Raw genomic sequence first — 72,089 nt, 5'->3', positions numbered from 1 at the left:
CTCTCTGCCCTGTAGAGGCAGAGTTCTGCATCTGTACTTTCATCTGCGGTCACCCGATGGTCTACACGGGTGCACCTCCAGGCCTGTCCCAACACTCAGTCCTGGTTTAGTCCTGTTTTAGACCTGGTTTAGTCCTGGTGTAGACCTAGTTTAGTCCTGGTTTAGTCCTAGTGTAGACCTGGTTTAGTCCTGGTGTAGACCTAGTTTAGTCCTGGTTTAGTCCTAGTGTAGACCTGGTTTAGTCCTGGTGTAGACCTAGTTTAGTCCTGGTGTAGACCTGGTTTAGTCCTGGTGTAGACCTAGTTTAGTCCTGGTTTAGTCCTGGTGTAGACCTGGTTTAGTCCTGGTGTAGACCTAGTTTAGTCCTGGTTTAGTCCTAGTGTAGACCTGGTTTAGTCCTGGTGTAGACCTAGTTTAGTCCTGGTTTAGTCCTGGTGTAGACCTGGTTTAGTCCTGGTGTAGACCTGGTTTAGTCCTGGTGTAGACCTGGTTTAGTCCTGGTGTAGACCTAGTTTAGTCCTGGTTTAGTCCTAGTGTAGACCTGGTTTAGTCCTGGTGTAGACCTGGTTTAGTCCTGGTGTAGACCTCTGGTTTAGTCCTGGTTTAGTCCTGGTGTAGACCTGGTTTAGTCCTGGTGTAGACCTGGTTTAGTCCTGGTGTAGACTGGTTTACCTGGTTAGACCTGTTTTTAGTCCTGGTGTAGACCTAGTTTAGTCCTGGTTTAGTCCTAGTGTAGACCTGGTTCAGTCCTGGTGTAGACCTGGTTTAGTCCTAGTGTAGACCTGGTTCAGTCCTGGTGTAGACCTAGTTTAGTCCTGGTTAATCCTGGTTCAGTCCTGCAGATTTCATGAGCTTGTGTAGTTTGTTTTCATCATGTCAAGCTCCAGTTTGACATTTAATTTATATCTATTTTATATTTGTTATTTTTTTCTATCTCACATCGGGAGAAGTGGGTGGACGCATGCACCAGGGCCACTACACCCCGGAGCACTTCCTGCATTACCACAGGGTGGAGCAGAGTGTTTTAAACACCTGTGAATGAAACAAAACACAACTCCAGGTCTGTTCTGACGAGGAAACAACATCATAACATAAATCAGAACATAGTGTCATATGGACACTTTAATAATTTTAAGTAAAAACATTTTATGGATAATCAGAGGTGGGCAGAGCAACGTTAAAATAATATTATGCACTTTCAGGTAAAATGTAATTCCCCAATTAAGTAACAATTACAAATAAGACTATAAAAATGTATTTGGACAAACTACTGAGCAACAGTTTGGATATAAAATGTATTTAAAATCTGACGAATGATTTAGATTAATCAGATGCACAGATTCTGGAATAAGAAATAAAACACAGACACAAAAATTATGAAAACAAATCATCTGAAGATAAGACATGGCCAAAACTTTTACTTATGACAGAGTAAAAAACAAATTATTACTCTAGTGGGAATAAAAGTAACGTGTTGAAAAACTACTCTAAAAAGTACAATTTCTTAGTTACACGAGTAAATGTACCTGAGCACAAACCCACCTCTGTGAAAAAGACGTGTTTAGTATCTTTAACGCGTTACCGTTTCATTTCCACTTGCGATGGCGAGAGAGAGCGGCGAGTGTCCGCTCCACAGCAGATCTGTCCGAGCTCCACGCGCCAAGAGAAGAGCCACGATTTTGCTCACGTTCTGAAAATAAAAAGCAAATTATGACTCAACTGAAGTGGTTATAACAGGAGGTTTTGAGTCTCTGTTGATATGTACAAAATTGCAGCTTCTTGGTTTTTTTCACCTTGTTTTGTTGATTTATTTTACCTGCCATGTTTGTATTTTTTAATTCTGAGGAAAATAAATAAATAATATCCAAGGATTTATTTTCAAGGTTCGACAACTCATATCATCGAGTTGAAATGAAAAGTGATGAAAAGTTTAACATTTAATAACAAGGAAAATTCTGCATAACATTTATTTTGCCTGTTATTATAGAATAGAAATAGTTACTTTTTGTGTTATATCTATGTATTTACGTTTTTGTCTTTTTTTATTATTTAGTTTTTTAATTTATGTTCTATGTATTACTGTCCGAAATAAACATAATAATAAATAAACATAATAATAACATTTAATAAACATTTAAGTTTATTTGGGGGATACTTTATACATATATAAGTATATTTATTTTATTTCTTAAATATAGAGATTGTAGAACAGCTGGATATATAGTTTATTTTGGATACATTTATGTTTTTCTGCCTTATTTCATCTCGGGAATCATTGGCAACACAGAATATATGTCTCTTCTCTGATTGGTTGGTGCCTGAACTTGCACTTCTGGGGTTTTTGTGAACCGTCTAGTGTTTTCTGATTCCTGACCTAGTCTCTGGAGAGAAATGAAATTGAGCAAAAGCACTAGGTGGAGCCAGACTGGGTAATATTGTTCCATTTTGGAGAGAAATTCATTAGAAACTGTGTTCTGTATTGAGCATTTCGACTTACTGGTTGTGGGTTTCCTGATGGGTGAAAATGTGACGTATAAAGTTAAATACCTGTTCCAGATTTTGAGTGCGGCTGCCAGGAAAACTATAACCAAGAAATGGCTTAATTCACAGATACCAACACCGGATGAACGGTTTGAGATCGTTTATGACATTTTTAAGATGGAGAGAATCACTTTTAGTATAAGACTGCAACAAGACAAATTTAAGAGCGAATGGAATTTATAAAAACTGTAAGGCCAGACTTTTTAAACCCTTTACTCAGTTTTTTTCTAGCACTGGTTGTAAAAATTATTCATGTGTAAGCATCAAAGACACACCCCACATGTTATATTGTATTTGTCTTTGTTACGGCCCCAGGCCTTAGTTGTAATATTTCTGCAGAGTTTTCTTGATTCCTGCTGCACGAGCCCTGGTCTGTGATTGGTGGGGCAAGTCCACGCCCACTTCACCTGCAGCCACGCCCCCTATTGCCAGGAGATTGCAGCACCTGTTTGGGGCTTGCTGGCCTTCGGTGGTCAGTCTGCCATTTTGGTTTCGTGTATGTAGTTTAGTCTCATTCTGTTTTGTGCCTTTTTTGATTTGGTCACTCGATTCTGTTTGTGGGTTTATGTGGTTTAATTTGGGGAACTTGTGTTTAGTTTAGTGTGTGTCCCTAAGTTTTACCACTCGTTTTTGTGTAAACCTGCGTGACCCCTTTTCTGGCACAAAACTCTGTTTATTCTGTTGTTCTGTTTCTTAGTTTAGGTTGTTTTCTGTATATTTTTAGTGTTTTGTTAATTTACCTTTACATTCCTGTTAATTAAACATTACTTAATTTATTCCATTTTACATCTTGGTTTTATTTTTGTTACTTCCCTCACCCCAAACGAGCTGCGTCGTAACAGTCTTTTTCATACAACTTTAAAAAAAAGAAAAAGAAAGAATTACACACACCTGATAGTCTGTGTTTCTCCGACAGGCCACGTGCAGAGCAGTCGAGCCTCCTTCTCTGTCTTTTGTTTCCACTGTGGATCTGACTGGATCACGGATCTCCTTTCAAAACAGACAGATCAGAGCTTTGTTTCTGTACAGAATTATCAGTGAAATCATCCAGAGCGTTAGAATCAGTGGAAACTCTCACCCGGTCACTGTGGTTCGTCTGGTCCTCGTCACAGGCTCTGGCGTCCGGGTCTGTGATGGTCTGAAGCAGGAGCTCAGTGATTTTAGGCCCAGCTGATCCCGGCAACGCAGCGGCTACATGCAGCGGATACAAACCCTTTCTCTAAAAGAAGACGGTTAAATACTAGATCAGGTCTAAACCAGGTCTAAACCAGGACTAAACCAGGTCTAAACTAGATCTAAACCAGGTCTAAACCAGGTCTAAACCAGGACTAAAACCAGGTCTAAACTAGATCTAAACCAGGGCTAAACCAGGTCTAAACCAGGTCTAAACTAGATCTAAACCAGGGCTAAACCAGGTCTAAACCAGGACTAAAACCAGATCTAAACCAGGGCTAAACCAGGTCTAAAACCAGGTCTAAACCAGGTCTAAACCAGGACTAAACCAGGTCTAAACTAGATCTAAACCAGGGCTAAACTAGATCTAAACCAGGACTAAAACCAGGTCTAAACTAGATCTAAACCAGGTCTAAACTAGATCTAAACCAGGTCTAAACCAGGACTAAACTAGATCTAAACCAGGGCTAAACCAGGACTAAACCAGGTCTAAACTAGATCTAAACCAGGGCTAAACCAGGTCTAAACCAGGACTAAAACCAGGTCTAAACTAGATCTAAACCAGGGCTAAACTAGATCTAAACCAGGGCTAAACCAGGTCTAAACCAGGACTAAACCAGGTCTAAACTAGATCTAAACCAGGGCTAAACCAGGTCTAAACCAGGACTAAAACCAGGTCTAAACTAGATCTAAACCAGGGCTAAACCAGGTCTAAACCAGGACTAAACCAGGTCTAAACTAGATCTAAACCAGGCTAAACCAGGTCTAAACTAGATCTAAACCAGGTCTAAACTAGATCTAAACCAGGGCTAAACCAGGTCTAAACCAGGACTAAAACCAGGTCTAAACTAGATCTAAACCAGGTCTAAACTAGATCTAAACCAGGGCTAAACCAGGTCTAAACTAGATCTAAACCAGGACTAAACTAGATCTAAACCAGGGCTAAATCAGGACTAAAACCAGGTCTAAACTAGATCTAAACCAGGGCTAAACCAGGTCTAAACCAGGACTAAAACCAGGTCTAAACTAGATCTAAACCAGGGCTAAACCAGGTCTAAACCAGGACTAAAACCAGGTCTAAACTAGATCTAAACCAGGACTAAAACCAGGTCTAAACTAGATCTAAACCAGGACTAAAACCAGGTCTAAACCAGGTCTAAACCAGGTCTAAAACCAGGTCTAAACCAGGTCTAAACCAGGACTAAACCAGGTCTCAACCAGGTCTAAACCAGGTCTAAACTAGATCTAAACCAGGTCTAAACCAGGACTAAATCCTGCTGTGTGGACGTGTTTCTTCTTCTTCTATCAATAATATTTTTAATTTGGTTTAGTAAAATTTGGGTTTTTAAATTTTCTTTTATCAGACAAAACTTCTTATGTGAAGATTTCCTCGTCTTTGTTTCTCTACAGCAAATCAAGTAATCCAAAGTAATCAGATTACATTACTCACTTTAAGTAATTTAATGGATTACGTTACAAACTACATTTTGGGGTGTGTAATCTGTAATCTGTAGGGGATTACATTTTAAAAGTCACCTTCCCAACACAAACGTCCCTGCGTACCTGCGGAGGGAGCGGTGCGTCGGTGCGAGCCCCGTGCAGCAGCAGCCTCCTCACGCCCTCCACGTCACGCGCCATCACGGCCACGAACAGGACGGGCACCGGGACCCTGCAGGCGTTCGGGTCGGCGCCGCGCTCCAGCAGCAGCTCCAGGGTTTTCAGACGCTCGCGATGCCTGGGCACACGTCACGTCACAACTGAAACTGTGAAGCTGACGTCATCAACATTTCCCTGTGGCTGTGATGCAAAATAGAGGTTCAATAGTCTATTTTTTGTGCTAAAAGTTGCGCAGTGGGGCTTTAATTAATAAACAACAATACACGCATCAAGAATCTCAGACTTCCGGTCATTGCGCAGTGACACACTGGGAAGGATTTTCTGAAAAAGTGAGCATCAAACCTCCATGTTTGTTTTCCCAGTGGGATGTGTCTATTGTCAAAGTGGATCTTTTCAAGTCTTTTGAACCATATCACTTTTGTTTCTGGTTCTGATATTGTCATATTTTAGTTTTGGGATTCGGACGTCGTTAATTGTTGTGGTTGTTGGATCCTAACAGCGGAAAACGACTCGAGAAATTGTGTTTGCAAACTTCCATAAATGTAAAAGTGAATCAGATGTGTGTGACTCAAACCTCTGTTCAAACTGTTTCTCTTCCCAACGGAATTGAAAAATAGTGAAAGGTGAAGGTGATGGGCAGGATTGATCCACAGGAAAAACCAAAAAGGAAACATTTGTCTGACTAAATCATCCTGAGTTTACAGAGAACATTTTGTATGTGGAGCGACGACAAAGCAGGATCCCGTTTGTTAATGTAGAGGAGCAGAAGACAAACAGACTGAGCTGCACTTTCTTGTTCTTGTGGTTTTACAGAAACATCACGTCTTGGTCTTTGCAGTGGAAGGTGTTTCTTGGTGAACAGTTGGAGCCTTTCACTTTGGTGTTGACTTTTTAAATTCGTAACCAAGACTGAGTGAGGGATCGAGATTTTGCTTTGTCGTCGCTCCACATACAAAATGTTCACTGCAAACTTAGTCAGACAAATGTTTCCACAAATCTGGTCACACTGACCTGTATTCACCTGAGTCATGTCTTTTAATCCAACACAAGTTGAACCACATCAGCGACACAAGAGCTGGAGTTTTATCTTCACTTAGTTTATGCAAATTAGTGATGTGGTTTTAAGTTTTGTTTCTGTGAGATTTGAACAAAACTGAATTAAACACATTATAATGTCAAACAGCTGATGTGGATCTAGAGTCGTTATGTTTATATGTCGTAAAGTTGAATTTATTTATGCAGATTAGTGCAGATAGTAATAATAATGATGATCATTTTAATATAAAAACATTAATGATTAATCGATAATCGATCGTTAATTCTTCCGACGATCGATTAAGAAAATTTCATCGAATGCCCGTCCTTACTCTCCACACTTCACTCAAACATTTTAATATAGAAGTCACACCGGAGAATAAGTCACAGGAAACACACAAACCAGGAAAAAATTTATAATCTGAAAAAATACGGTAACTGACAAAAAGTTTCTACCAGTGAAGACGTCATTTTACTCACTCAGTTTTCATGGCGGGCGTCTTGTGGACCGTCTCCTCAGCGTCCAGGCTGTGAGTGAAGTCTGTGCGACTCAGTGTCTCAGCTGAACGCTGCCGGGACTCTGCTTGTCTGTCCTTGTTATTCTGAGTGTTTTCCACAGCCTCCTCCTCCTCAGACTTCACCAGCTCAGCCTCAACAAACATTTAAGAGAAATGTACGGTTAAAATTCAGTGTACGTCATTGGTTGGAAATGTTTTTCTTACTTGTGTGTCTGTGTCAGTGAGGTTGTCTTGTAGCGCCGTTGTGTAGAGGGAGTGAAAAGGGTAAAACAGGACGTGACACACAGCCAGAGCCGACATGTTTTCTGCGTTCAGTTTGTCGATGTCAACTCCATTATCCAACAAACGCTCAATCACCTCGTCACAGCAATTCACCTGTAAAAAAAACACACACACACAAAATATGACATATTAATATAATGTTTAAAGACGGTGGAAGCTCTGTGACCAGCTTGTCGCCATGGAAATATTTCTTTGCCTAGACCAGGAGTGTCAAACTCATTTTGTTCCGGGGGTCGTATCCATCCGACTTTGATCCCAAAGTGTCCGGATCAGAAAACTCATGTCACATAAACCCCAAAAATAACAATAAGTTCAAATATTTGTGCAGAGAAACACAAATCTATTACAGAAATCTTTTTTAATTGATGAACTCTTTCTTTTACAAAATATTATAATATTATGAACAACCTGAAACTTTAAGAAAAATACAATTTCAACACAAAGTTTGAACATGAACTTGTCTGTAAACAGGATTAAGTCAATTTTTGTTGTAAAATTCTGCACTCGGCCACGTACAGAGACGCTGGAGACGCTGCTGTGATAAACACCACAGAAAATTAACAAGATTTTAATAAAAAATAGAATTAAAATATTTTAGTAGAAAATCAGGGGCCCGGGCCGCATGTTTGACACCTGTGGCCTAGAATATTAAAATGTACGGCAATTAACTCACCTACACTACCGGTCAAAAGTTTTAGAACACCACAATTTTTCCAGGTTTTTACTGTTTCCTGTTGACCAAAACATATTCTGAACTTTTGATTCATGAAAGTGTCCATCTTTGTTATTGCTATTGCAGTATAATGTGATGTGTGAGTTACTGTGTCAAATGAATTTATCTTATAGATCAATAAAAATTTGTCAAAAAGTGCACTCACACTAGGACTTTAGAACCGTGCCCAGACACAGATCGTCCCTGAAGCTTTGGTACGTTTGTCCAATGTGAATGCAAATGGGACTTTGGCCCAGAGGAGGAGGTGGATCAAAGCACGAGACAGAGCTCACACGATTTTACCATACGAGCCCTGTGTGTGCGCTGATGTTACTCATACGAGGAAAACACTGAATAAAATCTAATCCAAAACAACTTCAGTAAGGACAGACAGAAGTTTAGCTGTGTGTCGTCTCTGGTGGTCCTCACTGCTTGAACATGGCACGGTTCTAAAGTCCTAGTGTGAGTGCGCCCTCAGTCTAAGTCTAAGTCTAAGTCTACGTTCAGACTGCAGGGCTTAACTCTCAATTCAGATTTTTTTGTGAAATCCGATGTTTTTTCGAGGTGGTTCACATTTCCAGTTAAATGTGACTTGCATGTGACTCCAGTGTGAACATTAAACGGCCCGAACGTGTCCCACATGTGACACTGGAGACACGACGACGTCAACCACAGCGAGCGTCTCTGTGTTTACAGAAGTTGTCCAAACATGGACGCAGCATCGAGCACCTGGAGATTTTAAAGTTCCTCTCGTACCGGAGCCAGAACATGAACAACTTAGTTGTTTTAAGGAGGAGATTGAGAAGGAGAAGGACAAGGTTTTTGGTCGTGGTGTTTTGTGGGACAGAACGTTGAAAGGAACGTGTGGATGTGGAGACGGAGCCAAGAGTGGTGAGTGGAGATGTGCTTCACTTCAGTCACACGGAGTTCATTAACAATTTTTGGTTACTTAAGCGCAGAATAGTGACGTTTGTGTCTTGTTGATAACGTGTAGGTGGATGAATGCGCTTTGGCCTGTTCACACTGAAGTCGCATGTCAAAAGATCAGATATGTATCGGTTTTAGGAGCACATATCCAAGTGTCCTGGGTCACATTTGAAAAAATCGGATCTGTGCCGTCATTAAAAGATCGGATACAGGTCACATAGAAGCCAAAAAATCGGATTTGGGTCACTTCAGGCTGCAGTCTGAACGCAGCTTAAGTCTAAGACAACAACTTTATGCAAATGACTAAAAGCCTTCAGTTACCGTGGCAGCGATCAGCGCCGTGTTTCCGCGAGCGTCGGCCACGTCAGGATGAACCTGCCCCGCCCACACGATCTGAGACACGGCGCTCTTCTCTCCACGAGACGCATGGAGGATCAGCTGCTCCGAACTGACCTCCAGAGGACCTTTAGGACCAAAGCCTCTCCGGCTCAGAGACAAGACAGCTCCAACATCCCAGCTCTGCTTCTGCCCCTGACGCCTGGACAAGAGGAAGAACAGGATTTAAAGGTCCTGTGTTACACACGACTGACTCCTGTGAGCTTTAAACCTTTATAATCTTATAATGTTGTTCCTCCTCAAAAACAGACCTGGAGTTGTGTTTTGTTTTATTCACACATGTTTGATTAACTCTTTATTATTAGTCTGTTTACGTCTCCAAAGCTCAAAACGCTCTGCTCCACCTTGTGATGTCATAATAGTTTTCAAGTGACCTTTAGCTCAGGATACAATCACACTGAAACGAATCATCGAATCACCGTATCAGAAACATTTTGTGTCCAAATGCGTTGTTTCTGTGTCCGCCAGCCTTCCCTGTCCACACAGCTTTGAGCACATTTGTTTACATTTTACAGAAACGAAACTTAAAACCACATGACTCATTTGCATAAACTAAGTGCTCAAAAATAAAAACAGCTCTTTCCTTGTGCTGCTGATGTGGTTCAGCTTCTGTCGAACTAAAGGACATGACTCAGTGTAATATGAGTGTTCTCTCTGTGACAGAGGGGTGTTCTGCTGATGGTGAGTCTGTTCTGTGTTTCTGTCGTGTTGGAGATGGTTCATGTGAAACTTTTTCAGAGATTATACGTCTGCAGGTCGTACACACAGACACACGTTTATACGAATGGACACATATTCTAGCCTGTTAGGCTGTGTTCAGACTGCAGCCTGAAGTGACCCAAATCAGATTTTTTGGCTTCTATGTTCCTGTATCCGATCTTTTAATGTCAGTCTGAACGACACAGATCTGTTTCAAATGTGACCCAGGACACTTGGATATGTGCTCCTGAAACTGATACATATCTGATCTTTTGACATGTGACTTGGTCAAAGTGCATTCATCCACCTACACGTTATCAACAAGACACAAATGTCACTATTCTGCGCTGAAGTAGGAGAAAATTGTTAATGAACTCCGTGTCGCTGAAGTGAAGCACATCTCCACTCACCACAAAACACCACGACCAAAAACCTGGTCCTTCTCCTTCTCAATCTCCTCCTTAAAACAAGTAAGTTGTTCATGTTTTGGCTCCGGTACGAGAGGAACTTTAAAATCTCCAGGTGCTCGATGCTGCGTCCATGTTTGGACAACTTGTGTAAACACAGAGACGCTCGCTGCGGTTGACGTCGTCGTGTCTCCAGTGTCACATGTGGGACACTTTCGGGCCGTTTAATGTTCACACTGGAGTCACATACAAGTCACATTTAACTGGAAATGTGAACGACCTCGAAAAAACATCAGATTTCACAAAAAAATCTGAATTGAGCGTTAAATCCTGCAGTCTTAACGTAGCCTTCACGTTTTGGCGGTGAATGACTTGGCGGCGCACAGATCTACATCAGAGTATCAGTGTTTTCAGGCGTCCACGCGGCGCCGGATCAGATCTGTACGAACATGAATTCGTGGGAGCTGGAGACACCGGATCGTTCCGTCTCTGGAGCCGTTTTCAATCGGATTAATGTGAACGAACACTGCATCCACAACGAAAACAACTCGAATACGAACTAGTGTGGACGGGGCCTCAGTTTGGATCGTCAATTTCAGGGCTGAAATTATCCGTATGATTCTAGTGAAGGTGTGAAGTGTATTACCACATGACATCACAAGGTGGAGAGTGTTTTCAGTTTGAGAGAAGAACTCAAAGAAAATATGAATGAAACAGAAGAGAGCGCCAAGTTTGTGATGAGGAAACAACAGAGCTTCATTGAGTTTATTTTTTCGATAGTGTCCAGTTCGCTCACCTGTGTTTGAAAACATTCGCCTGCATCCGAGTGTCTACGGGCAGAGCGGACAGGGGGTCTCTCTTATAGCCCAGGTACGGTTTGGGGTCAGGCTCCCACTCGTCGCCGTAGAAACACTTATCCAGCTCGTGTCTGCGTTTGGGCGGCAGAGGCAGGTTGTCCCAGTCGGTCGAATATTCCTCCAGACCAGCGGGAAAAATGAAACAGTCGTCTACAGCTAAAACATGCGTCTAAAACAGAGCAAAGAGAGGTCAGTTGCACTAAGTCACTTTTTCTGGTGGACCGAGGTCCGTGAGATGTTCCGCAGTATGACATTAAACAATCCATCTCGCATTTACCGTATTTTCCGGGTCATTAGGCGCGTTCTTAAGCCTCTAACCGCGCCCCGCAATCCAGAGCGCCCCATACACGAATCCACTCGGGTGTCCCAGTACGACTTCAGTAAACTATAAAGCCGCACCACCCGCAGAACACGCAAACACACACGGAGCAGACAGCGACCGCACAGCGAAACACACCCACAGACACACTCATCGCTCCACGCCGACGAGGAACGGAACGGAGGAACGAACTGAAAAAGCGACAAGTGCAATGTGCCGCTTCTAGACACGACTGAACAACTGAGTCACTGCGAACACGCCGACAATCCGTTGGTCCCAGACACATCCTCCCTACACGAAAGTTTAAAAATGTCAAAAATGACCGATAACGATGGACAAAACTGAAACGCCATTTACCAAGATTAGAATTTCTGTCAAGATGAACGGAAAACTGTGCTTAAAGAGGGGGTATTTTTGGAGCTTTCTCCCATGTTTTAATGTTCCATCGTCTAAAAAAAACATGTCTGAAGAGGTTTTAGAGACATCCACGTGTGTTTGAGTAATCTAGCGATCTCTCTGTACGAGATTTCTCCATAAATACGACAGTAAACACGAAAATTCTCCATGAATAATACAAAAACGTGACAGAAAACCGCACTAGATTCGTTAGAGGGGACGCAGTGATTGTGCTGTGATGGCGCTCTGAAGGGGGAGCGACTTAGCAGCAAAACTGAAACTTATAAAACACGTTAAGCTGTTGTTGCGGGTGATTATAGCGTTTACAGAACAATAAAAAGAGCTAAAAATGTGAGGAACGGAACGGAGGAACGAACCGAAAAAGCCACGAGCGCGACGAGCCGCTTCCAGACACGACTGAACAACTGAGTCACTGCGAACACGACGACAATCCAGCGACAGACACTACTCCCTACACGCCACAACTGCCCAGAGTCACCGTGAACAAACAAACAAAACCACTCACCCATCACACTGTTGGGTTTCCTTTAAAGTCCCACGCCGTTTATTTGTGAAAAAAGTTCGAAAATAGACCATTTAATGACAGTGCGTCTTATAATCCAGAGCGACTAATAACCCGGAAAATACGGTATTCAATTGCATTTTTTATTTTATTTTTTTTAAAATATTGACATAAACTACTTTCAAACCATGCATTCTTATTGTGATTTGGGTTGCTTCTCCACAGATCTGACCCTGACCTGGCGTAGTCGCACCATCTTCTTGTCTTCATAGAAATATATACATTTCATGCAATATTGCACAACATTAATAATAATAATAATAATAATAATAATAATAATAATAATAATAATACGTAACAGTGGAATAGCGCTTTTCAAGATACTCAAAGACGCTTTACATGAGGAGACAAACAAAGACAAACGAGAAAAGTTAATGAAAGGTGGTTGGGTTTTCAGGACGTCCGGGCACAGGTTTTACAGGTAACGTAATAACATCTCCATGGAGACGAGCAGGTGGCACCAGTAAATCACATCTGCGGAGAGGCGCCCTCCGCTTATAGTAAGAATGGATGGTTTTAAGGACTTTTCTGTAATAAAAACACCTGTAATTGTATATGTGCAAGATAGATTAATGCCAACCTGTGGAACATTCCTGGTAAAGCAATAACACTGGGATTAAACACCTAAACTCTGCCCACAACCGCATTTTAATTCAAGCCATTAAACTGGGCAGAACCTGAAGGATTAAAGGGGAGAGTGTATAAAAATCTTCCTCTCACTGATTATATTTGAAGAATTGTAGCCCTTTGTCTTTTTTTTGTGTGTCTCTTTTAATGTGTTTTGACTGGATTTACTTTTGTTTTCTTTATTGTAATTATTAGTGCTGTCATGCGATTAAAAAAATTGAGAGATTAATTAATTATGATCTGTAATTAATTAATCTAATTAATCTCATTTTAATCTCACCTAAAAATTGCTGAGAAAAGCTTCAATTTGAGGTATTTTCATTTAAATTCATTATTACATTATTGTGGCAGATCAAAAGACTGATATAGATTAAAAAAAGTGACTTTATAAAGTCATTTATTGTTTAACAAATCTCTCCAATTTGGCTGTTGAGCCCAAGTCTCCATGAATAAGAAACTGTTTGTTGTAAAGTAGCAAAGCAAAGACGAGGAAATCTGAACATAATAACTTTTGTCGACTTAAAGACAATAAAAAGTCCAGTCTTTCCTTAACCATATTAAAAATATTATTGATAGAGAAATGCTTTATATATGAGATCACTGGTTTTAGTCCTGGTTTAGTCCTGGTTTAGACCTGGTTTAGTCCTAGTTTAGTCCTGGAATGGATTAATCCTGGTTTTAGTCCTGGTGTTAGTTCTGGTTTAGTCCTGGTTTAGACCTGGTTTAGTCCTGGTGTTAGTCCTGGTTTAGTCCTGGTTTAGTCCTGGTTTAGTCCTGGTTTTAGTCCTGGTTTAGTCCTGGTTTAGTCCTGGTTTAGTCCTGGTTTTTGGTTTAGACCTGGTTTTAGTTCTGGTTTTAGTTCTGGTTTTAGTTCTGGTTTTAGTTCTGGTTTAGTCCTGGTTTTAGTTCTGGTTTTAGTTCTGGGTTTAGTCCTGGTTTAGTCCTGGTTTAGACCTGGTTTTTTAGTCCTGGTTTAGTCCTGGTTTAGTCCTGGACTGGGTTAGTCCTGGTTTTAGTCTTGGTGTTAGTTCTGGTTTAGAGGTGCACAGGAGGAAGCTCGGTTTACGCAGCGACGCGAGAAAACACGATCCACACGCGGCTCACGGCTCACGGGAGGACAGCGATGTCCGCGCAGTAACTATGGAAGAAAACATGGTCCACGCGCGTTCTCAGGTTAATGACGATGATGAAGGTGTGTGTTTGTTTGTGTGTGTTGTGTTTGTGTTGTGTGTGCGTGTCCCCTCATGTGCAGGTTGTTTTCAGGCGATATTATATTTGTTATTTTCTTTTATATTTCACGTCGGGAGAATAATTTCCAAGACACGAATGTGTTTTTCCCTGTGCACTGCTGCTCTGTTCTACTGGCTCTTCGACCTCGTCCATTGTGTGACTGACGCCGCCAACGTGAACATGACGTTTACATCGCTCTTACTGCGCGCGTTTTGTGTGGGTTTCCGGCAATGAGTGGAATTACCGAAATAAAAAAATGTATAAATGTGTTTTGTGTGTGTGTGTGTGTTGTTGTCCCAACAACACATAAAAACAGGTTTTATAATAAAGAAACTCACATACAGAAACACTAAAGTTAGAGATTAAAAATGAGATTAACGCGATTAAAAAACATAACGCACTAAATATGATTGTAATTAATTAATCGCAATTAACGCGATAATTTGACACCCCTAGTAATTATGTTATCATGCTGCAGAATGTTTGTACCTTTTCTAATAATTTAAAAATAATACAAATGAAAGGGGAGAGTGAGAAGAGAGGAGGGGCGTGGTCTGGAGATTTAAGGAACAGTGTGATTGGTCTAACGGAACACAACAGTTCGATAAGTCTGTCAAACTTTATTTAACGCGTTCGCAACAACTCTCAACTTTGTTCAATTGTAACACGTAAAACAAATACTGTCTGAGACGCTAAATTGTTCTCGTATTCACAATAAGTCATAATTGTTCAAACAGTTGGGTGATTCCGGTGTCCACACGTCCACATCCGTCTCGTCATGATCCGAGTCAGTGTGGTTCCTGTTCCCTGGAGTTCAGTTCAGTGATGATTCAGGTCTTGGTGAAAGTTCGGACCACAGTTGATCCTGATCCTTCGCCCGGGCGTCCGCGATCCGTCGGCAGATCGTGGCGTAAGTCGCTCTCGGCGCTGTCTCTCTGTCTTGGTGAATGTGTGTTCTCCTTCTCTCATCCACTGCTCCCACGCAGCTAAACGCACTTTCACTTTACAACAGCCTTGAGTTTAAAGTGGGCGTTGTGAGCGTGTTCATTTTTATTTATTTTTTATGTATTTATTTCGGTCACAGGTATATTTTGACATGAATTCACAAACAGTCATATTTAACACACACAGACTGAAAAGGTGCAGGCTGAAGCTTGAGCTTATTCTGCCTTTACCCTTTATTCCTTTATCAGAGCTTCAACTCGACACCAGTTCATCTTCAAAAATACAGCAAGAGGAAACAAACTAATCAGTAACAGAACAACAAACTTCTACAGCACAAACTAAGTATCAAATTTCATGTATCTGTCCAGAGTTAAACATTTAAACTTCTTTATAAAGTGAAAGAGTTTGGTGCACAATTTTAGGTTTTCTGTACATTTGTTCCACAGCTCCAGCCCTTTAACAGATTTACAAAATTTCATAATGTTTGTTCTGATTTTCTTATTGATAAACATGGTCGTGCCTCTGAGCCCGTATTGGCTCTTTCGGATTTTGAACATGTGTGTCTCTTGACAGGTGCATTTTGATATTAAAGTGAATCACAGTCTGTTTTACTCCTGATGCTCCTGACGACGGGAGCCGCGACGCTGCAAGTGGAGCGGCTTTGTACTTTACTAAAGTCGTACTAAGACACAACAATAAATTCATATATAAGACACTCTGGATTATAAAGCGCGCACTTGTTTTTTGATGAAATTAAAGGCTTTTAAGTGCGCCTTATAGTGCGGAAAATACGGTAGTTGCACGTTCTTTCCCATGTGCGTTACCTCGGGGTATTTGAAGTTTGTCTGAGACCACGTCACACTCCCCTCAGCAGTGGCAGAAGAGTCCAGATAAGCAGCGTATCCGGGCAGGTCTCTGAGAGTGAAGCTTTCTCCCACAGCGCTGCAGAGTCGGATCAGGCGCTCGTCGAGCCACAGACCCACGTCTTGGCGACCGTCGGGATACGACAGCACCCCGGGTCCCAACCTACAGCCGACGTGATACAAACCCTGACAGCAGAGAGAGTCACCCAGAGTCAATCTTTCTGCTTTATCTGCTTTTTCCAGGTAAGAACAGTGAGTGGAGCCAAAATAACTAGGGTTAAGGTTTAAAGAATTGGACTGAAGTGCCCTACGAAGAAGCAGAACGCTGCAAGATCATGTTTGGTCAAAAATGAGTTCATGTCATTTTGTTTGTATTGGAGACCTCCTTTATCACGTGAATAAATATTGATTTGTTGAAAAAGCTGATTGAACTACATATACCATGATCCTTTGCTCCATTACAGTGCAGATTACATGAAAAGTAATACAAATAACAAGAAGAATCATAATTTTTAAGCATGTTTAAATTTTAATTTTTTGGTTTATGACGGAACAAAAGTCTTGCCAAGGCATTTTAATAGGAAAAAATTCACAATTTTGTTAGAGTTTACAAAATATCGCAATAAATATGGTAACGTGGGATGTATATCATGAAAATACTGAGATTTGAATCCCTATTTATTTCCAATATTATTTGTTTGGGATGTAACAATAACCGAAATATTGTGATATCGTATTGTTAAAAGTCTCACAGTAATATCGAATTACAAGTTCCTTTGCTTAAATACATTTTGTCCAGTGTTGGGAAGTTTACTTTTAAAATGTATTTCCCTACAGATTACAGATTACAGATTACATACTCCAAAATGTAGTTTGTAACGGAATCCATGAAGTTACTTAAAGTGAGTAACGTAATCTGAATACTTTGGATTACTTGATATTGTCATGTTTTTTAGTTTAGTTCTGGTTTTAGTCCTGGTTTAGTGTTTAGTTCTGGTTTAGTCCTGGTTTAGTTCTAGTTTAGTCCTAGTTTAGTTCTGGGTTTAGTCCTGGTTTTAGTCCTGGTTTTAGTCCTAGTTTAGTTTAGTCCTAGTTTAGTTCTGGTTTTAATCCTAGTTTAGTTCTAGTTTAGTTCTGGTTTTAGTCCTGGTTTAGTCCTGGTTTTAGTCCTGGTTTTAGTCCTGGTTTAGTTCTAGTTTAGTCCTAGTTTAGTTCTGGTTTTAATCCTAGTTTAATTATTTAGTTTAGTCTTAGTTAGTTCTAGTTTAGTTCTAGTTTATTCTTAGTTTAGTCCTGGTTTTAGTCCTGGTTTTAGTCTAGTTTTAGTTCTTGTTTAGTTCTTCTAGTTTTAGTTTAGTCCTAGTTTAGTTCTGTTTAGTTCTTTAGTCTGTTTAGTCCTTTAGTTTTAGTTCTAGTTTAGTTCTGGTTTAGTCTGTTTAGTCTGTTTAGTCCTGGTTTAGTTTATCCTAGTTTTAGTTCTGGTTTAGTTCTAGTTTAGTCTAGTTTAGTTCTTAGTTTAGTTCTAGTTTAGTTCTGGTTTTAGTCCTTGTTTAGTCCTGGTTTTAGTCCTGGTTTTAGTCCTAGTTTAGTTCTAGTTTAGTCCTGGTTTAGTCTGTTTAGTCCTGTTTAGTTCTAGTTTAGTTCTAGTTTAGTTCTGGTTTTAGTCCTTGTTTAGTTCTAGTTTTAGTTCTAGTTTAGTCCTTAGTTTAGTTCTGGTTTAGTCCTGGTTTACTTCTAGTTTAGTCCTAGTTTAGTTCTAGTTTAGTTCTAGTTTAGTTCTGGTTTTAGTCCTTGTTTAGTTCCTGGTTTTAGTCCTGGTTTTAGTCCTGGTTTAGTCTTGGTTTTAGTCCTGGTTTTAGTCCTGGTTTAGCCCAAAATGTGAAAACTGAAAATCCCTCTGTGTAATCCATTTATTTCAACAAAGTAACTGTAATCCAATTACCACTGACTGAAACAGTAACTGTAACTGAATACAGTTACTCATCATTTGTACTCTGATTACTTAACTCTGGTACATGTAATCTGTTACTCCCCGACACTGATTTTGTCATAGCAGCAACAGTTTATAAATATCGGGAACTACATTTCCCATGATTCATTTCAGCACAGACAACATGAAGAAATATGTTTTTACTTGAATTCTTGGGATTATGATGGAAATAATTCACACCAAAATCTTGTCAGGGTGTTTTAAAAGTAAAAAAAGTGTCACTATCTACAATTATATCTCCAAAATATCGCAGCAGATGTCGTATATCGTGATAATATCGTACCGAGAGATTTGGATTTGGTTACATCCATATTTATTTCCAGTATTATTTGTCTGATACAGATTATGAAGAGCAGTTAACGACCAACAAATGATTAAAAGACCAAAATATTTATATATTTTTGAATGTATTTGTTATGGGTGAGTGTTTGAGTGTGTGCGTTTATGTGTATGTATGTAAATGTATGTCATTTGTATATATTAATGTAATTATGTTATTTTATTTTTATTATTATTTTCTGGTCAATATTATTATCATTATTATTATTATTTATTTATTTATTTATTTATTTTTTTTTTCCTTTTTCTTTTCAGCGTCTGTTAAGGGTGGGTGTGGGGAGGAGGGGGTTTACATGTGGCATTTGTACACTTGTATATTTTGTGGCATTTTTGTGTGGCCGTAAGACCACAATATTTAAAAAAAAAAATCAAAAATTAAATAAAATATATATGAAAAAAAAAAAGACCAAGCAGGACTCATGCACAGTGGGATTAATAGTTTGATTTTTGTACCTGAAAGTGTGAGCCGCTGGAGAACAGGTGCTGTCCGTACCCTTCTTCTCTGCTCAAGTAGAATTTGCCAATGAACTTGTCTCCGGACGGCGAGCAGAGAACTCCATGTCCATGTCTGGCCTCTTTGTAGAAGGAGCCCTCATAAAACTGAACATAAAAACAGAATCATATCGTCATAAGTTAAAGGTTGTATGGTGGATTTTTTTTGTTTTTTTTTTGTTTCAAATTGTCAGTGATAGATTATAGATACAGTCGCCTTGTAATTATGACGACCAAAAAAAAGAGAATAAAAATTCATCAACTCTGGACGTGGTGGGGCTAAACATTTGCCAATAGATAACGACACTGCCTCGTTATCTGTGAGCTGACAGGCTGTCAATCAAACTCCCTACGTTTCTAGTGTAACTGACTTGCCTGCGCCGCCGGTACGTGGTTTACGTACGACTGTCACACAGTCCACAGACGCAAGACGCACAGACGCTGTTTACTCCACCAACGCAACAGTTCTTAGCGGCTTTTTTTGACCTATATCTTCCTCGCAGTTCGCACAAAGTTTATTGCGATGGCGACAAGAATCCAGGAGCAGTTCGCCGCAAAAGAAAGTCTGTTTTTGAGGTCGTGAAAGAAGAAGACAAGGGGAAAAGCAGCGAAGCCAAACTAAGGTGATTCTTGAAGATTCATTCCAGCGATGGCGCGACTGAAGCAGACGAAGGGTCTAAAGACTGAACCACTGGTCCACAAATTACTCCTGGACAGGAAACTTCTGCTTATTATGAAAACGTACTTTATTTCCAAGAGCGACACAAACGTTTTTCAGGACACAAATGCGATATCCTATGTCTGAAAACGTCATTTTCAAGGCAAAGAAAGAGTCCACCTGCTGCTGCGTGTTGTAGTAGTAGCTAGTTCATTCGCACGGAATCTCCGCGCCCCCTCTCTGCCCGTTCCGCTCTTCTCCCTGCTCCTCACGGAATCTCCACGCACCGCTCCCCTCTCCTCTCTCTCTCCTCTCCTCTCCTTCTCCTCACTCCTCTCCCTGCTCCGTTCTTCTCCCTGCTTCTCACTTCTTGTCCGCGCACAAAATGTCCGCACACCCGCTCCCCCCGCTCCTCACTTCTCCGCCTTGCCTAACCAACACTGTATTTAGTTGTTTACAAGTCATGTGCAGCACCGGTTTCTGGCGTAAAGAGGAGGAGGGAGGAGGTGTTTCTACGTAGGAGCTGTAGGGGAGGGGAGGTGGTTTCACGCATGCGCAACATTTGAAAAAGGACAAACAGTCGCTGGATTTCTCGTTCCTTGGAAAATCCTCTATACAACCTTTAAAGATACCACAGCATGAATCACACCGTGTGCTCTTAAATGTTTACAGTAAAGATGTAACGTATCCAAATCTCTCGATACGATACTTTCACCGTATGCATCTCACGGTACGATATTTATTGCCATATTAGGTAGAGGCAAACAAAAATTGTAAATAAGCTGCTTTTTCCTTTTAAAAGCCTTGAAAAAGCCTTTGGTAGTGACGTGTCGGGGTTTTGAAGCGTGTGCTGAATAATCCAGGAAGTGTTTGGTGAAGCGCGTCGAGGTTTGTGTCGGTGACGTATGTGGTGACGTTCGAAGCCTCGTGAATCGCCCAAACCATGTGACTGTTTCAGGAAGTGCTCCGTAGATTTGGCGCACGATTCGAAACATAAGGACCAAAGAAACGTAAATATTTTGTGGTTTTGGGTTATTGTGAGTTTGGTACATTCTATTTGAGATTTTTAATTTTTAATTTTTTTTTGCGATGGAGCAAGAAAAAGAATATTTTCCCCTGTTTGGGAACATTTTGAGCTGATATCTGCTAATAAAGTTTATAGTAATAATGACATCATTAAATAAAGACCAGGTCTAACCCAGGTCTAAAACAGGATTGAACAGGACTAAATCCTGCTGCGCGCACCAGGTCTCCTCCTCTTCTGTCAATCATATTTTTAATTTGGTTCAGTAAAGACTCGGCCTTTTCATTTTCTTTTATCAGACAAAACTTCTTATGTGAAGATTTCCTCGTCTTTGTTTCTCTACAGCAAATCAAGTAATCCAAAGTAATCAGATTACATTACTGACCTTAAGTAAATTAATGGATTATGTTACAAACTACATTTTGGGGTGTGTAATCTGTAATCTGTAGGGGATTACATTTTAAAAGTAAACTTCCCAACACTGTGTACAAATAAACTTGCCTTACGTCCCCTTGCCTGTTTGTTCAGTTAGATTTGTCGTAGTTTTAGTTCAGTCAGTAGTTGTTTTTTGGCAATAGTCACATCTGTAATTGAATCAATGCATCAGTTTAATGCCATAATGTGGAAACTTTCACGTGACGTCTGCATGGAGACAAACATGTGGTCGACCAGCAGAAAACCTACACATTACACATGTAATAAAGTATTAAATGAATTGTTATACATTTGCAGTGTCGGGGAGTAACAGATTACATGTACCGGAGTTGATGTAATCAGAGTACAAATAATGAGTAACTGTATTCAGTTACAGTTACTGTTTCAGTGAGTGGGAATGGGATTACAGTTACTTTGTTGAAATAAATGGATTACACAGAGGGATTTTATTGTTTTCACATTTTGGGCTAAACCCAGGTTAAACCACTAAACCACTAAACCAAACCACTAAACCAGGACTAAACCAGGACTAAAACCAGGTCTAAACCAGGACTAAACCAGGACTAAAACCAGGTCTAAACCAGGACTAAACCAGGACTAAAACCACTAAACCAGGACGACTAAACCAGGACTAAACCTAAACCAGGACTAAACCAGGACTAAAAGACTAAACCAGGACTAAAACCAGGTCTAAACCAGGATCTAAACCAGGACTAAACCAGGACTAAACCAGGTCTAAACCAGGTCTAAACCAGGACTAAACCAGGACTAAACCAGGTCTAAACCAGGTCTAAACCAGGACTAAACCAGGACTAAACCAGGACTAAACCAGGACTAAACCAGGACTAAACCAGGACTCTAAACCAGGTCTCTAAACCAGGACTAAACCAGGTCTAAACCAGGTCTAAACCAGGACTAAACCAGGACTAAACCAGGTCTAAACCAGGTCTAAACCAGGACTAAACCAGGACTAAACCAGGACTAAACCAGGACTAAACCAGGTCTAAACCAGGACTAAACCAGGTCTAAACCAGGTCTAAACCAGGTCTAAACCAGGACTAAACCAGGTCTAAACCAGGACTAAAACCAGGTCTAAACCAGGGACTAAACCAGGACTAAACCAGGACTAAACCAGGACTAAACCAGGACTGACTAAACCAGACTAAACCAGGGTCTAAACCAGGACTAAACCAGGACTAAACCAGGACTAAACCAGGACTAAACCAGGACTAAACCAGGTCTAAACCAGGTCTAAACCAGGACTAAACCAGGACAGGTCTCAACAAAACCAGCTAGCTCATTTCCTTTATCTTCGCGCTTGCTAATACTGTTTATTTGGTTTAAATCATGAGTTTTATTGGTGTTACCTGTCCGTCCTTCCAGGTGAACCTTCCTGTACCGTGTTTCAGTCCGTTTCTAAACTCTCCCTCGTACCGGGATCCGTCTGAACGCTCCTGCACACGGGGCCCGGGCCGCTGCTCGTCCCCGCGCGGAGGAAGCATGTTCCCGCGGACACAGATGTGACTCTCGGGCTGTAGCTGGATTCTTTTATTAACTTCACACGTGATAAAATTGTGTTGTAAGAAGTTTTAAAATAAGTTTAGACGCGAGAAACGAGCGGAAAAAGTCAAAGAGTTGAGTCTCGCCGGTTGCCATGACAACGGCTCCAGCGGCGTTTACAGGTGGAATTTTGGCGCATGCGTAGAACGTGGTCCTAAACAAACAACGCAGGGAAATAACATTACATTAAACTTTATTAATGTAATGTAAAAGTGATGTAATGTACTTTTAAAATTGTCATATTAACCTACCCAAGTTTTACTTGTTGAATTGGGAGCGTGATCCTTTACATTTCATTTAACTATGCAGTGTCATATGCGCCCGCTAGAGGGCGCTGTAGGTTCTGCTGCAAATGCACACATCTTGTGGAGAAACTGGACAGCACATGTAAGCTCTATTGTGCAAAAATGTGGTAAAATATTGCTTAAATTGTTAAATAACAACTTGTTTTTGGTTCTTAGAGATAAATCAAATTGTAAAGAGTTTTGGAGAGGAAGTTTTGTCCAGGTTTTGTTTGTTCTTGTTCTCCGGTGAGTGTGCTGGGTGATATGCTGGCTTCATTTTGTTTTCTACCTTGACTTACCTACATGATGCAATGGCCACTTATTATTTGCATGATTCAGAGAATGTATAAAGAACCAACTGGAGAAATATATAACTATGTTCAAATCAGAACTTATATACAGATTTGAAGGGTTGTTGCTCTTCCACGTGTTCAATACTGCACATTGTGTAAAAAAACCTACAAGCTGCTGTAATCCAGTTAAAAGTAGTTTGAAATTATTTAAACCAGATCTGAATTTGTGCTTTGCGAAAATTGTATTAATGTTGCCCTGTTTATGCAGGTTGTTTTTTTGTTGACCTGATTTGACCTGGGACTGTTCACTGTGAGACTGGAGTCACTGGATCCAGGACCTGTGGACCTGCTGGACGCCTGGACGTCTCTTCTTGGTGGACCTGACCTTCATTGCAGAACAGCTGAATTAAGCTCTTGTGCACCAACGAAAGAAAGAAACAAAAAATCATACGACCCGTGTAGATGAGACACAAGAGTTTTTTTCAGAGCTGAACTTTTTATTTTGAAAGGACAAATTGTTGGACTAAGGACTGATTTATGTCGGGGTAAACTGGTAATATTTGGGGGAGAGTATTGACCTGGTTTAGACCTGGTTTTAGACCTGGTTTAGACTGGATTTATGTTTATTAGACCTGGTTTAGACCTGGTTTAGACTGGTTTAGACCTGGTTTAGAGTTTTACCTGGTTTTAGACCTGGTTTAGACCTGGTTTAGACCTGGTTTAGTTTAGACCTGGTTTAGACCTGGTTTTTAGACCTGGTTTAGACCTGGTTTTACCTGGTTTACCTGGTTTAGACCTGGTTTTAGACCTGGTTTAGACCTGGTTTAGACCTGGTTTTACTGGTAGACCTGGTTTAGACCTGGTTTTAGACCTGGTTTACACCTGGTTTAGACCTGGTTTTAGTCCTGGTTTTAGACCTGGTTTAGACCTGGTTTAGTCCTGGTTTTAGACCTGGTTTAGACCTGGTTTAGACCTGGTTTAGACCTGGTTTTAGACCTGTTTAGACCTGGTTTAGACCTGGTTTTACCTGGTTTAGACCTGGTTTAGACCTGGTTTTACCTGGTTTTAGACCTGGTTTAGACCTGGTTTAGACCTGGTTTAGACCTGGTTTAGACCTGGTTTTAGTCCTGGTTTAGACCTGGTTTAGTCCTGGTTTTAGACCTGGTTTAGACCTGGTTTAGACCTGGTTTGGACCTGGTTTTAGTCCTGGTTTTAGACCTGGTTTTAGACCTGGTTTTAGACCTGGTTTAGACCTGGTTTTAGACCTGGTTTAGACCTGGTTTAGACCTGGTTTAGATAAAACCATAAAAACACTTTATGAAGCTTGGATCATGGTCCAAAGTTTGATTTGAAGTGTTTCTTTCGTTGGAGCCTCAGGCAGAACACAAACACGTACGAGAGAACTGCACTTACATTATAACAAACATAAAACATAAATACTTAACGGGACTAAAAGGAGCGGCTGGATCTTCAGCTCAAAGGGAATTTACAGAACAGAATAAACAGGGATCAACAAAGGGTTTAAAGCGGATCAAACCTGTCAGAACCGTCGCCTTCTGTGTTAGAATGAATCACTGCTCCCTGGAAACACAAAGTTAAAACCAAACTTACATTTTATATGGACACAGATCCGTTTTACCAGACCAACTTTATTTATAAAGCACTTTAAAAACTTTACAGTTCGCCAAAGTGCTGTACACAAACACAGGACAGACAATAGAAGAAAATATATGATACACACACAATACAAGCACTAAAAACATAAAAAACAGCAAAATACTCGACAAGAAATATACATGTCACTTATTAAAAGCCAGTGAAAAAAGAGGTTCAGACTCGGCCTCTAATCACAACTGGTTCCAGAGCCGAGGGGCAGAAACAGAAAACGCACGGTCCCCACGAACCACTAAACCAGGACTAAACCAGGACTAAACCAGGTCTAAACCAGGACTAAACCAGGACTAAACCAGGTCTAAACCAGGACTAAACCAGGACTAAACCAGGTCTAAACCAGGACTAAACCAGGTCTAAACCAGGACTCTAAACCAGGACTAAACCAGGACTAAACCAGGTCTAAACCAGGTCTAAAACCAGGTCTAAACCAGGACTAAAACCAGGTCTAAACCAGGTCTAAACCAGGACTAAAACCAAGACTAAAACCAGGTCTAAACCAGGACTAAAACCAGGTCTAAACCAGGACTAAAACCAGGTCTAAACCAGGTCTAAACCAGGACTAAAACCAAGACTAAAACCAGGTCTAAACCAGGACTAAACCAGGTCTAAAACCAGGACTAAACCAGGTCTAAACCAGGACTAAACCAAGGACTAAACCAGGTCTAAACCAGGACTAAACCAGGACTAAACCAGGACTAAACCAGGTCTAAACCAGGGTCTTCTAAACCAGGTCTAAACCAGGACTAAAACCAGGTCTAAACCAGGTACTAAACCAGGACTAAACCAGGACTAAACCAGGTCTAAACCAGGTCTAAAACCAGGTCTAAAACCAGGACTAAAACCAGGACTAAACCAGGACTAAACCAGGACTAAACCAGGACTAAACCAGGACTAAACCAGGAACTAAAACCAGGACTAAAACCAGGACTAAACCAGGTCTAAACCAGGACTAAACCAGGACTAAACCAGGACTAAACCAGGACTAAAACCAAAACTAAACCAGGACTAAAACCAGGACTAAACCAGGTCTAAACCAGGTCTAAACCAGGACTAAACCAAGGACTAAAACCAGGTCTAAACCAGGACTAAACCAGGACTAAACCAGGACTAAAACCAGGACTAAACCAGGACTAAAACCAGAACTAAACCAGGACTAAAACCAGGACTAAACCAGGACTAAACCAGGTCTAAACCAGGTCTAAACCAGGACTAAAACCAAGACTAAAACCAAGACTAAAACCAGGTCTAAACCAGATCTAAACCAGGACTAAACCAGGACTAAACCAGAACTAAACCAGGTCTAAACCAGGACTAAAACCAGGACTAAAGCAGGACTAAACCAGGTCTAAATCAGAGCCAATTTGAAAAAAACAAACATAAATTTTCAGGATGTGGTTGGTTACATTCATGTAGTTTTAAAAAACATGACAATATCAAGTAATCCAAAGTAATCAGATTACATTACTCACTTTAAGTAATTTAACAGATTACGTTACAAACTACATTTTGGGGTATGTAATCTGTAATCTGTAGGGGATTACATTTTAAAACTGTTTTTTAACACTGTTTAGGTCACACTGTGGAAAATTACAGCCAACGGCATCATGTCCCTCCTCCAGGACAAGGACGAGTCGGGTCTGTGGGGACGCAAGCCTCCCCCCTAAACTGCAACCAACTCCAAAAAAGTAAAAATAAATAAATAAACTAACAAATAAATAAATAAGTAAAACATTTAGCATTGCCCAGGTGCTCAAAAATGACCATGAGGGAAAAAAATAAAATAATAAATAAATAAATAAATAAATGAATAGTAATAATAATAAAATAATTCAATAAATAAAAATCTGTCCAGTAAAAAAATAATAAAATAAATCCAATAAATAAAAATCAATCCCATAAAATATAATCCAATAAATCTAATAAATAAAAATAAATCCAATAAAAAAAATAAAACAATAATTCAATAAATAAAAATAAATCAAATAAAAAAATTATAAAATTAAATAAAACCAATAAAATAAAATCCAATAAAATAAAATAAAACAAAACAAAAACACAATAACACAAAACGACAATCCCAGAGATCATGTACTGACCCACAAGTGAGTCAAGAACACTAAAAACGCAAAAAAGCCTGTCCAAAATTTAAGATATAAACATTTAAATCTATCAGAAAATGACTTAAAAGTGGAGAAATGATCTTGCTGCATGGACAGATCCTTTTACTCAAAATAAATAAATCAGTCTCAGAACTAGTGAGTCGATAATAAACCTAAAAACAAGATATAAGTTCATAATCTTGGCCACATCAGAGAAATTTGCAGTGAAAGGAAATTTTTTATTTTTTATAGACCAAACCAAGAACCAAACCAACCGGACGTGTTCCAGTTTTTACTAAATCTGAAACCTGCTCTAAACTCTGAGTTGTGTACGTTTGGTGCGTTCAATTCTTTATCACTTTTTTATCACATTGTTCCTAAACGACTGAGCCAAGGTTCAAGTTTCCTCATCCTCCCTCTTCCTCAGAAACGGAACTTAAACCTAAACCTGCGCTTTCGTTTCTGTCCTAAATAAACAAACTGCAGCGGATGTGTGTGTGTTTGTGTGTGTGTGTGTGTGTGTGTGTGTGTGTGTGTGTGTGTGTGTGTGTGTGTGTGTTTGTGCGTGTGTTCGTGCGCACTGCAAAAAACTAAACCTAGTCAAGTGAAGATGACTTGAATTAAGAAAGTTCTGTCATGATTTGAGTAAATTTCACTCGATCTGGCAGTGGAACAAGACTTTCATAAACCGTATTAAAGTTAGTTTCACGTCAGACGTTGGATTTTCATTTACGTAACAACAGATTTATAGATATGGAGATGTTTTTTTGTTGTCTGTGTCCGGGTTGCTCCATCAGGGCGCGAGGAGCTGGTTAGGGACCGTCAATAAATTACAATTACCCTGAGTGGAGTTTGCTAAAAAAAAAAAAAAAAAACTCAAATCAAATAAAAATTTTATTTAAAAAAAAGGGATTGTGCATGTATATTTTATAAAACATTTGTTATTTTTATGTATTTTGAGGGTTAATTATTGAATGCATTTTTTCAATATCTTCCAGGTCAAGTAACCTAAAAACTCCAACCAAGTTCTTGTAGTTGTCCTACTTCACCTACGTCATCTACCCTAGAAGCTATTGAAAAAAATCACAGATTTTCAAGTTTAAAAATTCCTAAAAATTCCACAAAAGGTTAAATTGGAAAACCAAAAGGTGTGTGTGACGCCTGAGGAGTAGGACGACTGTAATTAGTGACGGGCGAGTGGAGCCTCGTGAAGCGTCGACACCTCAGTCGTAATATCGTCTCAAATGTTTGGACGTGTCTGAGGCCTCGGAGAAACACTGACCTCTAGTGGACAAATTTAACCAGGTGCAGGTGTCTCAGCATCGATGACGTGTTGTTAGTGTAAGACTAAAACAACTGCACCTAACAACAACAATAATAATGATAATTTAAAATAATATGTAAAGATCAGAGGTGCTCAATACGTCGATCGTGATCTACCAGTCGATCGCCAAGGTCGTGTGGGTAGATCGCCGTGTCTCGTCCCGGACTCGATCGCGTTTGGACTCGGTCTTGTCTCTCACTCTCTCTCTAAACCAGGTCTAAACCCGGGTCTAAAACCAGAACTAAAACCAAGTCCAAACCTGATCTAAACCAGGACTAAACCAGGACTAAACCAGGACTAAACCAGGTCTAAACTATGTGTCAAACCGGATTTAACAGGACTAAATCCTGCTGTGTGGACGTGTTTCCTCATCTTTTATCAATAATATTTTTAATTTGGTTCAGTAAAGTCTGGACTTTTTATTTTCTTTTTATCAGATAAAACTTCCTCGTCTTTGTTTCTCTACAGGAAATCAAGTAATCCAAAGTAATCAGATTACATTACTCACTTTAAGTAATTTAATGGATTCTGTTACAAACTACATTTTGGGGTGTGTAATCTGTAATCTGTAGGGGATTACATTTTAAAAGTAAACTTGTCTGCTTGTCGTTTTGAGTTTTACTTCCTGTCTTGATTGTTTGCTCCGCCCTGATCTCATCTTGTCTCAGTTTAGTGTCGAGTTTTGGATTTTTTTGGATTTATGGATTTGTTATTAAATACTTTAAAGTGGTCGTGCATTTTGGGTCCTCCCTCTGTTTCTACGTGATGTTACTTGATCTGGAAGATACTGAAAAAAAAATGCACAAACTAATTAACCCTCAAAATACATAAAAATAACAAATATTTTATAAAACATACATGCACAATACCTTTTTTAAATTTATTTTTATATGATTCCTTTTTTTTTTTTTTTTTTTTTTTTTTTAGCAAACTCCATTCAGTGCAATTGTAATTTATTGACGGTCCCTAAGCGGCGTTATCTCCATATCTGTAGTTACGTAAATGAACATAAAATCGTCTGACGTGACACTAACTTTAACACGTTGTTTTTTTTTTTTTGGTTTTTTTTTTGTTCTTAAAATATGAAAATACATCTGGCCGCACCTGCTGCATGTCCTTAATTTAAGTCATTTTAATTTAGTTAGTTTTGGTCCAGTGTGTGCGTGTGTGCGGGCGTGCGTGCATATATGTGTGAGCGTACATGTATGCGTGTTTGTGCGAATGCGTGTGCGTGCGTGTATGTGTGTGTGCGTGCATGTGCGTGTGTTTGTACGTGTTTTTGTGCGTGCATGTGTGCGTGTGTTTGTACGTGTTTGTGTGCGTGCATGTGTGAGTGTGTTTGTACGCGTTTTTGTGCGTGCATATATGTGTGTGTGTGTGTGTGTGTTTCTGCGTGCGTGCATGTGCGTGTGTTTGTGTTCGTGCGTGTCTTTGTGCATGTGCGTGTGTTCGGTTGTGTGTTTACGTGCTTGTGCGTGTGAGTGTGCGTTCGTACATGTGCTCGTGCGTGTTCGTGTTCGTGCGCGTGTTCGTGTCTGTAAGTTTCGATGTCGCCCAAACGCGACCCTAAAGGGAAAACGAAACTTGGTGAGTTCAGGAAGCACGTGCGGCGCTGTGATTGGTCCAGGCTCGGGGTTTAAATGGCACGAGCTCGCATCTTTACATCATCCTTGACTGAGCGCGCGACACCGACACCGACACAGTCCAGGTATTTAACGAAAAACTTCTGCTCTGATTCCTGTTCGTAACTTTAGATTTTCATACGATGTGTTTTTTTTAAATGTCTGATGTTGAGTTTGTGATGTTTGGTGATAATGAAACTGCGGCACGAGCGCGGAACGAAGGAAAACAGTTTTGTACTTTTTTTGTCATGACGAACATGAGTCAGTACAGTCACATTTTCTTCGTGTTTTGGTCGTTTTTTAAGCAGCTTTTCTGGATTTTACCGAAACAAATCACGGTTCTGTATTTGGGAATTTAACTTTTCAATGTTTCGTGTCGAAGTCGTCTGAGTTTAATCTGAGTTTAGGTCAAATTGGTCAAAAATAGGGACATTTCTTATGTAAAAGTGGCAGGTTAATGACCAAAATAACTGTGAAGATTCTGAACTATTGTATATGGACTAAACCAGGACTAAACCAGGACTAAACCAGGACTAAACCAGGACTAAACCAGAACTGAACCAAGACTAAAGCAGGACTAAACCAGAACTGAACCAAGACTAAACCAGAACTAAACCAGGTCTAAACCAGGACTAAACCAGGACTAAACCAGAACTGAACCAGGACTAAACCAGAACTGAACCAGAACTGAACCAGGACTAAACCAGGACTAAACCAGGACTAAACCAGGACTAAACCAGAACTGAACCAGGACTAAACCAGGACTAAACCAGAACTGAACCAAGACTAAACCAGAACTGAACCAAGACTAAACCAGGACTAAACCAGAACTGAACCAAGACTAAACCAGAACTGAACCAGACTAAACCAGGACTAAACCAGGACTAAACCAGGACTAAACCAGGACTAAACCAGAACTGAACCAAGACTAAACCAGGTCTAAACCAGAACTGAACCAGGACTAAACCAGGACTAAAGCAGGACTAAACCAGAACTGAACCAAGACTAAACCAGGACTAAACCAGAACTGAACCAAGACTAAACCAGAACTGAACCAAGACTAAACCAGGACTAAACCAGGACTAAACCAGGACTAAACCAGAACTGAACCAAGACTAAACCAGGTCTAAACCAGAACTGAACCAAGACTAAACCAGGTCTAAACCAGGTCGAAACCAGGACTAAACCAGGACTAAACCAGGACTAAACCAGAACTGAACCAAGACTAAACCAGGTCTAAACCAGGTCTAAACCAGAACTAAACCAGGACTAAACCAGGACTAAACCAGGGACTAAACCAGGACTAAACCAGGTCTAAACCAGGACTAAACCAGGACTAAACCAGGACTAAACCAGGACTAAACCAGGTCTAAACCAGAACTGAACCAAGACTAAACCAGGTCTAAACCAGGTCTAAACCAGGACTAAACCAGGACTAAACCAGGACTAAACCAGGTCTAAACCAGAACTGAACCAAGACTAAACCAGGTCTAAACCAGGTCTAAACCAGAACTAAACCAGGTCTAAACCAGGACTAAACCAGGACTAAACCAGGTCTAAACCAGAACTGAACCAAGACTAAACCAGGAACTGAACCAAGACTAAACCAGGTCTAAACCAGGTCTAAACCAGGACTAAACCAGGACTAAACCAGGTCTAAACCAGGTCTAAACCAGGTCTAAACCAGGACTAAACCAGGTCTAAACCAGAACTAAACCAAGACTAAACCAGGTCTAAACCAGGTCTAAACCAGAACTAAACCAGGTCTAAACCAGGACTAAACCAGGACTAAACCAGGACTAAACCAGGTCTAAACCAGAACTGAACCAAGACTAAACCAGAACTGAACCAAGACTAAACCAGGTCTAAACCAGGTCTAAACCAGGACTAAACCAGGACTAAACCAGGTCTAAACCAGGTCTAAACCAGGTCTAAACCAGGACTAAACCAGGTCTAAACCAGAACTGAACCAAGACTAAACCAGGTCTAAACCAGGTCTAAACCAGGTCTAAACCAGGTCTAAACCAAGACTAAACCAGGACTAAACCAGAACTAAACCAGGACTAAACCAGAACTGAACCAGGACTAAACCAGGTCTAAACCAGAACTGAACCAGGACTAAACCAGGACTAAACCAGAACTGAACCAGGACTAAACCAGGACTAAACCAGGTCTAAACCAGGTCTAAACCAGGAACTAAACCAGGTCTAAACCAGGACTAAACCAGGACTAAACCAGGTCTAAACCAGAACTGAACCAGGACTAAACCAGAACTAAACCAAACTAAACCAGGTCTAAACCAGGACTAAACCAGGACTAAACCAGGTCTAAACCAGGTCTAAACCAGGTCTAAACCAGGACTAAACCAGGACTAAACCAGGTCTAAACCAGAACTGAACCAAGACTAAACCAGGTCTAAACCAGGTCTAAACCAGGAACTAAAACCAGGTCTAAACCAGGACTAAACCAGGAACTAAACCAGGTCTAAACCAGAACTGAACCAGGACTAAACCAGGACTGAAACCAGGACTAAAACCAGGACTAAACCAGGTCTAAACCAGGACTAAACCAGACTAAACCAGGTCTAAACCAGGAACTAAACCAGGACTCTAAACCAGGTCTAAACCAGGTCTAAACCAGGACTAAACCAGGACTAAACCAGGACTAAACCAGGTCTAAACCAGAACTGAACCAAGACTAAACCAGGTCTAAACCAGGTCTAAACCAGAACTGAACCAGGACTAAACCAGGTCTAAACCAGGTATAAACCAGGTCTAAACCAGGTCTAAACCAGAACTAAACCAGGACTGAACCAGGACTAAACCAGGACTAAACCAGAACTAAACCAGGACTAAACCAGTACTATACTAGGACTAAACCAGGTCTAAACCAAAACTGAACCAGGACTAAACCAGAACTGAACCAGGACTAAACCAGGTCTAAACCAGAACTAAACCAGAACTGAACCAGGACTAAACCAGGACTAAAACATTCTTGTAATTATAAACCACTTTATTTGTATTTGAGTAACTGCCTCCAAATCTCCATATTTACACAGACGCTGGGACACACCCAGACCAGACTCACACCTGGATTTGTTATGAATATTTGTAATAGTTTTACAGATAAACACTCAGGTCATCAGGTCATCAGGTCATCAGGTCATCAGGTCTCCACGCCCAAAACCAAAAACCACATCGTTCGATCACATTAGATTTTTCCATGACGCAGGTGAAACGACGGAGCTCATTTACAAACAAAACGACTTTTTTTTTTCACCTCAAAATAACTCTTTAGTCTTTAGTTTCTTTTTTCCTTGTGGACGGAGCAGACTTGTCCCCCGTTTGTCCCTGAACTCACAGACTTGTCCCCGTTTGTCCCTGAACTCGCAGACTTGTCCCCATTTGTCACCTCGGTCTTTTCTGTTTCCTCAGATTCCAACAAATGGACGATGAGCGACAAAGCAAAGAAGAAAAACCGGTAAGATTCTACTGCAGACAGTTCACAGCACCATCCACAAGGGGTCGCCAAAGGGGAGAGGAGGAGGGGTCTGGAGGACTAAAGGGAGAGTAAGAGGGGAGGAGGGTCTGGAGGACTAAAGGGGAGAGTGAGGGGGGAGGAGGAGGGGTCTGGAGGACTAAAGGGGAAAGTGAGGAGAGGAGGAGGAGGGGTCTGGAGGACTAAAGAGGGGAGTGAGGGGGAGGAGGAGGGGTCTGGAGGACTAAAGGGGAGAGTGAGGAAGAGGAGGAGGAGAGGTCTGGAAGACTAAAGGGGAGAGTGAGGGGAGAGGAGGAGGAGGGGTCTGGAGGACTAAAGGGGAGAGTGAGGAGGAGGAGGGGTCTGAAGGACTAAAGGGGAGAGTGAGGAAGAGGAGGAGGGGTCTGGAGGACTAAAGGGGAGAGTGAGGGGAGAGGAGGGGTCTGGAGGACTAAAGGGGGGAGTGAGGGGGAGGAGTGGTCTCGAGGACTAAAGGGGGGAGTGAGGGGGAGGAGGGGTCTGGAGGACTAAAGGGGAGACTGAGAGGGGAGGAGGGGTCAACACAAAATGCAAGGATAGATTAAATAAAACTCTGATAAAAAAGGGTCATAAATGTGGGTGTAATCTGTAATGTAGTGTATGAATGTGTAACCTGACTGCCTCCCTTTTTTTTAAGTTACTAACTTATTATTTACTTACTTATGTAATCTATTTGTATGTATACAGCGATACATGTGTATATGTATGTGTGTATGTATGTATATATATATATATATATATATATATATATATATGTGTGTGTGTTATTTATTGTATTATTGTTTAGTTATTTAGTTAATTTTAGTTTTTCTGTTTGTATTTAGTTTTTTTTTTCTTTTATCTACTTTCTACATTTATATTAATTTTGTGTTGGGGGGAAAAAAAGAAAAAGGGCATATACACTGTGATTTATGTGGACAAAAAAAAGAGCACTGAATAAATTGCAAATCAAAAAAAAAAAAAAAGGGGGGGGGTCATAAGAACATTAGTGACGAGCCAATCACCCACAGTGTCTCAGTGTCTCAGTGTCTCAGTGTGTCTCAGTGTCTCAGTGTGTCTCAGTGTGTCTCAGTGTGTCTCAGTGTCTCAGTGTCTCAGTGTGTCTCAGTGTCTCAGTGTCTCAGTGTGTCTCAGTGTGTCTCAGTGTGTCTCAGTGTGTCTCAGTGTGTCTCAGTGTGTCTCTGTGTGTCTCAGTGTGTCTGTGTGTGTCTCAGTGTGTCTCAGTGTGTCTCAGTGTGTCTCAGTGTGTCTCAGTGTGTCTCAGTGTGTCTCAGTGTGTCTCTGTGCGTCTCCGTGTCTCAGTGTGTCTCAGTGTGTCTCTGTGCGTCTCAGTGCGTCTCAGTGTCTCTCAGTGTCTCAGTGTGTCTCAGTGCGTCTCAGTGTCTCAGTGTGTCTCAGTGTGTCTCAGTGTGTCTCAGTGTGTCTCAGTGTGTCTCAGTGCGTCTCAGTGTCTCTCAGTGTCTCAGTGTGTCTCAGTGTGTCTCAGTGTGTCTCAGTGCGTCTCAGTGTCTCAGTGTGTCTCAGTGTGTCTCGGTTTGTGTCGGTTTGTCTCCGTGTGTCTCAGTGTGTCTCAGTGTCTCAGTGTGTCTCAGTGCGTCTCAGTGTGTCTCAGTGTGTCTCAGTGTGTCTCAGTGTGTCTCAGTGTGTCTCAGTGTCTCTCAGTGTCTCTCAGTGCGTCTCAGTGTCTCAGTGTGTCTCAGTGTGTCTCAGTGTGTCTCAGTGTCTCTCAGTGTCTCAGTGTGTCTCAGTGTGTCTCAGTGTGTCTCTCAGTGTCTCCGTGTCTCCGTGTGTGTCTCATGTGTCTCAGTGTGTCTCAGTGTGTCTCAGTGCGTCTCAGTGTCTCTCAGTGTCTCAGTGTGTCTCAGTGCGTCTCAGTGTCTCAGTGTGTGTCTCAGTGTGTCTCGGTTTGTGTCGGTTTGTCTCCGTGTGTCTCAGTGTGTCTCAGTGCGTCTCAGTGTCTCAGTGTGTCTCAGTGTGTCTCGGTTTGTGTCGGTTTGTCTCCGTGTGTCTCAGTGTGTCTCAGTGCGTCTCAGTGCGTCTCAATGCGTCTCAGTGTGTCTCAGTGTCTCTCAGTGCGTCTCCGTGCGTCTCCGTGTGTCTCAGTGTGTCTCAGTGCGTCTCAGTGCGTCTCAGTGTGTCTCAGTGTCTCACTGTGGTCTTTTCTTCTTCTGTGTCCAGGCGTCCCTTCGGAGCGACTGCCCCTCCTTTTATCGACTATCTCAAAGACATTCTGCGTCGATATCCAGACGGCGGACAGATCCTCAAGGTACCACGTAAACTAGAACTGACACCAGTCACCATACGAACATTTCAAACTTTATTTCAGCGCTCAATACTGATTCTGATCCCGCGATGAAAAGAAAAAACAAGAATAACAGAAAGAAAAGAAAAAAAAGAAAAATGCATTTAGAATTATGCTTTAAGTGACTAAAAATGTTTATTAAAAATGGCGAATTTAAATTATAAATTGGCCAAAATATCAAAAAAGGGGCTTAGTGGTTTGGTTATGCTGCACTACCACAGGAAGGTTTTGTTGTTTTGTATTTGTTGTGGGTGTTGCTCTATGTTTTTTTTTATTTTGTTTTATGCTGATTATTGTATTTTGTTAAATCTTATATTCTGTTGTCTTTATTTAAAAAAAAAAAATTTAAATGAATAAAAACAAAACAAAAAATAAAAATAAATAAAAATAAAAAATAAAAATAAATATAAACAACACAAAAAAATAAAAATAAATAAAAACAAAAAATAAAAAAAATAAATAAAAACAATAAATAAATAAATTAAAACAATAAATAAAAATAAAACAAAAAATAAATAAAAAATAAATAAACGCACTTTTTCATTTCACATTTTGCAGTACTACAAAACAAAACAAAACATAAACTACAACCTCATGGATCATGACCGAAAGGGTTTAGGCTGAAGTAAAAAGAAATCCAAATTTAATGTATAGTTCATTCATTCCAGAGCTCTAGATCTTTCAAAACATAACACTTTATACTCTTTTTTTTTTTTTTAATGCTTCTACTGTGTTTTTAAAAATCATCACTCAGATTGTTCCATAAACTAATGAACCCTCGATCAGAAATACAATCACTTTTTCATTTTTTTTCATTAATGGTCGCACAAACCAACAATAATAACCAAGGAGGCACAAAATTAATTGTCCACGAACGCACCAAAACAAAAGGCGATGTCAAAGAAAAGCGTGAGTTTAGTTCATAATCGTGGTTTATTTGACAAATTATGAAACACAAATGAATAAGCAATTTATAAAAGGAAAAAAGAAAGAATACAGCGACGTCTAGATGAAGAAAACCGGGACATTTTCTGAGTTTTCCCAGATTTTGTCAGAGTTACTTTCACCAAAGGAAGTCGTCCGCAAGTTTCCAAACGTCTGTCGGTTCTGTGACGTCAGCGTGTCTCTTTGTCTCTCATTTAACCCGATCAAATTTTGTTTTGTGTTCACCAGGAGCTGATTCAAAATGCTGATGACGCCAGCGCGACGGAGGTCATTTTCATTCATGACAACAGGAGCTACGGGACCGACGACCTCTGGACCCAAGGCCTGGCCAAGTTCCAAGGTGAGCGTGAACACAGACGGGTTTAAAGCTTTTAGACTTAAACTTTATTCACCCACAAGGGAAATTATTACAGCACCTCACACACCACAATAAACTATAATAATAAAGGGAAAAATATAAATAACAATAACCGAAATATCGTGATATCGTATCGTCAAAAGTCTCACAAGAACACTGTGGCTTAGAATAAATCAAATTACAACACTCTTCGCTTCCATTTATAGTTGTAGTGCAGCAATACGGCTCAAAAACAGAGGGAACTACATAGACCATGATCCTTTGCTCAGTTTAAATGCAGACGAATGTTTTCTGTGCACTAGAGGGCGCTCTGTCATTGAATGGTCTATTTTTGAACTTTTTTCACAAAGAAACGGCACCGGACGATGAGACGCAAAAAAAAAAAACTATCTGAGACACTAAATTGTTAGGACTGAACCAGGACTGAACCAGGACTGAACCAGGTCTAAACCAGGACTAAAACAGGACTAAACCAGGTCTAAATCAGGACTTAACCAGGACTAAACCAGGACTAAATCAGGACTAAACCAGGACTGAACCAGGACTAAACCAGGTATAAACAAGGACTAAAACAGGACTAAACCAGGACTAAATCAGGACTGAACCAGGACTGAACCAGGACTAAAACAGGACTAAACCAGGTCTAAACCAGGACTAAAACAGGACTAAACCAGGTCTAAATCAGGACTTAACCAGGACTAAACCAGGACTAAATCAGGACTAAACCAGGTCTAAATCAGGACTTAACCAGGACTAAACCAGGACTGAACCAGGACTGAACCAGGTCTAAACCAGGTCTAAACCAGGACTAAAACAGGACTAAACCAGGTCTAAATCAGGACTTAACCAGGACTAAACCAGGACTAAATCAGGACTTAACCAGGACTGAACCAGGACTAAACCAGGTATAAACAAGGACTAAAACAGGACTAAACCAGGACTAAATCAGGACTGAACCAGGACTGAACCAGGACTAAAACAGGACTAAACTAGGTCTGAACCAGGACTAAACCAGGTTTAAACCAAGACTAAAACAGGACTAAATCAGGACTGAACCAGGACTAAACCAGGACTAAACCAGGTCTAAACCAGGACTAAACCAGGACTGAACCGTTTTCAGTCCTGGCCTCAAACACGATCTCAGTCTCAGGTTTTGGAGACAAATAATGAAAAAATTGTTTTTTTATTTATTTTTTTATTTTTGGTTTTATATTGAAAAACGAATGAACGAATGACACAAGGAATAATGGCAATAATAAATTCTAAATAAGCACCAAAACACGCAGGAGAGTGACGTCAAATAAGCAATATATAAATGTAAATGTACAAGTAAAAATAAACGAAGTAATAAAAATACAAATTTCAGCAACATCCAGGGTGCCCCAAAAAATCTGACATAATTTTAAAAGCTGTTGTCTTGAAAGTCCGGCTCAGTGAAATTGAACATCTTTAGTTTATTACGGGACTTTTTTTTTTCCAGTTTTTCTAAATGTTGCACTGAAGCTGCTCAGTGTTGGGTGAGTGTGTGCGAGCAGATTCCAAAACACTAAATGATTTCACTTCGGGAGTGAACGGCTCAACCTGAAAAAGAACAAAAATAAAACATTACATTTAAAATCTTGATTTGTTTCTAAACATTCTGTGAAAATTTAAGATTATTTCAACAAGAACTGCAAAAATTATTGGGCCTATGAAATGATGTCAAACTTTTTACCCTGTTCCGCAAGCCTCAGTTGTTGTAGGGAGTATTATCTGTTACATAATGGTGAGTTGTTGTACAGTTGTAGGGAGTATTATCTGTTACATAAGGGTGAGTTGTTGTACAGTTGTAGGGAGTATTATCTGTCACATAAGGGTGAGTTGTTGTACAGTTGTAGGGAGTATTATCTGTTACATAAGGGTGAGTTGTTGTACAGTTGTAGGGAGTATTATCTGTTACATAAGGGTGAGTTGTTGTACAGTTGTAGGGAGTATTATCTGTTACATAAGGGTGAGTTGTTGTACAGTTGTAGGGAGTATTATCTGTCACATAATGGTGAGTTGTTGTACAGTTGTAGGGAGTATTATCTGTTACATAAGGGTGAGTTGTTGTACAGTTGTAGGGAGTATTATCTGTTACATAAGGGTGAGTTGTTGTACAGTTGTAGGGAGTATTATCTGTTACATAAGGGTGAGTTGTTGTACAGTTGTAGGGAGTATTATCTGTTACATAAGGGTGAGTTGTTGTACAGTTGTAGGGAGTATTATCTGTTACATAAGGGTGAGTTGTTGTACAGTTGTAGGGAGTATTATCTGTTACATAATGGTGAGTTGTTGTACAGTTGTAGGGAGTATTATCTGTTACATAAAGGGTGAGTTGTTGTACAGTTGTAGGGAGTATTATCTGTTACATAATGGTGAGTTGTTGTACAGTTGTAGGGAGTATTATCTGTTACATAAAGGTGAGTTGTCGTACAGTTGTAGGGAGTATTATCTGTTACATAAGGGTGAGTTGTTGTACAGTTGTAGGGAGTATTATCTGTTACATAAGGGTGAGTTGTTGTACAGTTGTAGGGAGTATTATCTGTTACATAATGGTGAGTTGTTGTACAGTTGTAGGGAGTATTATCTGTTACATAATGGTGAGTTGTTGTACAGTTGTAGGGAGTATTATCTGTTACATAAAGGGTGAGTTGTTGTACAGTTGTAGGGAGTATTATCTGTTACATAAGCCTGAGTTCTTCGTACAGTTGTAGGGAGTATTATCTGTTACATAAGGGTGATTTGTCGTACAGTTGTAGGGAGTATTATCTGAGTTGTTTTGCAGTTGTAGGGAGTATTATCTGTTTCATAAGCCTGAGTTATTGTAAAGTTGTATGGAGTATTATCTGAGTTGTTGTACAGTTGTAGGAGTATTATTGTAGAGTGAGTTGTATTATCTGTCACATAAGCCTGAGGTGTTGTACAGTTGTAGGGAGTATTATCTCTTTGGGGGTCCGTCACCTGTTTGTTTCTATGGATACGTCATTGCTTCTACCTGGAATGTTCCGCAGTGTGACATTAAACAGCTCTTTTTTTCTTTTTCTTTTTTTTTTAATAACACAAGTTTTACAGCTTAAAAAAAAAAAAACTAGATAAAAACATTGTGACTGTGAGCAGGGTCGCCTCTCCACAGATCTGACCTGTAACTTTGTCTGGTCTGGTCTTTATGAAGCTGGAAAGGTTTAATGCCACACTGTGAAACATTCCAGACCAAACAATAACATCACCATGGAGAGAAAAAAAACAAACAAAAAAGCATTTGACAGACACTCCACCAGAAAAGTTACACAATGGAGCTTTGAAGTAAATAAACACAGACTCATTTCCGTTTGTGTTCAGGTCCAGCCCTGTACGCCTACAACAACGCCCAGTTCACGGACGAGGACTGGGCAGGAATCCAGAACGTGGCCCGGAGCGTCAAACGTGATGATCCCAATAAAGTGGGACGATTTGGGCTCGGGTTCAACTCCGTGTACCACATCACAGGTAACTGCCCCAGGACCCGGACTCTGTTTAACACACTGCACACGTCTCTGATCCCGTCAACATTTAAAAACACTTATATCAGGTTATTCATCTTGTTTTCAGATTTATTATTTACTTACGAGTTCTAGTCCAGAGTCAGTTTATTTTAAATTTAGCACACAGGTGTCAAACATACGGCCTGGGGGCCGGATCCGGCCCTCCAAGACCTGTAATCTGGCCCTCGGCTGATTTTCTACTAAAATATTTTAATCCTATTTTCTATTAAAATATTGGTAATTTTCTGTTCCGCTTAGCAGAGCAGCGTCTCTGTACGTGGCCCCTCCCACCAGAGCAGCACAAATGAAGACTTGTCTCTTTCCAAACGCTCTTAAAGGACGATCGTTTTGACTGTTGACCGTGACACCCTCATCAGAAAAATGTTAAAAATAAGAAAAGTGGAGCCGAGTGCAGGATTTTCCTAGAAAAATTGACTTATTCCTGTTTACAAACAAGTTAATGTTAAAACATTGTGTTGAAATTGCTTTTTTTTTCATAATATTATAATATTTTGTAAAAGAAAGAGTTCATCAATTAAAAAAGATTTCTGTAATACACTTGCGTTTCTCTGCACAAATATTTGAACTTATTGCTTTTTTTGGAGTATATATGCCATGAGTTTTCTGATCCGGCCCCTTTGGGATCAAAGTAGGTTGTATACGGCCCCCGGACCAAAATGAGTTTGACACCCCTGGTTTAGACTGTGTAAAAGAAGTGGACTAATTAGACCTCGTCCACACTAGTTCGTATTTGAGTTGTTTTCGTTGTGGGTGCAGAGTTCGTTCACACTAATCCGACTGAAAATGGCTCCAGAGACGGAACGATCTGGTGCCTCCAGCTCAGAATTCATGTTTGTACAGATCTGATCCGGCACAGTGTGGACGCCTGAAAACACTGATACTCTGATGTAGGTCTGTGCGCCGCCAAGTCATTCACCGACAAAACACTAAGAGGCGAGAATATATGTCCATTTCTATAAACCAGAGGTGTCAAACTCATTTTGTTCCGGGGGTCGTGTCCAACCGACTTTGATCCAAAGTGTCCGGATCAGAAAACTCATGTCATATAAACCCCAAAAATAACAATAAGTTCAAATATTTGTGCAGAGAAACACAAATCTATTACAGAAATCTTTTTTAATTGATGAACTCTTTCTTTTACAAAATATTATAATATTATGAACAACCTAAAACTTCAAGAAAAATATAATTTCAACAGAAAGTTTGAACATGAACTTGTCTGTAAACAGGAATAAATCCATTTTTGTTGTAAAATCCTGCACTCGGCTCCACTTTTCTCATGTTGGACATTTTTCTGATGAGGGTGTCACGGTCAACAGTCAAAACGATCGTCCTTTAAGAGCGTTTGGAAAGAGACAAGTCTTCATTTGTGCTGCTCTGGTGGGAGGGGCCACGTACAGAGACGCTGGAGACGCTGCTGTGATAAACACCACAGAAAATTAACACCATTTTAATAGAAAATATGATTAAAATATTTTAGTAGAAAATCAGCTGAGGGCCAGATTAAAGGTCTTGGAGGGCCGGATCCGGCCCCCGGGCCGTATGTTTGACACTCCTGATATAAACGTGTGTCTGTGTGTACGACCTGCAGACGTATAATCTCTGAAAAGTTTCACATGAATCATCTCCAACGTGACAGAAACACAGAACAGACTCACCATCAGCAGAACATCCCTCTGTCACAGAAAGAACACAAATCAGATTAGTGTGAACGAACACTGCATCTGCAACGAAAACAACTCCAATATGAACTAGTGTGGACGGGGTCTATATCTCCTCCTTTAGCAGCAACAACGTTCTCTCCATGTCTGGGTTTGAAGGGAATTATATCTCAACATACAATATGACCACAGCACCTCATGATCAGTGTTGGGAGTAACGTGTTATAAAAGTAATGAATTACTGTGCTGCGTTGCTTTTTACTGTAACACAGTAATGTAAGATATAACAGGGGAAAAAAATGTTAATATTTGACTCTGTACAAATGTGAGTATCGCGCGTCACAAACCTTTTTTAACCTGGATTGAAGTGGTGGGTTTTTCTTCTGACAAATTCATTAAAATCACCACAATATCAGCAGCAGTGAAACGCCGGAGACACGCCCATGTAGACCGTCTGGTGACCGTGAGCTAAAGGACCGACTCAGAACTCCACTCTGACCTGGTTTAGACCTGGTTTAGTCCTGGTTTAGACCTGGTTTAGACCTGGTTTAGTCCTAGTTTAGTCCTGGTTTAGTCCTAGTTTAGTCCTGGTTTAGACCTGGTTTAATCCTGGTTCAATTCTGGTTCAGTTTTGGTTTAGTCCTGGTTCAGTGGATTATACGATGCAAAAGTTCAGCATCTTTGCAGTTATTGTGGTGAGAGTAACTTAAAAGTCCTGTAATAGTAATGTAATGCCTTACATTTTAAATGCAGTAATATTGTTATTGTAACGAACACTGTTGGGCAAGTTACTTTGAAACTGCATTACTTTAAGTTACTCTCACCAAAATAACTTTTGCGCTGTATATGGACTGAACCAGGACTAAACCAGGTCTAAACCAGGACTAAACCAGGTCTAAACAGGACTAAACTAGAACTGAACTAGGACTAAAACAGGACTCACTGTCAGGATGGGCTCGAAGGTGACGCAGGAGAAAGGAGCGGCTCTGCTCCGCACCTCACGGAGGTAAGAGCGGCTGTCGCCCGATCGCTCTTTATGGACACTCTGCTGCTCAGGCTCACGGTCCTGATTTCAGCAACTATTTGCAGGTACAAGACCCGGTGCAAGAGTCTGTTACAGCGTGTAACTTCTACCTTCCTTCAGCGTGTCCAGAAGTCCAACTTTTTGTGTGATGGTCACATCTTCCTCTGCCTTTTGGGTGCGAGCGCAGGAGACTTTGTTAGTGCAGAACGTTTCGTCGACGTTGTGGGTTTCGTTGGGGAGAAAACTTGCAACCGTACAACACTTCAGAATCACACTGATACAGATTGAACATGTATTTAAATTTGGCAGCTGAACACATTCTGTACTGTACAGGAAACAGGAGTCCCTTGGCCAGTCAGGACGCAGCGGGAGGAACGCAACACGCATTCATACAATGTAAAAAAAAAATGCAAAATTGCAAAAAAATAAAAATAAAAAATCTGCGAAAAGCAAGACCGTGAAAAGTGAACTGCGATAGAGGGAGGGACGAGTGTAAACCAGGTCTAAACCAGAACTGACCCAAGTCTAAACCAGGTCTAAACAGCGTGGAGTTCTTTGTCAGTCCTTTCGCCCGCGGTTACCTGAAGGTCTACGAGGGCGCATCTCCGGCGTTTCACCGCTGCTGATATCGAGGTGATTTTAGCGAATTTGTATGAAGAAAAACCCACCACTTCAATCCAGGTAAAAAAAACATTGTAACGTGCGTTACTCACATTTGTACCGAGTAAAATATTACTATTTTTTACCCTGTAATGCCCTTACATTACTGCGTTACAGCAAAAAGTAATGCATTACTGTAATTCGTTACTTTTATAATGCGTTACTCCCAACACTGGTAACGAATTACTTTGAAATGACAGAAACAAGTCATAAACTACACATTACAGTTTTGAAGTAACTTGCCCAACAGTACCTCATGATGTACTCTCTGTTGCTGCACACTGTGGAGGCTAATACTGTTAAAGAGATACTTTTTTCCAAAGATGTCCTGACTAGGCTTTAGTCCTGTCTTTACTAAGTATTTGTGTTTTTTTCCACAGATTTGACCTGTATATTCAGTGCAGGACACCTGGGCATGATGGACCCTCAGGAGAAAATATTTGATGACAAAAATGGAGGTCTGCAGTGGTCTTTGGAAGATGAAGATGACCGACAAGCACTTACAGAGATGCATGACCAGTTCCAACCTTTCAGAGACATTGTTTCACTTGTAAGTGGACAAGAGTGGGACAGAATTATAGAGGAAGATCAGAATTTCAGTGGCACCCTTTTCAGATTCCCCTTACGCACAGAGAAGTCGCAAATATCCGACAATCTTTACAGTTACGAGAGAGTTGTGGAGCTCTTCGGCAGTTTCATCGCTGACGCAGACCTGAGCCTTCTCTTCCTCAAGAACGTCTCGTCCGTCTCCCTCATCCACATTGACGCTGAAGGCTCTGTCTCTACTCGACTCGAAGTGAACTCCACAACCTCAGAAGATGTCAGTCTAGAGTCATCTGAGGGTGTCACCAAAGGACATACAACAATCAAATCCATTACTCTTAAGTCGGCAGACAAGCTCGAAGAAACCAAGTGGCTACTGACGTCTTGCACTCTGAAAGAAGGCCACGTGGACAAGCTTGATTACCTTGCGGAGAAGCTCAAATTCGTTCCTAGGGTGGACTTGGCGTTCCCTTGCGACGACAGCGTAGATTGCAGCAAGAGTCGACTGTGCTGCTTTCTCCCCCTACCAAACAACGAGTCAAACAAGACAGGGCTCCCGGTTTATGTCAACGCGTACTTCGGCCTCACCGACAACCGGAGAGAGATCAAGTGGCAAGAAGAAGACCAGATGAACGACGAACACGCCATCTGGAACGAGCAGCTCATCAAGGAGGTGCTTCCGGAGACCTTCCTCACCATCCTTCAAGACGCCATCAGACTTGTCCAAGACTACGTCCTGCCGGCGAATTCCAGCTACAATCTGTGGCCCGATCTGTCCCAAGTGCAGCACAAGGAGAAGTGGCACGACGTGGCCTTGGATGTTCTCCGTAAGATGTTCGATCAGGATATTGCGGTTCTGTCTCTCGCCAAAGATGAGAGGCGGTTTATCACGCTGTCCGAAGCTGTGTTTCCATGTAACGGTCCAACGCCGTCGGACACGCTGGCCGCCATCAAGAGAGTCCTGGTGTCCCGCGATGAGAACCTGGTGACTTTATCAGACAGTGTGGCCAGAGCTTTGAAGACAGCCTACCGAAACTTTAATTCTCTAACCCACGTGACTCCAGCCTTCCTGAGAGACATTCTTCGCCGCACTGGTGTTGAGGACATCTCCGGCGTCGACAGGCGGACTCTGTTGGAGTACGTTTTGAGTGATGGAAAGTACGCAGAACTCCGTGGTCTACAACTGCTCCCTCTCAGCGATGGTTCCTTCAAATCCTTCACGGACAGAGAAGAGGACACCAGTGTTAATCGACAGCATGGAATTTCCAAGGTATTTCACTCTGACATTGTGCCAGATTCATAGCATGGCATTTTTACCTTAAAGAGCCCATATCGCTCTATTTTCTGATCGATGTTGCAATGTTTCCTCGTCACAAACACATCTGGAGTTACATCTTGTTTCATTCACACATGTTTAACACACAAACCCTGCAGATTTAAGGTGAGTTCTTCTCTAAAACAGGAAACACTCTGTTCCACCTTGTGATGTCATGTGGCAAGACAGGAAGTGCTTCACTGTGTTTCCATACAGCTTCACTAGAATCATTGGGCCGACTTCAGGTCTGGAATTGCCCCTCTCTACTAAGACTTTAAGAAAAGAAATGTATTGTGATTTTTTTGGCAGATATTGCGATTTCGATTTCATCCACGATTTTTTGCAAATCAAGTTTCAGTGCGCATGAACATTTGTAAACATCACAGAAACTTACATCACACCAGAGTCCTGCACCGGCGATTTGATGCTGGACCGTAAACAATAAGGGCTGTGATTGGTCGTCTCTACAGATTTCCTGTACTCCGCTTTCTTTTCTTTCAATATTGAGTAATAATGTGTTTAATGCAGCTTTGGGCACATTTGTTTACAGTTTTACAGAAACAAAAATTAAAATCACATGACTCATTTGCATAAACTATAAGTGCTAAAAAAAAAAACAGCTCATAAATAAGTTTAACAATAATTTCCAGTGATTTTCCACATTAAACAGTAGAACTTTACTTTCTATTCACATGTGTCATTAAAACTGTGTCTAAACCAGAACTAAACCAGGACTAAACCAGGACTAAACCAGGTCTAAACCAGAACTGAACCAGGACTAACCAGAACTGAACCAGGTCTAGACCAGGACTAAACCAGGTCCTATCTATCAAAACTAGATCCTAATTTTCTGCAGGTATCGACACTAAAAAAGTCCCATTTTTAGGACAGAAATGAACCTTTAGAACCTTTAGACCTGATGTTATTCAGCTTCTGTTGGACTAAAGGACACGACTCAGTGGAATATGAGTGTTCTCTCTGTGACAGAGGGGTGTTCTGCTGATGGTGAGTCTGTTCTGTGCTTCTGTCGTGTTGGAGATGGTTCCTGTGAAACTTTACATGAACACCAGGTTTAAATCTTCTCCTCGCGTTGTTGCTGTGAATTACTTCGAGGTGCATTGACCTCGACGCAGATCCATAAATCAAAAACAAAGGCGACAAGGCGACAGTGGTCGTGTGTGATGAGTCGACGCAGAACTAAACCTCACCCTTAAATTGGGCTTTAGGAGCACTGCAAAAAAACACACCTTTGATGCTCCCAAAATTGTGTTGTGTGTGATCGCGATTTTCGGTCCAAAACGATAGATCGTTCAGCTCTACTCTCTACTAAACTAAAGGAAACTGTTAACTTGAAAACTACCACTTTATGACATCACAACATAAACAGAGCATTTAGAGTTTTCTAGATGTAGACTAATAATAAAGGATTGCTCAAATATGTGTGAATGAAAAAAACACAAATCCAGATGTATTTTTGATGAGGTCACTTGTGATCAGAAAATAGTGTAATATACATTTATTTTGTTTAGTAGTTTGGCCAAATCAAGTGAAGGTGACCAGAATGTTAACCAGTATATTTTGTTTGCGCAGGACATTGCTTCCGTTCTGTCAAAGTCTCTTCATACCAGATGGCCTCAGTCCAGAATGTGTAACCCACCTGAGAAAACTGGCAGAGCAACGTAAGAACACATCCTGACATACAGTTTGTTCACTATCTCTGTTTAAGAGTCATTCTAACTTAATTCTTTTTGCAGATCTGTACAAGATCATTAAGATGGATGCAGATCAGGTGTTGAGATACACAAGAAGCCATATGCCAGAAGAGTGGAAGAAGTCAGAGAAGAGCCTTGTAACATGGGAGGTGAGCAGGGATCGGCACCCCCCACTGAACTGGTTACAAGACTTCTGGAGATTTCTTCAGAGTCATTTTAGGGATCTACGTTGTTTAACTGGACTGCCCTTAATACCAGTTAACACAGTGTCCAGTAGCCAACCAGTGACACTTGCTAAAATACAAAGTAACCCAACGTTGATTTTTGAGAAAAGTAAACAAGCGGCCTTACCAGATACAATCATTCAGCTGGTTAACAAAGTTGGAGGCACCGTGGTGAAAGAAAATAATTGGCTAAAGCACGAAGACCTAGATTCCTATGTCCTGAGTCCATCTCCACGACATGTTCTGCAAGTGTTTGTAAATGTACAGTCCCAGCAAATCATCAAAGAGCTGAAGGCTGCTCCTAAAAAGACTTTAGAGGAGCTAAAAAATTTCTTCTCTCGACTTGATGTTCTCTCAAGCTGTGAAAAACAATTACTCTTGCAGTTGCCGTTGTTCCAGACCATCACAGGACAGTACACCAGTGCTCAGTCCAAACAAGCTGTGCTGTTTATCTCCGGACTCACGATACCTGTAGATTTACCCATGCCTAACACAGTGTTGAGGTGTTCTACTGAGGCCGATCGCAGACTTCTTCAGCTACTCAAAATCACCCTCTTGGAGACAGCGCAAGCAGCCAGTCTTCTGATCGACAGTGTGGAAAATAGAACATGTGGCCAAACAGGCACTGAGAAAATCATGACATGGATCTTAGACCATGGAAATATCCTTTTCTACCAAAATCCAAATTTAAAAGAAAGATGCAAGCATTTGTCTTTCATTGAAATAAAGGGAAAGTCAAAGAAATTGTCCAGTCTTTATGACCCTACAGTTAATTCATTTAAAGTTCTATTTGAAGACGATTACTTCCCACCAGCTGTTTACACAAAGACACCGCAGATGCTTGCAAGCTTGATTGACCTTGGACTAATCCATAAAGAAGCAGATGTGTCTCCTGAACACCTGCTGCATGCCGCCACACTGGTTGAAAATCTTACAAGTGGCAATCACCAAAAGGCTCGCCAAAAAGCACAGGTGTTACTGAAAATCCTGGATTCCAATGATTTATTAAAGGTCTTTACCCATGACCAGATTGAGCGACTGAAAAGGATTAAATGGGTGCCAGTGACAAATCCAAAGAACCTACAAAACGACTCTGTACGAAATGGGTTCTCCTGCCCAGTGGAGATGAGGCACAGCATGTATGAAGACATAGTTGGGTACGTGATGCCCATGGAGGGATCGCTCAGTGAAAACATCTGCACCAAACTTGGCCTCAAAGAACCACCACCACCAGAAAAAGTAGCTGCAAATCTGTCAGTGCTCATATCCAAAGCCAAGGAACTGGATAATCCTGACACAAATGTGGATTTTAAAAGAAAACTCCGAAGCATTTATGGACATATGCAGAAGTCCATCCACAAATACGCTGCAATAATCAGCAAAGACACTAGATGGCTTTGGAATCGCAACCAGTTTATGGCTCCCAGAGAATTGATTCTAAAATTTCCAGATAATCTAGACCTGAGCTCTCAAATTGGTAAAGTTCCAGATGAATTTCTTCCATACAAACGTTTATTCCAAGAGTTTGGACTCCGCGAAAATTTGACAGTTGAAGAAATCATTGAGTTACTTTACAGGATTAAACAAACCATTGAAGACAGAGAAGTGGAAGTTGCAACATCTTCAGAGATTAAAGTGTCTATTGACATTCTGAACTGGCTTCGGAGAGAGAAGAAAGTGGTTCCCGATGATGTTCCTGTGCCAGTCATCGTACAACATGGACAATACACACTTAAATCAAAGTCAGTGGCTGTTTTCTGTGACCTGAGCAAAAATGGCTTGAAAGAACTTGAGTGCAGCCAAGAAGAAATGCATGTAGTTCATGAGGAGATGCCAATAGCAACAGCAGAGTTTTTAGACATTCAACTCCTGAGTACTTATATTCTGGATCCAAAGTCAGTGGGAATCGAACAATGTGGGCAAACAGAACCAATAACAACCAGAATCAAAAACATTCTGAAAGAATATGATGAAGAACGTGACATTTTCAAAGAAATCATTCAAAATGCTGAAGACGCCGGAGCTCAAACATGTAAATTCTTATTGGATTTTAGAGTTCACAAAGGTGACCCTGAAAGTCTCATTGACCCAGACATGAGGTTGTGCCAGGGCCCCTGTGTGTGGGCATTTAATAATGAGCAGTTCTCTCCTGATGACTGGAAAAATATAGTGAAAGTGGGCGCCGCCTCGAAGGAGAACATGGTGGAAAAGATTGGCATGTTTGGACTTGGATTCAACACTGTGTATCATGTCACGGACATTCCCTCCATCCTCAGCGGCAGTACGCTCCTCATACTTGATCCAAATGTTAGCCATCTTAAAAAACGCATCAAAGGCAAATCAAATCCTGGCATCAAACTGGAGCTATCTCGGCAGAATCTTTTTCAGTGGTTTCCTGGTCAGTTTGCACCTTATGAAGGTGTTTTTAACTGCAGTTTCTCCGGTCAGTCTCCTAAACACTATCCTGGCACCCTGATTAAATTACCATTCAGAACTGTAGAGGAATCACTTTCATCAGAAATAAGCTCTAAAGTTTATAACAATCAACAGATTTTGGCTTTTCAAAACCACTTCACCAAAGACTCCCATTCGCATCTAATCTTTCTTAAAAATATCAACACCGTGTCTCTTCAAACTGCCTCAAGCTCATCTTCGACTCCACTGACAGATGGAGACATTGAAAATATTTTTACAGTCTCCAAGACTACACTGCGCCGTATGGATATTTCAGAGGAAAGTCCTGCGTTGATGCAACAGGAGACTGAGAACACGTTAAAGCAGCTTAACAGGAAATACAAAGAGGTCATCGACTGCAGCAAAGTGGACATTGTGGAGGTAACATGTCAGCAGTCAGGGGAAACACACATCCAGTGCTGGCTTCTCTGCAGCTGCTTTGGAACTAAAGAGTCATTGAAACTGGCCATGGGCAAAAACAAGAATTTAGCATTTTCATTGCCAGTTGGTGGCGTTGCTGTGCCTTTGCAGTGGAACCAGGAAGCTAAAACATTTGAAGCATCACAGACAAAACTCTCAGGAAAAGCATTTTGTTTCCTTCCTCTTTCCATTGACACAGGACTACCATTCAATGTAAACGGAACATTTGCAGTGACGAGCAACAGAAAAACTCTTTGGGAGAGTGGAGTTAAACATGAGTGGAACAAGTCTCTGCAGCAGGACCCAATCGTCTCTGCTGTCATCACTGCACTGTTGGCTCTTAAGAAGATGTCACAAAATAAAGAACTGAACAACTACCTCTACCACACATTCTGGCCTCACAGGGAGCGTGTGAGTGAGAATTTTAAGCCACTTGTTGATGCATTTTATTCTACTATTGCCCAAACTGGCAGTGCCCCAAAGCTTTTCAGTGATGGTGAGCACTGGTTCTCTTTGGAAAATACCCTCATTTTCCACAAAAGCATCGAGGAAGATAAGAACATTTTCCCACTTGTAATGCAGGTGTGCCAGAAACATGTCAAATCCAGTCACGCAGTTTCAATTCCAGGCCCAATACGGAATAGTTTTAAACAGGCAGGCCTTGAAAAGGCCTTACAACACAAGACTTGGAATTGGGAGAGGTTTTACAAAGAAGCAGTTTTTGCAAATCTGGGCGAAATTGATCCTGAATGGAGAGATACACTGATACTACACGCTATTCACCTCAAAATGAAAGAGATTGACTCTCTTTTGGTTGCATACCCATGCATCCCTACTACCAGTGGACAGCTGCAGTATATTCAAAATCTAGTCGACCCAAATGGCAAAGTGGCCTGCCTGTTTAAGCGCAAGGAAGGGCGCATACTAGGAGGGACCATAAATGACTTCTGCTCCTCTGAAACAGTTTCTCGCCTACAGAGGCTTGGAATGGCATGTGATATGCTTTCTTTAAAAGACATTACCAAGAAAGCAGAAGCCGTCAGTAAAGTCTGGGTCAAAGACAAAAACAAAGCATATAAACACATAAAATGTCTTCTGTCTCTTCTAAAGCATCACCTGGACCATGATGACTCTCCTTTCTGGGAAGCTTTGAGAGCCGCTCCATTTCTGCCAGCCTTTTCACCTGGAGACACAACCATGAAGAGAGAGGTGACGTTGCAAAGACCTGCTGATGTTTTCACTGACACATGTGCTCTTCTTGTTAACATGACAAAGCCTATTTTAGAGATTTCTAAACTTAAAATATATTCATCTGACCCAGTTCTACAGATGCTGGGGGTCAATGACAAAGCAGACCCTGAAATGGTGCTTGAGCAGCTAAAAGAAGCACAGGCACAGTGTCAGTCTTTGGACAAATCAATGCTGCAGAAAATGGCCAGTGATTGCTACAAGTTTCTAGATCTCCACCTGTGTGACTCAGACGAAGACATGAGAGAGTTCATTGTGCAGAGTGCAAAGTCATTTGCATTTGTCCTTGTTGGTGATAAATTTGTCAACATCAACTGTGTAGCTGAAAAGGCACAGTTTGAAGCTAAACCCTATCTTTATGCCCTTCCAGTTCAGTTTGCACATTTTAGAAGACTCTGGGAAATGGTTGGAGTGAATAAAGAGTTTTCTCTTAGCCAATGCCTGGAGGCCCTGGAGAGCATCAACTCTAAACACAGAAATAAACCATTACCAAAAAGTGATCTGTCAGTTTGCCTCACTATTTTGATCAGAGGAATTTCTGAAACTGGGGAAAGACCAAAAAACTGCCTTGTGCCCAATAAAAAGAGCATTTTACAACCTGCACAAACCATGTTCTACAATGACTCTCCATGGATGCCAGTCAAGAAGGGAGTCACACTTTGTCATGAAAACATTCCACGAGTAAAAGCAATCAGCTTGGGCATTAGAACAACGAGGCACCACACACTGTTGAGTAATGTTGTTGAACACATGTCATCATTTGCCTTTGAATTTGGGCAGCAAGAAGACCTAACCGTTCGAATCAGAAATATCATCTCAGCCTATCCAGCGAAGAAGGACATTCTTAAAGAACTTATTCAAAATGCTGATGATGCAGAGGCCACAGAAATCCATTTTATTTGGGACAAAAGGCAGCATGGAAGTAAAAGGACGTTTGGGGAGAGATGGAACGCTCTGCAAGGTCCAGCTCTGTGTGTGTTCAACAATAAAGTCTTCTCTGATGCAGATTTTAAAGGAATTCAGCAGCTGGGAGAGGGTGGGAAGCACAACGCTCCAGGAAAGACTGGAAAGTACGGGCTTGGATTCAACTCTGTTTACCATCTGACCGACTGCCCCTCCATCCTCACTGGGGATAAGATACTCGGCATATTTGACCCCAACCAAAACTACATTGAGAGCACTTCAGATGTTTCACCTGTTGGCACTGGTTATAACTTAGCTGACAATTTTAAAGAGATGTACATGGATGTCTATGAAAGTTTTCTTCCAAATATGTTTTCTCTGAACGAAGGGACCATGTTCAGGTTGCCTTTAAGAACAGATGACATGGCAAAGTATTCCAAAATATCCCCAAGTACAGTTGCTGCAAATGACATGAAAGAACTCTGCTCTGCACTTACTGAAGATCCTGAAGGATTGATACTTTTTCTAAAGCACATTTCCAAAATAGAACTTCATGAAATTGACGCATCAGGAAAGCAACGCACCACTTTTACAGTGCAAAAATCTGTACCAACTTCCAATGAAAAAGACACTTTTGTTAAATTAAAACAAGAGTCACTCTCTTCAGATAAGCCAGTAGAACCACAGAAGGTAATCTATGAAACTGTGATTTCAACATCACAGGAAATAACAACTAAATGGATCATTGCAGAACAGTTTGGCTCGATTAAAAACAGCGACAAACACACAGTACCGTGTGACAAACTTGCTCATGCAGCAGTAGCAGCACGTGTGAGTCGAAAAAAGCCTAAAAATAAGTATGAACATTCTGAGAGACAAACATTTAGTCAACAAAAACAACAAAACCCAAACCATTTTGAAGGAGTAGCGTTTTGTTCACTTCCTTTGCCTGGTCACACTGGTCTACCAGTTCATGTCAATGCCAACTTTGAGGTGGATTCTTCTCGAAGGAACCTGTGGACAGAAGATGGTGAGAGTCAGAAAATAAAATGGAATGAATATTTGAAACAGACAGTCATAGCTCCTCTGTACGCTGACCTCCTTGATTACCTTCGCCGTGGCTTTGCAGACAAGCAGAACTACAAATTGATACAAATTGAAGCTCTCCAAAAATTTTACTTGTGTTTCTTCCCAACAGTCAGCAAAAACGTTCACCCATGCTGGCATGAGATGGTGCATGAAGTGTACAGATCAATCAAAGAAAGATCTCTGGATGTGATTCCTGTGTTCAAAGGCTGTACAGAAACAACTGAAAACCGTACTTTGTATTGTATCAAGTGGTATAACATTTCACAAACTGACCCAACTAAAATACTTTACCTTTTGTCTGGAATCATGGAAGGGCTCAGAAAGATTTTGGAAGATGTTGGAATGAGGCTGGTGCCTTCAAATTTTCAAAGTATTTGGAGCAGTTTCAAATCAGCTGGAATTGAAATGTACTATGTGAGTCCTTCAACTGTGCGGACATTCCTGAGAGCTAAGCCACTCAATGATCCATCACAGACAGAAGAGCAGCTGCCTCTCTCTGTATCACAGACTCTTATCAAGGATGGTGAAAGATGTGCTGAGCTCTTGAGTTTCTGTCTCAAAGATCTTGAAGAAGTAAAAGGAAAAGGCACTAAAATCTGACCCCAGTGTTATCCACGGACTTCCTCTTCTTCTAACAAAAGACCAGGTTCTGAGAGAATTTGACCTGTACTCTCCCAAATTTGTTTCATTATATGATAAATTGTTTATTGGCCATGAAGACCAGTTTGCAGATTATCGGACCAACACAATGCGCATTTCCATTCTTAAAAGTTTTGGCTTTGTGAAAGAGTTGACCGTTTGCGATGGAGCAAGAGTACCTGAAGCCCTTAATTGAACAGTTTCTTGAAACATGTGAAGTTGATCCAGAAAAAGAACTCTACATCCCAAGTGAAGAAATGTTGAAGTGGTTGAAAAGTCTTTGGATGTTTATTTTCAGTGAACTCAGAATTTCCAACATTGTCACAGAAGGTCTGACATTAGGGGCGGTGAAGCAGATCTACAGTGAATGCTGCATTTTGCCAGTCATCTGCCAACTAAACAAACAGAAATACTTACAAAAGATGAGTGACATGCCGAGTGTGATTATGTATCATTCTGACAGAGACGTATCAAACATCTTGTTTAAACTTGGCTTTTTAGAGTTGAACACTTTGTTCTTCAGTGACATGTACAGTGAGCGCTATTCTCATTTCTCTTCAGAGCTTTTAGATGTCTCCAATAGCAGTTCTGTTTTGGATCAACTCTGCAACAAAAACACTTTGGAATTTTCACAACTGTCATCAAGTGAAATGAGTGAACTACAGATCTTCTTGATCTCTGGTGTTTCCAAAGCCAAAAACAAGCAAGATTATCAAAGAAAGTTCAAATCCTTGCCTTTATTTGAAACAATAAACCATGAGCGTGTCAGGATTGATGGTTCAAGACGTGTATATGTCCTCAATATGAATGAACTGACCAGATTTCCAAACTTGTTTAGGCTGCCTGACACCTCTGCCGTGTTCCTCAAAAACAGTCCTGAAAACTTGCACCTCTCGTATTCACTGAATATCAAAACACTTTCTGATTTGGACTTTTTTGTTCAGTTCTTGGTGCCGGTGGTTCATATTCTCACAGAACGTCAGACTTTAGACTGTCTCAAACTTTTGTTTTCATTACAACATCATAACAACTTTTCCGAATCAAAGGAACAAATAGTTTCCACATTTAGAAACGTGAGACTGATTCGGAGTTCTCTTGGCCAATTGCAATTGGTGTCCTATTTCTTTGATGGCGATGTTGAACTCTTTAAGGTGATGCTACCAAAAGAAAGATTTGTGCCCAAAGCATTCTGGGATGAGGTGACTGAAAATGCCCAGCACAGAGTCGCTCATTTAAAAGCTTTACTCAAAGAGCTCGGAATGAGGCATACTGTTTCTGCAGATGACATAACAGCATTTGCACATCAGGTAGAGGAAGAAGTGAAACTCAAAGGAAAACTAAATGATCTAAAAAAGAAATCCAATCTCATTTTCAAAAAAGCTCTACAGTTTGCTGAAGACTCAAAAAGCAATGGACAAAAGTTGCTTCAAAATTTAGCTCATGTTAAGTTTATTTTCCCTGTAAAAATCAAAACAGAGTTGTGTGACTACCACCCTGCTTTTACCTCTGAGGACACTGCTGTTCCAATCAGTGGAGCTTTGATTGAAGCTAAAACAAGAGATCAAGAACTTATCTGGACTTCAATGGCCATCATACATGTCCCGGGGTATATGTCAAAAACAGTTCGAGAAAGGCTGTCCAGTGCAGGGGCATTTGAAAATCCTCCATCAGAATATGTTATTACAAATTTGAAAAACATATGTTTGTCACCTTGTCAAAATGAGCAGATAATCCAGACCAGAGCCAGTGTGTTTCAGTCTTGTTATACTTTCCTGCTGAACAAGCCCATGAAAAGTCAGTGCCTGGCTGGACTTCCTGTTGTGCTGGTTGAAAAAAACAAGAAACTTGTAAGAACTGAAGATGTCTGTTTTTCTCTTGACCATGACAATGACTTCAGACCCTATCTGTACAAACTCCCTATAGACCTGGTAGTTTACACGGTTTTCTTCACAAACATTGGTGTAAATAATGAACCCTCTGTAGTACAGTTTTGTAATGTTTTGGCAGCACTACATAGTGACACGAGTAATAAACCAAACCTACACGCAAACCAACTAAAAACAGTGAAACGTGCTGTCGAGCAGCTGTTTAACCTTGTGAAGCAGCAGAAACAAAGCCTTGATGTCATAAAGATGCTGTATCTTCCGGGTGTGAACGGGAAGTTAATGGAATCAAACAAACTTTACTACAATAACACACATTTTGAAGCTTCACGACTAGAAAAGGCTCTTCCACAGAAGTTTGTGTTACTTGAGAAACTTAGTAATTGCTATTTGAAAGCAGACATTTATGAACACCACAAGCTCATAAACCTACTGCCACAGAGGCTTCAGCCACAGATGCTGTCCCAAATCACTGAGGAGAAACTAGTGGAGACGCAAATGGAGCAATGTGACTCAAACTGTGAGTTTAGTGAGTTCTTTGAAGAACATCTTTCCTCTCCAGTATTTCATTATGGCCTAATCTGTCTGATCCGAGCTGAGTCAGAGGGCAAAATAACACAGGAGCAGGCCATGGAAATGTGCAACTCCACCTTTGGAAGAATACAGATCTTCTGCTGTCAGCGTCTACGGACAGAGCTTTGGCTGGAGAAGCAACAGCTCCCAAACACTGTTGCACAGACAGGTTTATGTCAAACAAGAGCAAGAAGGCTGCATCTTTTACTTGCAGCACAATGATTTGGATCACAATGCCATATTTCAAGTGTGTCAAACATTGGCAATGGAAATCAACAATCTGTTAGGCAACATACTGGAATCAAAAAAAGTAATGGCCTGTTCATCCCTCATCCTGTGTCAAAATCTAGACCAAGTGAGAAAAAATTTAGCAAAATATAAAATCCGTGACAGTGTCGAAACTGAAAATTTACAGTTCAATCCACCAGCACCAGGAACAGAGATCCCTGAAGAATGGCACGATGCTTTGGACATGAACATTCTCAACAACTTTGAGGAGGGGGAGTACGTAGGCTACGATTTTAATGGAAAATACATCTATGCAGTCATTGTTGAGAAACTACCTGGAAACACTGCGCAGTTCATGCAGAGATACAAAATAGACATCGGTGAAGACGAGCCAGTGGAGGTCGGTTTTCTCGACTTGTACCAGTTCAAACGTGAGAAGCGACCAGCCCCGTCGTCCAGTTTGGAGCTCCAACTTGTAGAAGCTCCAAACACACAGCCCCATTCCCCCCAACAAAGCACAAGGTCCTCACCTGCATCTGTTGAAGAGGCCAAAAAAGAAATCGACAAATGTTTGGATGAAGTTTGGATTCTTCCCGCGGAGGAGCGAAAAAAAGCCATCAATGCGGCTGTACCTGAGGTGGCACCCAGATAAAAACCCGGACTGTCCTTTGATTGCCACCGAGGCCTTTAAGTATCTAAAGAACCGAATCGACGAACTAATACAAGGAAAATGCAGATCTACTGGCTCGCGTTCCTCCTCCCATTCCCGTTCCTCCTCCTCTCCGTCATATTCCAGGTCACACACCAACTTCCGAGACTTTTTCCACGAATGGGACGAAGAGGCGAGACGTCACAGAAGCAGCCGAGAGCGGTTTCACTGTGGCTCTCGACGTTCTTACAACTTCTGGAACTTCAGCAACTTCAACAACAACTTCAACAACATCCGACGTCCAAACAAAGAGGAGGCCAAACGCTGGTGCAGGCAAGCCCGGTGTGACCTGACCGCGGCCGGCAACGACACGGAAAAGGACGCGACCGAATGGTGCCTCTTCAAGGTCCATCAGGTTGTGGAAAAAGCTCTCATCGCCGCGTCTTACCGGAACAACGGAAAGCGTCCAAAGAGCGGCTCTATTTCCAACGTGGCCTCGGAAGTTTCCTCGTACGGTCCCGGCCTCAGAGGTCTTCCGCAGCTCGTGGCGACTCTGAAGGCCCTGGGCGTGGATTCCAAAAAGACCCAGTACCCGGACTGCCACCCCGTCCCGCTCATCCCCAACGGACAGTTCCGATCGGCCGACGAGAGGCGAGCGCTGGACGTGGCATCGGAAATTCTTACTCAAGTTGAAGCCTACGTCAGTCGCTGAATTGGTGTTTTTTCTTTTTTTTTTCTGGAATTCTGTTTCTTCCAGATGTTTTTTCTTAAAGATTATTGTACTTTGCCATGAAATATACAAAAGGTAAATTCCCAAATATGGAACCTGATCATTTCTGTTACTGACTTTGCTCCATTAAAACTAAAATCTGCAGCTGAATATTCATTTTACTCGCCCTCGTTTGTCTTAAATAATTATGGCGTATAAAAGTTTAACATTTACTTTCTAATCTCTGTGGTGGAACAATATTAATATTTGAACTTTGTGAACATTTAAAGGTCCTAAAAATAATAAATAAATAAAAATAACACATGTTAATACAATAACTTTGAAACCAAGTGTGATTTAAGATGAATCTTCTTCCTGTTCTGTTCTGTTCGTGTCTATAAATGCATCACCATTACTTTTTTTCCTTATTTTTATTGTATAAATAAATTTATTATAAAAATGATTTTGAAGCCAGTAAACTTATATTGTTCAGTAGAAAAACATTAAACTGATGAAATTTTGTTTAAATCTGACTTCCTCTTCGTCTTCACTTTGTCTCTTGGTGTGAGTTTGTGTAAAATCACATTATAACAGAACCAGGACTAAACCAGGACTAAACCAGGACTAAACCAGGACTAAACCAGGACTAGACCAGGACTAAACCAGGACTGAACCAGGACTAAACCAGGACTAAACCAGGACTAAACCAGAACTAAACCAGGACTAAACCAGGACTAAACCAGAACTAAACCAGGACTAAACCAGGACTAAACCAGGACTAAACCAGGACTAAAACCAGGACTAAAACCAGGACTAAACCAGGACTAAACCAGAACTAAACCAGGACTAAACCAGGACTAAAACCAGGACTAACCAGGACTAAACCAGAACTAAACCAGGACTAAACCAGAACTAAACCAGGACTAAACCAGGACTAAACCAGGACTGAACCAGGACTAAACCAGAACTAAACCAGGACTAAACCAGGACTAAACCAGGACTGAACCAGGACTAAACCAGGACTAAACCAGGACTAAACCAGGAAACCAGGACTAAAACCAGGACTAAACCAGGACTAAACCAGGACTGAACAGGACTAAACCAGGACTAAACCAGGACTGAACCAGGACTAAACCAGGACTAAACCAGGACTAAAACAAGACTAAACCAGAACTAAACCAGGACTGAACCAGGACTAAACCAGGACTAAACCAGGACTAAACCAGGACCAAACCAGGACTGAACCAGGACTAAACCAGGACTAAACCAGGACTAAACCAGGACTAAACCAGGACTGAACCAGGACTAAACCAGGACTAAACCAGAACTAAACCAGGACTGAACCAGGACTGAACTAAACCAGGACTAAACCAGGACTAAACCAGGACTAAACCCTAAACCAGGACTAAACCAGGACTAAACCAGGACTGAACCAGGACTAAACCAGGACTAAACCAGGTCTAAACCAGGTCTAAACCAGGACTGAACAGGACTAAACCAGACTAAACCAGGACTAAACCAGGACTAAACCAGGACTAAACCAGGACTAAACCAGGTCTAAACCAGGACTAAACCAGGTCTAAACCAGGACTAAACCAGGTTTTTTTTAAAAAAAACAAAAGCACATGGTCCAGTTGAAGTTCAAATGGTTTTATGAAGTAAAAAAACGTGTTGTGAAAATAATGACACGTCCGGCCTCATTTCCATCGACTCTTTCTGAACAAAGTTTGTGCTGAAGGAAGCGACAGGAGCTGCTCACGACCACATCGAAGTCCAGACGCTCGTGTCCCGTCGTCAGCAGCAGCAAATATTCATCATTTACACTTGTTCTGTCCACACTTCCATCTGTGACACATTCAAAACACTGCAGCTGATTCGCACACATTAAAACATGGCACAAGAGGAAGGTGCACTAAAGCATATTACGGAACATTTGATACAAGCTTAAAGCGCTAAACAAGTCCAACACTCGTCCTCGTAGCCCTGGCACATTCAGAGGAAATGCATCTCTTACAAAAATCACATATTTAAAAACATTTCATTAGAAAGTTTCCGTAAAAACGTCCCGTAAACCTGCGTCAGTCTGCATAAACCTGTCCTCTCCAACAGGACACAAAAGAAGTGGGACAGGAAAGGTACTTAAGGCGTACTTATGTCATTTGGCAAATGGGTTTTAAGACTTTTTTAAGACACTAAAATTCTATGTACAGCTAGAGAAAATAACTTTAACATTACAAGAGTTGCACCTGTTTCACGGACAGAAGGTTTTAGTGGTTTCACGAAGTAGCGAAAAATAAATAATCGTTCATTAAAGGTCCCGTGTTACGCAGAAAATGTCGTTCCCTCCTCAAAAACAGACCTGGAGTTGTGTTTAAGGAGCTCTTTATTATTACCGTATTGTCCAGACTATAGAGGCTTTGCACCGTCACGTGTCCCCATGGCAACGGTACCGACGCCGCCATGACACCGGGCAACACTACGTCACTGACTTCAGCAGCATTGGTTTTGTCTCTGGTTCCTTTTGTCTTAAATTATTGTATGACGACACTTTTTCTAGTTGACCTGATAAAAGGAAAGTGATTTTAACACTATCGTCCTATTTTAAGGCCATTTTCATGCCAAGTTTATCGTCATGGTCACTTTTTGCTTGAAAAATGGGCGATATCTCTGAAATGAAACGACATAGTGTCTAAAGGTCTCAGTTCAGACGTCTAAACCCACAGATGAAATCAAGTCAGATGAGCCGCACAGATCTCAGTCTCATGGTTCTATGAAATGATTCAGAATGGACCAGTTGATCCGAGCTTTGCCATTGGATTCAGCTGCTTTTACTAGAATGTTCTAGAGTCCACTGCAAAATGTTAACGGTCCTGGGTCACCAAACTCCGTCGGGGAGGGGGCTTTAGAGCGGGTGGACGTGTTCAGGAGGTGCGCCGGGTCTTGTGTGGAGGAACTGAATCTCTTGTATCAAACAAAATAGAAAAAATACATTATTCAACCAATTTAAGACTAAAGGAACCAGAAACAAAACCTTTTCTCTTTTTGGTGGGGGCCATTGTGGATGTTATGCACCCCGGCCACCAGGGGGCGCCCCAACTTGTATCCATGGATTTTTGAAAACCTTAGAACTTTACCTAACACCTGCCAAAAATCACAAACTTTTCCAGAAGTGCACGATTTTCACGAATTCCCTCCTGACTGTTTAGTAAAGTACAAAGCCGCTCCACCTGCAGCGTCGCGGCTCCCGTCGTCAGGAGCATCAGGAGTAAAACAAACTGTGATTCACTTTAATATCAAAACGCACCTGTCAAGAGACACGCTCACAACGCCCACTTTAAACTCAAGACTGTTTAAAGGAATATAAAGACCCGAATCATCACTGAACTGAACTCCAGGGAACAGGAACAATCCATGTATCATTCGTTCATTCGTTTTTCAATATAAAACCAAAAATAAGAAAACAAAAAAACAACAGTTTTCTTCACTATTTGTCTCCAAAACCAAAATGAAAAAACAGATAACGATTCGTTTTTTCAGTTTTCAATTTTGTGTTTAAATGAAAAATGGAAAAAACGGATAATGGCCGCTTCTCGTTTACGTGATTTCCGTGACTGCGATGCCGAACTTTTGCACCGCATACGGACTGAACCAGGACTGAACCAGGACTGATCCAGGTCCGAGACCAGACCAAGACCAGAGCAGGACTGAGACCGGGACCAGACCAGGACCAGAGCGGGACCAGGGCGGACTCCGAGCTTTGACTCCGAGCCTCCACGGGGTCCGAGCCTCAGCTTCGAGCTCCGGCCCGTGGGCTCTGAGCCTCCGATCTGGTCCCGGTCTGGTCCTGGTCTTGTCTCGGTCTCGGTCTCAGGCCCGCTCTGGTCTCATTAGCACTTTGGTCCCGGTCTGGTCCTGGACCTGGTCCATTTGAACCAAAAGCTCTTAGTTCGGTTCGTTGGTGTGAAAGTGTCAGTCGGATACTTTGCTCCACCTCGGAACCAGCCGTGGTTCTTGAGCGTGGAGGACTGGAGCAGCTCTGTCCCGGTCTCAGTCCCGCTCTGGTCTCGCTCTGGTCTCGGACCTGGATCAGTTGTGGTTCAGTCCGTATGCTGTGCAAAAGTTCGGCATCGCAGTCACGGAAGTCACGTAAACGGGAAACGGCCGTTATCCGTTTTTTCCATTCTTCATTTAAGCACAAAATCGAAAACTGAAAAAACTAATCATTATCCGTTTTTTCATTTTGGTTTTGGAGACAAATAACAAAGAAAACTGTTGTTTTTTCATTTTCTTATTTTTGGTTTTATATTGAAAAATGAATGAACGAACGACACACGGATTAGGAACAGTCAACAATTATGACTTATTGTGAATATTTAGCCTCTCAGACAGGATTTTTTTACGTGTTACAATTGAACAAAGTTGAGTTATTGTGAACACGTTAAATACATTTTGACTGACTTATCGAACTGTTGTGTTTCGTTTAATGCGCCTTATAGTCCCGTGACGTTTATGTGTGAAAAAACTCAAAAATCAACCATTCAGTGACAGAGCGCCTGATAATCCAGAGTGAACTATAGTGCGGGAAATACGGTAATAGTCTTAGATCGTTAAAGCTCCAGATGCTCTGTTCCACCTTGTGATGTCATGAATAGTAGTGATGTTGAGGTGAAGCCCCGTGAAGCGTTGAAGTGTTCCGTCCGTTTGCTCGACTCTTGAGCCGACGCTTGGAGGTGCTTCATTTGCTCCACTGCGCCATCAAGTGGACAAAAATATGTATAACAGGCAGAGTGAAAATAAAACAATCAACATGATCATCGAAGATTTATACTGAACAAATATTTAAATGTTTGTGATTTCAACATAAAGTGTAAATTTATGAACATGGACTCTGTGTTCATGATATAATGGTCGTTTTTTTTTTTTTTTTTTTCTACAGAAATATATTAAACCAGGGGAAAATTTGAGTATTTAGTGATGTGGTTTATGCCATAGAAAAAAAAAAAGAATCTCAACTAGAATGTACCAAAACCACAAATGTTTTGGGGGAATCTGTCGCATTTTTTTGGTCCTTATGTTTCGAGTCGCGAGCCAAATCCACAAACCACTTCCTGAAACAGTCACGTGGTACGGGCGGGTTAAGTGTCTTGCCCAAGGACACAACAACAACGACATGGATCATCTGTGGGACAACCTTCGGGTCAGTTGACAGACGCTCTGTCAAACGCTCTGGGTCTGTGTCCCGTTTGTTCTTTTGAATTTCAATTAAGAACGAAAAACTATAAAATGGGAAAACAGTTTGTTATTTCATTTTTCCGGTTTAGTGGCAAAAAAAAAAAAGAAAAAACAGTTCGAGTTCAGTTTCCAATATTTAATTTAAAGTTTATTTCAAATATTTAAATATATATATATTTAAAATATTAAAAAAGAAAATATTTTAAAATTTAAATTGTGTCTATGTCCCGTTCGTTTTTTTTTTTTTTTTTTTTTTCCAAATAAGAATGAGAAATGATAAAATGTGAAAACAGTCTGTTATTTCATTTAAAAAAAAAACAGATTTCGACCTCTATTTCCAATATTTAATTTAAAGTTTATTTCAAATAACACCAATCAAAAAACTGTCATCGTGCCTATTTTAATTTTGATATTTTATTGTCTCTGGTTTATTTGAAGTTTTGCTGCAGCGTCGACCGCGGATCTAGAATAAAAACTATTTTATTATAGTTCTGCGGAGTCGACTGAACAAATTTTAGATGATTTTCTAAGACGTGAAAGTAAATGCGTCGCCATAAAAGACGACGACATGTTTGTTCACAAAACTCCAACGATTTTTCAGGTTCGTCCTTCAGCAGCAAAACTTCAAATAAACCAGAGAGAAAAAAATATCTAAATTAAAATATGCACGATGACTGTTTTTTAATTGGTGTTATCTGGAACAAACTTGAAATTAAATATTGGAAATTGAGGTCGAAATCTGTTTTTTTTATTTGACACTAAAACGGAAAAATGAAATAACAAACTGTTTTTCGTTCTTAATTGAAATTCAAAATAACCAACGGAACATGGACCGTCGATTTTCAATATTTAATTTAAAGTTTATTTCAAAAACACCAATCAAAAAACAGTTCAGAAGAAACAGAAGTTCTGCTGCTCAGAGCCGCGAGTGAATTCAGTAAAGTAAGTAAACGCGTCGCTATAAAAGAAGACGACATGTTTTTTTTTTCCAGGTGAATCCTTCTAGCAGCAGAACTTCAAATAAACCAGAGAATAAAATCAAAATTAAAACAGGCACCAAATGTTTTTTGATTATTGTTACTTGAAATAAACTTTAAAATAAATATTGAAAGTAGAGGTCGAAATCAGTTGTTTTTTTTTTTTTTATTAAATAACAAACTGTTTTCCCATTTTATTGTTTTTCGTTCTTAATTGGAATTTTAAAAAAAAACAAACAAACAACGGGACACAGACCCAACTGAGCTTCTGTTGGTAGTTTTCAAGATAACATCTACTTTTTAAATTTTTTGTTCTGTAGAGTTCGTCAATTCCAGGGCTGAACTTGTCCAAATGATTCTCGCGAAGGTGCGTGGAGTTTAAAAACACAGTGGAGCACTTCCTGTACTACGTCATGACATCACAAAGTGGAACAGAGAACTCGGCCTACGTACAGCGCGCGGGGTTTTGTGAGTTTAAACGCGTGCGAATGAAACAAAAACTCAACTCCGGGTCCGTTTGCGACGAGGAAACGACATCAGAACGTAGATCAGAAAACGGCGCTTTGACGTCGCGGCGTTTGAACTTCGCCGCAGCGTTTACGAAAAGTCTGAGAAGACGTCGGAGCTGTCGAGTGTAAACAGCGATTTGTGTCCGTACGCAACACAAGAGCTCTCCAGTGACATCACATCATCATCGAACCTTCATCACATTTTTCATCATGTATAAAGTTAAATACAAGCCAGTTTTTTAAAATAGAAAATCTCCCCACCCCCGTATATATATATATATTTATTTATTTTATTTTATTTTTAACGCTTTATGATGCATGTGCGACGGGACGTGAAATGTTCAAAATGTTATCGGCCCAACGCTGGGCTTCAGATGATCGATATTATTTACCTCAAAAGGAGAATATCATGAAAAAGTTCAGTATTTTTTGTCTCTCATTTCAGAAAGTCAAACCCGTATATTACAATTCTTTTTTTTTAATGGACCAAAAAAGCAAAATAAAAGCCCCGGGGAGAACGGGTTAATGTGAACTTCTGAAGACCAAAACGACAGAAAGAGGAGCCACAATAGTTCACGATATGTTGGAGAGGCTCACGATTCGGGATGTAACAATATCTAAATCTCTCTGTACGATATTTTCACGATGTACATCTCATATTTATTGCGATATTTTGTAGAGACAAAACTGAATATGCTTCTTTTTTCCTCTTAAAACGCCTTGACAAAACTTAATCCAAAGAACTAAGAGTTAAAAGTGTTAGAACTGTTATTTCTTCTTGTCGTCTGCACTGAAATGGAGCAAAGGATCATGGTCTATGTAGTTCCCTCTGTGTTTTTTAGTATAACTCTTCATTTAAACAAAGAGACTTGTGATTCGATATATTGTGATGGTCCACGATATTATTGTGAGAACTTTTTACGATATATCACGATATTTCGCTTATTGTTACATCCCTACACGATACACGAGAAAGACACTTCTGCACACGCTCAGTCGGCCCAGAGACCCAGAAGACCGCGCCGGGTTAAAGGTGAATCTGGAGTCATGAGACATTGAGCTCGACCCATTGATTTGAACGGGAGGCCGTTTTAAAACCCCGGGGCTTGGTTTATATAAACAGGTTGTGCTCACGACGCTCAGAGCTGATGAACTTTTTCATGATAATCACATTTTTTCAGATGGACTAGTAAGTTATAAGTTTTACTGAAGGGGCCAGTGTTAAAAGGTCAAACTGGTGACGTCCCATGTTATTAATTACATAGAAGCGGCCCATGTTATTAATTACATAGACGTATCCCATGTTATTAATCACATAAACGTGTTCCATGTTCCAACATTTTCCATGTTATTAATCACATAGACGTGACCAATGTTATTGATCACATAGACATGTCCCATGTTACTGATCACATAGAAGTGACGTATGTTATTAATCACATAAACGCGTTCCATGTTATTAATCACTTAGATGTGACCGATGTTATTGATCACATAAAGGCTGTCCATGTTATTAATCACAAACGCGTTCATGTTATTACTCAATTAAAGCGTTCCATGTTATTAATCACATAGACATGTTCCATGTTATTGATTACATAGGGGTGTTCCATGTTATTAATCACATTGATGTGACCGATGTTACTGATCACATAGAGGCAGTCGATGTTATTAATCACATGGTAGCGGTCCATGTTACTGATCACATGGAGGTGACCTATTTTACCGATCACATAGACATGTCCCACGTTACTGATCGCATAGAGGCAACCTATGTTATTAATCACATAGACGTGACCGATGTTACTGATCACATAAAGGCTGTCCATGTTATTAATCACATAGAGGCAGTCGATGTTATTAATCACATGGGGGCGGTCCATGTTACTGATAACATAGATGTGCTCCATGTTATTAATCACATAGACGTGACCGATGTCATTTATCACAGAGACAGTCCATGTTATTGATCACATGGGGCTGGTCCCTGTTATTCACCACATTGAAACAATCCATGCTACTGATCACATGGAGACGGTCCATGTTATTCATCACATTGAGGCAGTCCATGTTATTGATCGCATAGATGTGTTCCGTGTTACTGATCACGCGGGGGAGGTTCATGTTATGGATCACATGAAAGTGGTCCATGTTACTGATCACATAGCGGCAGTCCATGTTATTCATCACATGGGGGCAATCCATGTTACTGATCACACGAAGGCGGTCCATGTTTTTGATCACATGAAAGTGGTCCATGTTACTGATCACATAGAGACGGTCCATGTTCCTGATCACACGGGGGCGGTCCATGTTCCTGATCACACGGGGGCGGTCCATCTTTCTGATCACATGGGGGTGTGGTCCACGTCATGACTTCACATGTTATAAGCCACGTAGATGGGGTCCAGTTGGTCCGCCAGGAAACCGTCCCTCAGGTGCATGCGCTGCTTCTCTCCGCGCGAGTTGATGGGGATGACGCCCGGGTCCACCACCACCACCACGCCCACGATCAGGTAGTGCTCCTCCAGAACCACGTTGGTCACCAGGGCAACCAGGTCCAGGGCCTGCTGCTCGGACCCCTCCAGCTCCACCACCACCACCAGCAGGTTGGTCCAGGTGAAGACCGCACTGAGGACAACACCAAAGAGTCCAGTCAAGAGAAATGTATTTGTATAACACATTTACCAAAGTGACTAAAATACAAGAGTAAACCTTAATACACATATACAGAATGAGGAATATAGAGGGACAGATAATACTCCCTACAACTGTGAAACAACTCACTCTTATGTAACAGATAACCCTATATCCTGTCAATCATCATATCACTTTTGGACAGTCTTCTTGTGACCTCTTGTATATTGCCGAGATATTTTTATTACTTTATTTCTATGTTTAATTATTGTTAGTGTTGATATTGTTCTTCGTCGGTTTCTTCTTCTTTTTTATTTTCACTTGCAAATGATCTCAATTTTGAGGACCTAAACGTCGACGAAAAGTCCCCAAACTGGGTATCAGATCGACCGGTTCGGTGAAAAATTTGATAAAATGGGCATCACGACAATGCCCAGAGTGACCCCCACTCAACAGCGCCCCCTTGAAAATGTGCATTATTAACTGAATGGGAGGCTGAGACGCACATTTTGCCGTAGGTTCACGAAATTCGGAACAGTGATAAGAACTCAAGGAGACAAGCAAAAAAGCCAATCATTGTGCGGCCCTATGACGAACAGGAAGTCGGCCATATTGGAAAATTCGCCGCCATTTTGACTTGGGTGTCAACAAAAACCTTCAAGTGCCAGGGGTTTGGTCCAAATGAGCTCAGATTTGACATGTTACATCTACAGACATGAACTCACAAAAATTTAAAATTTTTTTGTTGATACTTTGCCTATAGCACGTTGGCAAAAAAACACCTTCATTCGAGAACAGATTAACACCTCACGATCAGCTCCCGATCGGCAGTCGTAGGTCACAAGAAAATCCAACCTGTTTGAAATCCAGTCGCGTCTCGTGAGAGTTTCGCTCTGTTGAAGTCGTTCGTGTAGCGTGAGAAAATGAATCGTGAACTCTGAACTTTTAAACCCTGTGATTTGGTCGTACAGTTTGAGCTGGAGCTGAGTGAAACCATCAAAAATATTAAATATAAACAGTGCATTGTGTAACTTTTCTGGTGGTCAATCATATTCTTTTCTTCATGGAGATGTTGTTGCTTTGTCTGGAATGTTCCACAGTATGGCATTAAACCTTTCTATCTTCAGTTACAGGTCAGATCTGTGGAGAGGCGACCTCGCTCACAGTCAGAATGTTTGTTTTTCTAGTTATTTTTCAGCTCTAAAACCACCTGTAATTGAATAAATGTAAAGTCACACTGTGGGACATTCCTGGCACTCACCACTCGGCGATGCTCCGGTGGGCACGGATCACCGACGTCTCGATGTCGATGGGATGGTACCTCATGCCCCTCAGCTCCAGGGTCTCGTCCACACTGCCCACCACGTACAGGGCGTCATGTCGCTCTGCAAAACAACACAAAAACACGCTCACAGTCCAGCTCATCATCCACCGACCAGAATCATCGAAACATGGCCTAAGCAAGTTTGCAATTCGCAGTTTTCATAATGTCATGATATCATATCGTCAAAAGTCTCACAATAATATTACAAGTCTCTTTGCTTAAATTATTTGGTATGGTGCAGCATCAACTAAAAAAAGCAGAGGGAATTACATAAACCATGAGTGTGTTTACGCTGGAGTCTCCCGGTTCTGATTGGGTGATAAAACTAAAAATAAGAAAACGAAAAAAAAAAAAAAAAAAAACTATTTTCTTCATTATTTGTCTCCAAAACCAAAATGAAAAAACAGATAACTGTTTTGTTTCCTGTTTACATGACTTAAATTGCGATGCTGGACTTTTGCATCGCAAACAGACTGATTCAGGACTAAACCAGGACTAAAACAGGTCTAAGCCAGGACTGACCAGGACTAAACCGGTCTCAGTACTGGTCTGGTCCGGGTCTCAGTCCTGGTCTCAGTCCTGCTCACCCGACAGTGTTCGTGGGCGCACCTCTGGGCCCGTCCCGACACTCAGACCTTCTTTAGACCTGGTTTAATCCTGTTTTAGTCCTGGTTTAGACCTGGTTTAGACCGGGTTTAGACTGGGTTTAGACCGGTTTAGTTTAGTCTGGTTTCGACCTGGTTTAATCCTGTTTTATCCTGTTTTAGTCCTGGTTTTAGACCTGGTTTAGACTGGTTTAGACCGGTTTAGACCGGGTTTTATCCTGGTTTGTTTCTGTTTTAGTCCTGTTTAGTCCTGGTTTAGACCTGGTTTAGACCTGGTTTAGTCCTGGTTTAGACCTGGTTTAGACCTGGTTTCGACCTGGTTTCGACCTGGTTTAATCCTGTTTTAGTCCAGTTTTAGTCCTGGTTTAGTTTCGACCTGGTTTGACCTTTTAATCCTGTTTTAGTCCTGGTTTTAGTCCTGGTTTTGACCTGGTTTAGACCTGGTTTTAGACCTGGTTTAGACCTGGTTTCGACCTGGTTTCGACCTGGTTTAATCCTGTTTTAGTCCAGTTTTAGTCCTGGTTTAGTATTATATTATATTATCATTTTAAAAGGAAAAAATAGCTCATTCACACAGCTTTGTTTACCTCTACAAAATACTGCAATAAATATCATACTCTGTGAGAGGCATATTGTGAAAATATTATACTATATTGGATATCGTCACATACCCATTTTTTATTATATTCAACTACCTACTAACGGTAATGTGATATGAGAGACATAAAAACAAATGCAGCTACTGTGGAACAATGCATCCGTTTTCATAAAATACTATGATCTGTTAGGAAGAGTTATATGGTATTTTTCTGTACAAATGTTTGTGAAGTGTCCAGCAGAGGTCGCTGGAGGACACTCCCCCTCACCTCCGTTGGCGTCGGTGAGCTCGGTGCGGCGGAGGAAGCCCAGGTACCCGGTGCGCGCCCACACCGTCTGCGTGTCTCCGAAACTGAGCTTGGTGTTGAAGTGGTCGGCGTGGAGAGCCTCCTCCCCGTACACCGTGTAGTACCCAGAGGCGTTGTGTGGACTGCTCACCCAGATCTGAACGCACAAACACACACACACAGACGCACAAACGCACAAACACACAGACACACAAACACACAGACACACAAACACACAGACACAACACACAACGCACAAACACACAGACGACACACACACACACACACAGACGCACACAACGCACAAACACACACGCACACACAACACACAGACGCACACACAAACACACAAACACACAGACGCACAGACACAAACACACAAACACACAAACACACAAACACACACACAAACACACAAACACACAAACACACAGACGCACAAACGCACAAACACACAGACGCACAAACACACAAACACACAAACACACAGATGCACAAACACACAAACACACAAACACACAGACGCACACAAACACACAACACACACACAGACACACAAACGCACAAACACAAACACACAGACGCACAAACACACAGACGCACACACAAACACACACAACACACAACACACAACACACACAAACACAAACACACAGACGCACAAACACACAAACACACAGACGCACAAACACACAGACGCACAACACAAACACACAGACGCACAACACACAGACACACAAACACACACACAGACACACAACACACACAAACACACAGACACACAAACGCACAGACACACAGACACACAAACACACAAACACACAGACACACAAACGCACAAACACAGACGCACAAAACACACAGACACACACACAACACACAACACACAAACACACAGACGCACAAACGCACAAGACACACAGATGCACAAACACACACGCACAAACACACAAACGCACAACACACATGCACAAACACACACAGACGCACAAACACACAAACACACACAGACACACGCACAAACACACAAACACACAAACACACAGACGCACAAACGCACAAACACACAGACGCACAAACACACAGACACACAAACACACAAACACACAAACACACAAACACACAAACACACAGATGCACAAACACACAGACGCACAAACACACAGACACACAACAACACACAAACACACAAACACACAGACACACAAACACACAAACACACAGACACACAGACGCACAAACGCACAAACACACAGACACACACACAGACGCACAAACACACAACACACAAACACACAAACACACAAACACACAAACACACAGACACACAAACACACAGACACACAGACACACAAACACACACACAAACACACAAACACACA

The 72,089-nt window shown here is 41.0% G+C and overlaps 3 protein-coding genes across 3 annotated transcripts in view; 1 reads left to right on the top strand and 2 right to left on the bottom strand.

The window, feature by feature from the left end:
* The window catches only part of ankmy1 (ankyrin repeat and MYND domain containing 1), a 29,345-nt gene extending 6,646 nt beyond the window's left edge, over positions 1 to 22,699 (bottom strand). Inside the window, exons 1-11 of the mRNA XM_055150649.1 lie at positions 22,433 to 22,699; positions 18,910 to 19,056; positions 16,089 to 16,313; positions 11,104 to 11,333; positions 9,127 to 9,343; positions 7,089 to 7,259; positions 6,847 to 7,016; positions 5,278 to 5,449; positions 3,620 to 3,760; positions 3,433 to 3,531; positions 1,578 to 1,690 (exon numbers count right to left, since the gene is read on the bottom strand). Of these exons, the coding sequence (XP_055006624.1) occupies positions 1,578 to 1,690; positions 3,433 to 3,531; positions 3,620 to 3,760; positions 5,278 to 5,449; positions 6,847 to 7,016; positions 7,089 to 7,259; positions 9,127 to 9,343; positions 11,104 to 11,333; positions 16,089 to 16,313; positions 18,910 to 19,056; positions 22,433 to 22,567 (1,820 nt within the window). The 5' untranslated portion in view covers positions 22,568 to 22,699. The remainder of the gene's footprint in view (positions 1 to 1,577; positions 1,691 to 3,432; positions 3,532 to 3,619; positions 3,761 to 5,277; positions 5,450 to 6,846; positions 7,017 to 7,088; positions 7,260 to 9,126; positions 9,344 to 11,103; positions 11,334 to 16,088; positions 16,314 to 18,909; positions 19,057 to 22,432) is intronic.
* Positions 22,700 to 29,917: 7,218 nt separating this feature from the next.
* Positions 29,918 to 59,072, top strand: LOC110168795 (sacsin-like). The gene is given in 13 exon segments (XM_055148759.1): positions 29,918 to 30,007; positions 33,356 to 33,401; positions 35,616 to 35,703; positions 36,913 to 37,024; positions 40,403 to 40,549; positions 44,331 to 45,736; positions 45,738 to 45,763; positions 47,399 to 47,487; positions 47,563 to 54,451; positions 54,453 to 54,657; positions 54,659 to 57,117; positions 57,119 to 57,803; positions 57,805 to 59,072. Coding segments are annotated over 12 exon segments (12,873 nt in total). The 5' UTR covers positions 29,918 to 30,007; positions 33,356 to 33,372; the 3' UTR covers positions 58,543 to 59,072.
* Positions 59,073 to 62,847: 3,775 nt separating this feature from the next.
* The window catches only part of dip2a (disco-interacting protein 2 homolog A), a 162,159-nt gene continuing 152,917 nt past the window's right edge, over positions 62,848 to 72,089 (bottom strand). Inside the window, exons 36-38 of the mRNA XM_055148771.1 lie at positions 70,690 to 70,864; positions 69,156 to 69,279; positions 62,848 to 67,888 (exon numbers count right to left, since the gene is read on the bottom strand). Coding sequence (XP_055004746.1) covers positions 67,636 to 67,888; positions 69,156 to 69,279; positions 70,690 to 70,864 — 552 coding nt within the window. The 3' untranslated portion in view covers positions 62,848 to 67,635. The remainder of the gene's footprint in view (positions 67,889 to 69,155; positions 69,280 to 70,689; positions 70,865 to 72,089) is intronic.

This window comes from Boleophthalmus pectinirostris, unplaced genomic scaffold (genome assembly GCF_026225935.1).
Source record: "Boleophthalmus pectinirostris isolate CB_2022bp ecotype Guang Dong unplaced genomic scaffold, ASM2622593v1 HiC_scaffold_1, whole genome shotgun sequence".
NCBI lineage: Eukaryota > Metazoa > Chordata > Actinopteri > Gobiiformes > Gobiidae > Boleophthalmus > Boleophthalmus pectinirostris.
Note: the sequence above shows the minus strand (reverse complement) of the source record. Positions and strands in the feature narration are given on the sequence as shown.